At 47.3% G+C, this 71,283-nt stretch overlaps 2 protein-coding genes across 2 annotated transcripts in view; both read right to left on the reverse strand.

Annotated features, from left to right (window-relative positions):
• Nucleotides 1-2,064: 2,064 nt before the first annotated feature.
• On the reverse strand, nucleotides 2,065-26,285 carry DGAT2 (diacylglycerol O-acyltransferase 2). Its single transcript, XM_009478089.2, has 8 exons — nucleotides 26,246-26,285; nucleotides 18,420-18,539; nucleotides 17,292-17,399; nucleotides 15,764-15,834; nucleotides 8,344-8,548; nucleotides 5,053-5,227; nucleotides 4,265-4,467; nucleotides 2,065-3,454 (listed from the first exon to the last, which is right to left on the reverse strand). The coding sequence occupies exons 1-8, from the start codon at nucleotides 26,283-26,285 to the stop codon at nucleotides 3,300-3,302; spliced, it is 1,077 nt and encodes a 358-aa protein (XP_009476364.1). The 3' UTR covers nucleotides 2,065-3,299.
• Nucleotides 26,286-48,675: 22,390 nt separating this feature from the next.
• The window catches only part of MOGAT2 (monoacylglycerol O-acyltransferase 2), a 24,873-nt gene continuing 2,265 nt past the window's right edge, over nucleotides 48,676-71,283 (reverse strand). The window contains exons 2-6 of the mRNA XM_009484513.2: nucleotides 64,981-65,159; nucleotides 52,747-52,951; nucleotides 51,087-51,261; nucleotides 50,741-50,940; nucleotides 48,676-48,830 (exon numbers count right to left, since the gene is read on the reverse strand). Coding sequence (XP_009482788.2) covers nucleotides 48,676-48,830; nucleotides 50,741-50,940; nucleotides 51,087-51,261; nucleotides 52,747-52,951; nucleotides 64,981-65,159 — 914 coding nt within the window. The remainder of the gene's footprint in view (nucleotides 48,831-50,740; nucleotides 50,941-51,086; nucleotides 51,262-52,746; nucleotides 52,952-64,980; nucleotides 65,160-71,283) is intronic.

Raw genomic sequence — 71,283 nt, forward strand, 5'->3', positions numbered from 1 at the left:
CTGGGTGGGAGTGTCGATCTGCTGGAGGGTAGGATGGCCCTGCAGAGGGACCTGGACAGGCTGGACCGATGGGCCGAGGCCAACTGTATGAGGTTCAACAAGGCCAAGTGCTGGGTCCTGCACTTGGGTCACAACAACCCCATGCAGCGCTGCAGGCTTGGGGAAGAGTGGCTGGAAAGCTGCCTGGCCAAAAAGGACCTGGGGGTGTTGGTTGACAGCCGGCTGAACATGAGCCAGCAGTGTGCCCAGGTGGCCAAGAAGGCCAACAGCATCCTGGCTTGTGTCAGGAATAGCGTGGCCAACAGGACTAGGAAAGTGATTGTCCCCCTATACCCGGCACTGGTGAGGCCACACCTGGAATGCTGTATTCAGTTTTGGGCCACTCAGTACAAGGACATTGAGGTGCTGGAGTGTGGCCAGAGAAGGGCAACAAAGCTGGGGCAGGGTCTGGAGTACAAGTCTGATGGGGAGCGGCTGAGGGAGCTGGGGTTGTTTAGCCTGGAGAAGAGGAGGCTGAGGGGAGACCTTATCACTCTCTACAACTACCTGACAGGAGGTTGTAGTGAGGTGGGTGCTGTTCTCTTCTCCCAGGTAATTAGCGATAGGATGAGAGAAAGTGGCCTCAAGCTCATCAGGGGAGGTTTAGATTAGATATTAGGAAAAATTTCTTCACAGAAGGAGTACTCAAGCATTGGAACACGCTGCCCAGAGAGGTGGTGGAGTCCCCATCCCAGGAGGTATTGAAAAAACAGGTAGATGTGGCACTTTGGGACATAGCTTAATGGACATGGTGGTGCTGGGTTGATGGTTGGACTGATGATCTTAGAGATCCTTTCTAATCTTAATTATTCCTAGTTCTTGCTTTCATTCAAAAATAACCCAGCCCCCAAGCCAGGAAACATGAAATTGCTGCTCTCCCCTTAACTGGTTTAGTGGTGGACATGGTAGTGTTAGGTTAATGGTTGGACTGGATGATCTTAAAGGTCTTTTCCAACCTAAATGATTCTATGAATTAAGGGGCCTTCAGCACAGCCAAGAGTTTTGGGCAGAGCTGGTCCCACCTTGCAGTATGGACAAGTACAGGACATTTATTAGTGCAGCCCTTTGCAGGAATGGATCCTTATTTGGAATAGCTCCCTTGCTCCTCTGCCTTCAGGGGATTGGCAAGCAGCAGCTGTGCTTTGATATAAAACTTGATAATTGGGCACATTACTTGGAAAAACCTCTGCAAGAACTGACCTCCTCCAATTTGTACCAAGGGCTTAGAACAGAGCATTCACGGCTTTCCTTGCTGTGTATTTCCAGCCAAGTCATTGGAAAGCCAGCCTTAATGTTTCCTAGCAGAAAACATGAGGACCAAATCAATTTTACTAGGAGTGAGAAGGGGAGGTTAAGCAACAGATCAGGCTTATCTTCTAGAACAGGAGGCTTCCAAAGTCCATCACCCAAGCCTGAGAAGGGCAAAGAATAAGTTTAGCTTTCACCTTGAAGAGCAGCAGTGTCAGCCTGTAAGAGTCAGCCAACTTTGATGGACCACTGTCTCATAGGCCCGGTCCAGCCCAACAGGTTAAACCCTTACTTGTCACTTAAAAAGCCCACATGAACCTTACAGCAAGGTGTGCTATTCCTTGAGAACTTTGCACCTCCAGCGGTAGCAGGCTAGGGGGCTCTGACAGGAGCTGGAAGGATTTCCTCATCTGAGGACCAGGGATGCAATCTGTCTCCTTGTGTGGAGATGTAACCCAAAGTAGTTTGCCAAAAGGAGCAATAGGGCATGAGCTTTCTGTATGTGCTCAGTCAAGAAGGCCCATAGTTGTAGGCTGCCTTAGCTCCTTATACACTGACAGGCAAAACCCCACCCTAAAACCAAAGATTTGCTTAGCCTGTCCCATGCAGGGACAATACAGATTAGTATGGGTCTGCTTTTGGACAGGGTAGTTTACTCCCCATGAAAGCCAAGGCACAGCTGCAATCACACAAGCAATTGCTGTAACATGAGCCCAGCCACATATCACTGCAACACCAAAGAGACTGAAGCAGCCTGCTATTTTTGCCCAAGTTTATTTCTAGAAATTTGTACAAAAATTGATACTCCATAATACAATAGTCTATCAAATATGACAGATGAACATTTGTCTTTAGAGGCAAGATTCCAGGAATGTGAAGTGCTGTCCTCTTGCATGGAAGAAAGGCACATTTTGGAGCTCAAAATACACTCAACTGAACTGTTGAAAAGGCAGGTCAGACATGCAAGTAGTGCAATCTTTCAGGTTTATACATAAACACGTTGTACTCAGAAGAAATCTCACTACAAGCAGTGTTAACATCCACGTAAATTTTTTATAAACACTTTAAAAAGTCACTCACTTTAGATCCTATGCGTGAAAAGGCTACTCCTTTACATTCACTGGACAGAATATTTAAAAGCCATCTTTGGGCAGAAGTTACTCCTAGCTTTCCCCAAATACTTTTGGGATCCAAAACACTTCCATGCATAGTCCCACTGCATTTACCCCTACAGGCTACCCTCAGGGTCTGCAACACCAAGGCCACATGATTGCACCATCCCACTGCTCCTAGAACTTGTCCTTGGAGTTCTGTGGCTATGAAGAAGTCCCATATTTCCACCTACATGAGTCTGTGCAAGCAGCACCTGGGACAGACCTGCTTCTAAACTGACATTCAAAATACAAGTGGTGAAATTAAAGCCACCGAAGTATCCACTACACAGTATGGATCAAGGTCCAGACTCATATCCTTTGGTTTCCTGCACTGCACACAGTAGGTGCCACACCAGGGAATTCAGCAGCCTGCTTGTGCTTTCAGAAGAAGCTTTTCCAAAGCAGAAATGCCCTTGTCCTATGTAGGCATGTCTCAGCATGGCTCTTGTGCAACATGCCTGTATTACTGTCATCCCAGTCAAATCAACACACTAGGGTTTTTCTGACTAAAAACCATGGATCCTGCTCTCCCAGAATAGCTTGTACTAGTGGGTAGGAATGCTTCTAATTATTGCTGGCAATCCAACAACATTATATAGCAGATTAGAGGCAATCATTTCCCCCACCCAAATCCTCGCAGCAATAGGGAGTTAAGCTTTTTTGGATAGAAAGACATTTGTAATGGGATTTATCCAAAGTAAAGCCTTTTTTTTATTTTTAAAAGTGGTCTAGCAATACTTTAAACACTTTCTTTGAAAGACACATACACCCACACATGCTTTCAAGTACATGACAGCTTGGACTCCTGGAGAAGATGCATTGATTCTGAGAGAAGGAGGTGCTGCTGAGCCAGTCCCCTCAGTTGACTTCCAAGACCTCAGTCTCTGGCAGGCCAAATTTGCTCTTATACTTGTCAAAGAGTTTGATCAGGGAGTCCACATATGTGCTGTGGTAGAAGTCCACTTCCCTCTGGGATGGATTATCAATTTTGGGGATGGTGATAGGCTCCCCAACTGATAAAAAGAAGGAAAGATCCACATTAGGTTGAATGCTCCTGTACAGCCTGGAGATTTGGCCTTTATGGCCACAGCTACAGTTGTTCAGCACACCCACCCTGGCATAGCAGAGGTTTGCCTGATTCCTCCCAGTTTTGCTAGGCTCTGAAGCATAACTATCCCCCCACCAGGACCCTCATCACATCTGCAGCGATACCCAGATCCATTTTAGCTACACAAATGCCAGCAGTACAGAGCCTCTACCACACAAGGTGGTAGAGAAGTTCCACTTGCTTCTGTTTACAGCAGAGCAATAAATTCCTCCTCAATTAACAGGAACAAAGACTAAAAGCTGCAGTTCTCATGTATTCCCCCTATACACACCACAAAAGCAAAGCAGTACTTTTTTTTCTCTCTCTCTCCAAGCCTTGAGTCTTTGAACCCAAAGCAAAGGCAAATTTTAGGGTTGGTTTTAAGATTCAGCTATCAAACAGGATCACACTTCCAGTCCAGGGGGGATGAGACACACATGACAGACAACCAGGCTGCTTCCAACTTCAGCTATCCAAGACCAGAGAAGGTAGCAGCTATAGCATTTTTCCCCCAAAAGAGCTCATTTGCAAAACTAGCTGGCAGTAGCATGGTAGGAGGCTTGCAACCTCTGGAAACCGTTCTAGCTCATTCTCAGTTGTGCTAGAAGGTTTTATATAGGAGGGAAAACAGTTTTATAATCAAGCCTCCAAGGCCAAGCTAGAGTTGGGGTGTGGCATAGACTCAGATATGCTACTACCTAGAGAAGCATATAACATGTTTATACAAAGACCTTACCAACAGTAGTAATGGGCTTGGGGTAAGGTAACAACCCCCACGTGTTGGAGGAAAAGAGGCCACGGCCATGAAAGATGCATGGAGCAAAGCCAATGTGCTTCTGAAACTTCTTCTGAACCCATCTTCCCCAGGAGCCCTCCTCAAAGATCACCTGCTTGTACACTTCATTCTCCCCAAAAGAGTAGACAGGAACCAAGTCCGCACTAGAAAGATAGAAAGATGTTAGGACCTCACACCCCTGGTCTGCAGCCAATACTACTGCTGCATACTCTTTCAGGCGGCACATTTGCAGATTTTACTGGCCAGAGCTTTGTTTGCAGCACAAGGTACAGACATAAGTCAACCAGACTTGACATGATATAGTAGATGTACTTTTAAGGCATGCAAGGAAATTGTACCGGCAACAGGCCCATGAAACACTACCCAGTCAGGCACTGAATATGCTTCCATATATTCTCATCTCTGGTTTTTGATGGACATCCCATTTCAGACACATAGGATCCCTGGAGATCACAGGGGCTGCATAGATGATGCCCCATGCGGGTTACTGGCACCTGTCTCCTTGCCCTGGAAGCCTCCTGCTGTCTTAAGCAGCTTCCCACCCCTGTCCCCTGCTCAGGGACAGAAGACAGAGGACAGACTTACATGTCTGATGCTCTGAGTATATATCCACACAACACAGCAGGACTGCAGAAAGGAGAACCTATCCAAGACATCATCTGCTTCAGGGGATGAGAGCACCTTTCGTACTCTAGCAGTACTGCTCTAGCATCGAGGTTGCCTCTTACCCATGCCGTAGAGCCAGTTTCACAAATCCTTTCCGGTTTTTCAGCGTCACGGAGTTCTTGCCTGGGGTGCAGTTCAGGGACTCCGCTGCTCCTCCAACCACAATGATGATGGCATTGCCACTGCCATTCTTGGACAAGATGTAGTCGATGCTGTCACGGTTCACAGGACATATACCTGTATATCCAAGAGACAGACATAAGGGTCAAGCTGCAAGATTAAGAATAGCCTGGATGATCCTGAAGACACCAGCCACACTTGCAGCAAAAAGTTGATGCCTTGATTGCAAGTTGAGTTGTCCAACTTCCCTGTGGTCACAGAGGGTTGTGTATATTATCAGGCAACCTGCTCATCAACTAAACAAGCAGTTAGTAGACCTGGATAGCACTAGACATCGTCATAGACAAGCTTCACCAACACCAGCTCTCAAAAAGTTGCCTGAACACAAAAGACTTCAGCAAGGATTTTCTTCTGCTCTTGGTGATGCCAAAGGCAATAGTTTAAGACATCCTCCCTCCAAGTAAATGTTGCAGTAGGAGCTGGTTTGTCCTTAGGGGGGGAAGCAAAGCAATTGTGTTATTTTGACACATGAGAGTCTGAATTTGAACAGTTCCTCAGAAAAACTAAGTAATGGAATAAGTCTTCCTTTAGGAGGATGGTTTAGTGATACAAAAAGAATAATTGGCAAGCCTTCCAGAAACAGACCTATTATGGATTAGTTTAAAAAAATTTCTGAACTAAAATCTCAAGCTCTTGTATGGTAAGAGTGCAATCCTTTGCTCTGCTGGGAAGGAAGAGATATATGGGACAGAGCGCTCAGGTAAGTCCATACTCCGAGATGAGTGTCTGGGAAGGTCTTTCCCTCTACCCCACACTGGAAGGGACAGGACTGTGCTACTGGTCACAGCACTTCAGCTTTACAAAGCAATCCCTGCCCTAGAGCATCAGGCCCTACTCCAGGGATCTCACCATTCAGCCCAATGGAAGAGGGACCTTTTAATTTCTGCTCTGTTGCTCTGAAAATGCTAAGTTTTATTCTCTACTCCTGAAACTCATGCTTTTATCCTACAGTTACTGTCAGAGCTTGCTCATGGTTCACATTTTGGGCCAGGATAAGCCAAAAAGAAGTGAGATGCCATCATTTACGTTCCCATCCACACATGTCTGAGCTATGTTGAGTACTTAGGGTCATTGCACCAGGAACAGCAGTATTACACAATTTAATTTTAGAAGCTGATTCTGCACATCTCATGTTAGTCATCACTTAAACCAAGAACTAAATGATGAATGGGTCCCATGGGATTATACAGGGCAAGTCTGCAAGGACAGAAGCCTTTGTACTTCTCCCATTCTCCACACCATGGCTCACTCTGACTACACAGCCCTGGCTAACAGGGCAGCCCAGATTTATGTTCAGCCATTTCACACTTGTTAGCAGGAGGAGATTACTATTGCTCACAGCACTGAAATCCTTCCACCAGAAAATGCAATGAGACATGCAGACAAGTGGCAATTGCTGAATTGTGCTCTTTAGCACATTTACACAGTATATAGGATTTTCTGGCCATCTCCTCATGCCTTAGAGGATCCCTGATGTAGCTCGAATCTCTAGTAGACTATCAAACATTGTAATATGCAACAGTTGGTTGCAAACCAACTAAGTATGTGTATTGGTACAATAATATCCATTAGGATTTCACTTGAAGCGGTTCATCCACAAAACAAAGGATTGCAGGAACTATCAGCATTTCCCAAGAAGTGCCTTAAAGCCTTTGTAGTGACACCCTTAAGTTCCAGCATAGGAAAGTGAAGACAAATTATGGCTTTCAGAAAGTTAACTTTGTCCAAGAGATCACATCTATAATCTTGCTTAAATCCTAAGTACAGAGGAAGCTGCATTTCCCACTGATTTAACTGTAATGCTCAGGGATAGCCAAGCCAGCCCTGTCAGCAGTGATGTTGCTAATGCCTACTCCCACCTTCCTTCCAAAAAAGAGAGAAGCAGCTCTGGCTGGCCGCAAGATTTGTCTACCAGTCATCTTGAGCAGACTGAACACCTTTTTTTTCTTTTTTTAAATATATAAGGCTGATGCTGCATGGAAACTTAAGCAACACATGAAGTAAGTTTACAAACACGATAGACTGGAAAGCAGATCCCAGCTTCTCATGCACTGCTGTCTTGTGGAATTCCCCGATTATGGGAATTATGGACTTCACACAGGAACTTCCATCTGGTGCAGGAAGATAAAAACCAGCTTGAGATACTGCCCTTCCTAGGCAGGGACAAACAACTTTTCTGCTCCAGGTCCAGTTAGCTTTCCCCTCCCTCAAATTAAGGCAGTAATCTTGGAAACAGTCAAACCTAGCAAGTCAGAGCCAAGTACAGCTAACTCCTCTCCCCAGCCATGAGTCAAGATTCAGCCAAAATACTATATTAAGATACCTGTTTTAAAGTCATTTCTTGGTGAGTCTGTTCCAGGAACAGCAAACAAGGTACTGGACTGTTCAATTTATGGTCTTTAACGTTAATCCCTCATCTCTACCTAACCGACAGCCATCCTCACTCTGAAAAGGAAGCTCAGTCCATGCAAGAACAGTTTGAGGCTGTCAACGCTGCTTCCTCCACCCAGTTATAACCTACAAGTCCTCTATCATTAAAACACTGGAATCCATTAGAACAGACCTATTAATGTCATTCAGCAAACTTTATCACTGCTTATTCCCTGTGACCCATCTTTTCAGGGAAGGGGATCTTCTGAACAGCTGAAACCATGCAATACCGCAGACTCTCTACTGCTGGCAGGCACCTAAAAATGTGGTTGGGTGAAGAGAGTGTCTGTCATCACCATAAGACCTAGATGCATGACAGCTTATGTGGTAATAAGACCAGGAGCAAAGCTAGCCATGGTATTCACATTTTAAAGGCTAATGAATACTTTATATTTTCAGTTAGTATGACTTCTTTATCTACCAGTACCTCCTAATAACTAGGACAACTTGCTCCCACACCTCCATTTTCCTCACCCATAACTACAGATGCCAGTTATCTTTATTATTCCTTTGGACAAGAATATCCTCGAGTTAAGGATGAATGCAGAGATACAGCAGTCCCTGCAGCCCAAACTAGTCACATTTATTCCCATCTTGACAACTATATGAAAGCAATGTTTGTGTGAGACTACCAGAGAGAAGTGGTTACATGAGCTTCTGCTGCAGCTTTATACTTGAAAGAGAGGAAGACAGCTCAGAGGCAAGGGCATGAGTAGGAGGAACAAAATGCTCTTGGCACTTACCGCCAGACATTAAGTAGTCCCTCAAAATGGGCATCCTGAAGTTCCCAGCCAGGGTAGCAAGGTATGGTCGGATCCCAGGGAATTTCTGGCTGACACCCGTGGCTTCTGTGCTGAAGTTGCAAAAGGCACCCAAGCCCATGATGCCATGTGGATGGTACCCAAAAATGTAATTCCTGGTGGTCAGCAGATTGTGGGTTTTAACCAGCTAGGAAAGAAAAGAGTGAGCTCACATGAAGACAGATATTTTGAGGTAATAAGAAAAAAATGGAGAAAACAAAAGTAAGTCCCCAGCTTCTGTCTCTCACCAGGGAGAGCAGCCTAAGAGCTGGGATATGGGCTATCCTGGTTTTCACAGACTGTGGTAAGAGCAGCCACTTAGACTTCAGTTCCTCAAGCAGAATAAACAGGCTGTGAACAGACAAAAGATGACTGCCAGCCAAGCAGGAATAGGGTTTGGGTTGCAGTAGCCTGTGCCCTTTGTTTCTCTACTCCTCCCAAAGGTATTCTTGCAAGCCTCTTGCCCAAACCAACCAAGTTCTTCACAGCCCTGTAGCCATGGCTATGCCTCCTTCCAGGCCCTCTCTCAGCACATTAGTGGCTCACATCCCAGTATAAGGTGTGTGTGTGGGGGGAAATAAAAATCAGTGTCCCATAACAGAAGCAAGTTTGCTTAATACCTGAATAAAAGACCCAACCACTTAATGTGCCTGCTGGCCACCCTTCAAGAGGAAAAATGTGCAGAAGGGTGGCTTACCACTGGAAATGATTCCTCCTTTCAAGAGGTTTTGCTCTCGCCTACACACCAAAGGGCCAACAAGACACCTCAAGCCATCCACCACAGTGCTCCAATTTCTGCAGGACGTGCTGCAAGACCAGTGATCATATTGCACAACATGAACATTGTGCAATATTCCTAACCATTTACTCTTGTGTTTGCACAGCATGGACACTCCAAAGCTGTCTTAGCCATGCATAGCACAACCCATGCCCTGGTACCACTACTGCCAGAAGATTCCCATGCATCAGAGCATCTCCCCCTGGCAGTACACAAGCAGTCTGAGTAAGCATACAAGAGGACTGCTGCATCACCCTACAGAAGTAGGGATCAAATGTAATTTTTTTCAGGCTTCAGTGGTACCAGTTTTTGCTGACTGCAACACCCCAGCAGCTCTCAGACCAGGGCAGAACCTACAAGCCCCAGCTGCACCTTCAGCATGAGGTGCTAAACAGCTGCCCCCCATTCCTCAAATTGCATATGCAAAGGTCACTCTGTCACCTCCCATAGGAAAAAGCGCAGATTTCCGAGACGTCACATCAGCATTACGTATGCCAGTGACTTGGCCAAGAAGTGCTTTGGCAGTAAGTCCATTTTGTTGAATCATACTACAGGGAGCTGAAGTGACATTGCAACACACTGAAGACACACATGCCAAGAAATTTGATTCCCTCCTCCCCACGTTCCCACCACTGTCCCTAGATGAGGCTACAGCGCTTGTGCTATTTAAGACAGCAGCTGCAATACAGGCATGACACAGCAGCAGGTTAAGCAAGTTGACTACCCCTCTCCATGCTTTCCTTTAGCTTTGAGGTCATGAACAGCTCCAGGAAGCATTTGCAGATGCTTGTGGTTGCAGCAGCTCTGTAGAGCCCCATGGCCTGTGTCACACCAAGTCATCCTTTCTCCCCTTTCCCTTCTTTCCCAGTTAGTAGATGACTTTGCTTTCACTCCCCAGGGTGGGAGGGCTGTCCATTGACCAGTTAGGACAAACAGGGCTCCCAGACTACAGACTGGAAACCACTCTCCAGGAAAGACTGGAGTCGGGGGTGGGGGGGGGAATAAAAAAGCAATGATGTGGTAAGCAACCCCTCCATCTGTCAGCTCTTGCTAGGTTGCAGGAGAGACTCAAGGCCTGGTGGCTACAGACACACGTAGCTTGGTTGGACCAGTGGCAGACACTCGCCCTCAGAGCTCTTGTCAAAGCAGGGTGGTGGTTTCCTGGCTCATAGCATCATAGAATCATTTAGGTTGGAAAAGACCTTTAAAGATCATCCAGTCCAACCATTAACCCACACTACCAAGTCCACCACTAAACCAATTCAGGGGAGAGCAGCAATTTCATGTTTCCTGGCTTGGTGGCTGGATTATTTTTTAATGAAAGTAAAAACTAGGAATCATTAAGGTTGGAAAGGACCTCGAAGATCACCAGTCCAACCATCAACCCAACACCACCGTGCCCACTAAACCATGTCCCAAAGTGCCACATCTACCATTTTTTGAACCCCTCCAGGGATGGGGACTCCACCACCTCTCTGGGCAGCCTGTTCCAGTGCTTGACAACCCTTTCCATGAAGAATTTTTTCCTAATATCCAATCTAAACCTCCCCTGACACAGCTTGAGGCCATCCTTCACCTGCACCAAGTACAGCTGCTTTAAAAGGAAGCCAGCTGAAACAGAGGGTTCATTCTTGTTGCTCTGGAGCACGAGGCATTTGTGAGCTGCGCGTGGCAGAGCCACGCATCTGCTGTCATACAGAAGACATGCTGTTCCGCTGCTGCCAGCCGTGGCAATCACCCTGCTCCAGCCCCTCCACCACGTGCAAGGACACCCAGTTCCCAGTGGAGCCCATTGCTTGCATACCTTGTACAAGCCCCAGCCAAGCTCAGCCTTATCGCTCTGTGTTTGCTTTCCAAGACCTCCTATATGGAGGCATAGGGTTGGCAATACCTACCACACTCACCCACACCACTTGCACAAGGAGTGCAGGAGCAAGGCAAGGGGTATGCAGGGAACCAACTCACCTGCACACCTCACCTGTGGCAAGGCAGAAGGGGAATATCTGAGCAGCACCAGAGACTCAATAAGAACCAATGCTCACAACAGGGATTTACAGATCAGAAAGTCAGCCTGGCATTCATATATATGCTTGTCCCCAGTTTGTACGACACAGGCTGCCACTGCCCTCCATACTGTCCCACAACAGATGGGTTCACAGAAGGTAAACATGTCTTCTTCCACCCAAGTCAAGCCAGGGCAACCAAAGACTGCCAGGCATCAGACAGGTTTGTGCACTTATCTGCAAGTGGTGCAGGCCTTAGATCTGCTAATGCATAAACTCAGCCCAGGATCTGACCTGCCAACACCAGAAGGCAGAGCCTTCACATCTCCCTAAATTTAATCTAGAAGCAGGAATTTTTGAAGTGCTGTAATCACTTATTTCTAGTCTCAAGCAAGATTGACGCTTTCCTTAGCAGGCTGATCACTCACTACTAGTTTTCTTGCACCTTTCCCCTTGACAAGCAAACACTGAGCTGCTGGGCTGCCTTATCAGGTTGGCCTAAGGAAGTGCTGTAGCTGTCATTCGACAACACTTTTGCAAATCTGTTCTGAACCTCCAACAGGTTTTGCCTTTTGCCTTCCAGGTCTTCTCCAGCCCCATACAGCCTTCAGCTCCTTGAAGCTTCAGTGCTCCCATGATGAGACAGAGGCAGAGTTTTCTTGCTGCCTCCCAGCCAGACGATTACAGCGCTGGGACTGAAGCTGGACCTTCACCCCACTGCACTAACACGCCTGCCTGAGACCAAACCTGTTTCAGTTGGAGCAAAGGTCCATCCCTCTGCTCTAAAGAAATTGCTCTTATTACTAAACAGATCTAAGCCTGCCTACAGAAACAATAAGTCAGTGCAATTACAGTAAAAACTAGCAGTGCCAGATACACCCAAAGAACAGTATTGCCAATTTTATTTGTAGGAACAGGATGAGTAAGTAGCACATTCAAGCATGGAGAAAGGGGACTGCAGAGACTGCTGCTCAGCAGCCAGTGAAAAGCAGGATGAAAATGAGTAGACTAGGTGGGTGCTCAGCCTACCTGCAAGCTGAGCAGCCCAGTGACCACAGAAGCATGCAGACAGGAGAAAATTAGAGCTCATCCTGCAGGATCCAAGCAGAAGTAGTGAGCATATAAGTTTGCCATTGTTCAGTTGTTTTGCAATTAGCTGCATCACAGCCAGCAGCACTATGGAAGAGATTATTTCACCTTCCCAGCAATGCAGGCCAGGACTGGAAGACCCCTCTAGGCTCTCAGTACTACCACTCCACTACCTCACACATAGGGAACAAAAGCCTCCACTTCTATTCTGTAAGTCATCTACAACAACAACTAAGGAGAGGCTTTGCCAGGAAGCCAGCCAAGCCACAGAGTGCAAGGCAAATGCTAAAAAAAAAAAAAGAGTCACTGTCTTGCAACAGTCCCTGCTCTGGCACGCTGCTGACTCTTCCGTCTCAGCAGGAGATTGAGAAGGTCTCACTGCACACATCTGAAATGTTCACTGCTTGACAAAAGGTGAGCCAAAGGTCTGCAGTCCTTGTTATCTGAAGTGCTATTGCCTATGAAGATAAGCAGTAGCTGTGCTCACATGCTCAGGCGATGGCCTCTTTACCTAAAGAAGACCTTTAGATTGTGGCACTCCCAACGTGACATCCTCAAATCAGCAAGATGTGCTCGGGAGGCTGCTGGGACCTTGCCTGCCCCTCCAGCAGCAGGGTTGAGTCCAGCCAGGCACACAGCACCAAGCTCACACCTGCAAGAGCTCAGGCCTTCCCTGGCAGTTCAGCACCAGGATTTAGCTCACTGGAAGCTTCCTCAGCTGCTTCATGCACTGCTTAGCTTAAAGCATTATTTGCAAGGCCAGCCACTAAGCAGCAGACAAACTTAAGCTTCTAGTGCCCTAAAATAGCTTATTACTGTCAGAGCAGCTGCACGAAGCGCCAGTGAATGTGGACAACCTCTGCTCATTCTGAGGAATTAAGCCAGATCCAGGCTGGTTTCCAAATCCTCCTGGTATTACAAAATGTGACCTAGTATCTCCAGATAGAGGTACAATAGCCCTACTGGTGTTTCAGGATGGGAAGCACTGCTGACTCAGGTGGAGACCAAACCTAATCAGCATAAATATCAGAGCACAGCCTGCTTCTCATGCAGGTACCCTGATAAAGCAAGCACAATGCCAGCAGACAGAGCTGTGGAGGGATGCAGCAGACCTAGCTACAAATTCTAGCATACAGCTTTGTCAGAGGTCGATGCTGGTGGTGTTTCAGTCTGGCAGATCCAGCCTGCATCCTCAAGATTGAGCTCACACCAGCCAGGTACAAGGAAACCCTGGCCTTCAGGTCTGCAACCACTGAGGATATTATACCAAGAGGCCTCCCCTCCCAAGTTTTTGGTGCTACAACCATTACCCGCTGGGAGGTGGCCTTAGGGTTTTCGAAAAAAGTCTGCAAAACTGCTTCCTATTTATTTCCTGGAATAAGAGTAAAATCTGAGCTAATATCCTAATGCAGGTGGTACCCGTGCTGATATGGATGCAGCTAGCACAGCTCTATGCACAGAGCTTGCAAAAGCTGCATTTAGCATTACAAGTGCCACTGGTGAGACTGGCACTGGTGTGATCTGCCCTTGCAGTGCTCAGTGGACACATGGCACAGGATGAGGTGCAGCAGACAACTACCCCGACAAACCACGAGCCAGAGAGACAAACCCAGCTCTAAGCCATTACACAGGCAGTTCAGGATCCAGTTAAGGTGAATTTTGCAGACAGAAAATTTAAACAAGTGGCCATCTCTAGACCAGTCTCCCTCTTGACTGAAGACAGGTAAATAGTTTATCCAAGGAGTTCCTGTGCTCTTAGCAAGCCCAAGCTGTTCTGGTGGTTGGTACCACTCCTTACAAGAGAAAATATTCATGCCCATAACTGCAGATGACCACCTCTAGCATCTCACAGCCCCATGATCCCTGTAGCAGATTTTAACAAACACACAGCCAGCTGGCTGTTCCCCCATGGCAGGTGCAGGAGTTATCCCACAGCTGTCAACTCTCATGTGCTGCCTTTTGCATACCATTTACCAGTGGGCTCTGTAAACCTTGCACAGCTCTACCCCCTTGGTGACAAAGGGATTGCAGCCATAAGGGGTTCTCACAAATGGACTGTGGGAAGTAGCAAGTATTTACCTAAACCAGCAGAAGTTCAGTTTATCTACCCGATCTCATCTCTAAACCTACCTGAACAACCCCACCTGCTTGACAAGCTTCTAATATCTACTGTAGATCTGACCCACACAGTTGGTGCAGAGTATGTTTCCATGAAGACAGGGGCTAAATATGCCATCGAAGGAGCAGTGAAACAAGGGGACCAGCCATTACTGGTGACCCTCTTGATTCAAGCCACCAGGAGAAACCAGCCTGTTTTAGCCTTTGGCAATATCAAGAAGGCAGGGTTTGTTGCAGTACTGAGGACTCAGTACTAGAGGACAACCCATCTGAGACCCTTCAGCATTAGGGCATGCTCTGTTCTCCATCAGCTACAAGACCTGGGTTGACCAGCCACCTGCAGCCTGTGCAGTTGTAGTGTGTTTTTCCATATACACATTTCCCAAAAATTACCTGCTAGTACCAGCAAGAATGTGGCAAGATCATTCACCAGCAGCATGTTCAGGCACCCTGAGAGTTCAAGTGACTTTGCAAAGGAAGAATCCAGTCTATGCCAGTTTGGCTTCCTACTGGAATTGGATTCCCTACTGCCTTCTGACGCTGGACTATCTTAGGGCAGGGTGGTTCATCAGAAGCCATGGCAAGGTCCCTCCCTTTTGCTCAGGCTGAATAAAACTTGCCAAGAGCCTTACATAATAGTCCTTTCAGCTGTGTGTCCTTCCAAAGAGGATCGAGTTCCCTCCTAGCTGAATTTGGCCCCTGCTCCCTTCCAAGTCCTTTGGCTAACTCTGCAGTCCCCAGAGCAGACTGGCAGTCCTGTCCTCTGTCTGCAACACATCTGAACTAGCAGGGGAAATACAAGCAGAAGGTGAGCAAGTTACAAGCTGGAGAACTAGAGCTATTCCCACTGCTGGAAACCCCCCTTCCCCAAAGCAGCTAGACTTCAGAGCTGATTTCACTGCTCCCTGTGAAGTGGTAGGACTTTTGGTGCACAGGGTCCCCAGCTATTCTTACCCAATACACTGCTGCCCTAGGGTGTAGCTGGAAAACAGACCAAAACTCAGCTAGATTTACAACGGAGGAACAGAGGTAGGGCTAGGCACAACACAGAACTGCTGCAGCGTAGAGGAGAAGTTGGAGAGGTGATTGGGGAGCCTTACTGCTACAGGGCAGATTGCCTCAAGAAGTCTGGTGGTAAGACCATCAGAAGCAGCAGCTTCTACAAATCACGATACCATCACTGGTGATGCATTTTAGATTTTATAACTACAGCTGCTCCAAGCAACTAGTATGGCAATGGTAAGTAAGCCATGTCCTGCTTACAGTTCAGCATCATGGATAGGCTAGTGTAGGTACAACACCATCTCCACAGGGGTTGTTACAAGTCAGTCTAAAACAGTTAAGTCCCAATGCACAGAGTTAAACTGTTACTTACTCTTATTGGAAAATAATCCCTGAAGTACCTCCATATAGCCCAGTTTCTCACCCATTGGGATCTTCTTCCACCTGAGGAGAAAAAAAAAAATCATGTTTTTAAAGCTCTTTCCACATGGGTGCCCACCAAGAAGCCTAGAGGACTCCAGATTGTTGATTTCTCTGTGAGACAGCAAACTATTTCATTCCTTTAAGTGGGACACCTGCATCTGTGTGCTGGTTTTGGCTGGCATAGAGTTAATTTTCTTCAGAGTAGCTACCATGGGGCTACACTTTGGATTTGTGCTGGAAACAGTGTTGATAACACAGGGATGTTTTCATTACTGCTGAGCAGTGCTTACACAGAGTCAAGGCCTTTCCTGCTCCTCACCCCACCCCACCCCACCAGCGAGCAGGTTGCGGGGTGCAAGAAGTTGGAAGGGGCACAGCTGGGACAGCTGACCCCAACTGATCAAAGGGTTATCCCATACCATATGGCATCATGCTCAGCATATAAAGCTGGGGGAAGGAGGAAGGGGGGGATGTTTGGAGTGATGGCATTTGCCTTCCCGAGTAACCACTACACATGATGGAGCCCTGCTTTCCTGAGATGGCTGAGCACCTGCCTGCCAATGGGAAGCAGGGAATGAATTCTTTGTTTTGTTTTGCTTTGCTTGTGTGCACAGCTTTTGCCTTAAACTGCCTTTATCTCAACACACAAGTTCTCACTTTTACTCTTCTGATTCTCTCCCCCATCCAACTTGGGGGGAGCAAGCAAGCAGCTGGGTGGGCTTATTTGCCAGCTGGGGTTAAACCACAACAATCTTTCACTAAACTCAGGTGAAACCATCCATGCTCAGCACTTCAGGGTGCTTCAAGCTTTTTAAGGCCTGACTGCAAATTCAGGGTAGGATCCAGCTTGATAATCTGTAGCTGGGCAATAGGTAATTCAATCTAGAAACAGCTCGATGTTAACCTCAGATTCATCCTTTGGGAAAGGCCAAGATCCTGGATGATTTCAGTGGTCTTGAAGCAGTGGAGAATTGTGCTAATCTGGCTATGAAAGGAGTTGTCAAAGCTTGTTACCATTGCTGCAGTGGGGTCTCAAAGCTGGTTTCTACACGGTGTTCTCTGAAATAAAGTTTTCTGCTTTATTTGCAGCAACACCGACTCCATAGGGGAGCCACATCTTAGTAGTCACACCATGATCTGAACCTTGCAAAAGGTGGAGAGGACAGCAAGATCTTGAATCTTTATGTAGATCTTTCTGACCTACAGGAAGAACCTAAGCCTTATAAATATGGTGCTATAAGCCAGCAATGTCATGATATTAGCAATTGTTATCTTGTCTTACCCACAGCATCAGGAAAACCTCAGTCAGTGCTTATGCCGAGGGCTGACATTTGTCTGCTTCACTGAATAGTGCTTTTGGTCAGTGATCCAGCCAAGTCCCACTAACAAGGGAAGTCACCCATTATAAGGAAGTGCTGCTTTGTCCAAATATGAGGACAGAGACACTTAAACAGCAAAGATCTATCTGCAATATTTACCTTTCTTTGGTGTATTCCAGTCAAATACCAGCCAGGCTAAATATAGAGCAGCAATCGCCCAGCAATCTGTGCAGAGTATGTACATGAGGATTAAAGTGCAAGCAACACCTGGATAGGTCCAAGAAAGAGAAGAAAACAAGGTTGCATCAGGTTTTGGTCTGCATTTACACTTGCATTAAGAGCCCCTTGCCTTTTGACCCTTCTATACTGAAGTCTTAGTCTAAATCTGATGTCATTAATCCTCAGTCAAATCGGATTTAGCTAAAAACCCCTTATGTAGGGCTGCAATAGCTTCCTCTAAAGCTACCTGCTTTGAAGTACCTCAACCTCCCCTTCATCGTTTCTCCAGGTCTCTCTTCTATAATATCTCCAGGTAGGACAACTACTTCACCAGGCAAGAGCAAGACTTCATCAAGATTTCTTTGTAGCCCACACCAAGGGGTTTCTTCCACAGCTACACAAGTCTTCCACACATTACACCAGCTCTACACCAGCCATCCCACCAGGGTGCCAGAGAACCCACCCACAAATGATGCCGTTTTTGGCACAAACTAAATTGGGAAGGAACAGCGAGACTTCCTTGACTGACTGCAATCAGCATCTTTCTCCAGCTTAATTATCAACAGTACTACGGAGGCAAAGCAGACTGAGGCTTCACGTAACAGAAGTACCCAGAGACAATCTTTACTATTTTACTGGTCTAATACAAACACTTCTTGCCCAACTCTGGCACCTCTTGGAAGGAGGCCAAGCCAAGAGGAAGGCATTCCTGTTGCAATCAATTGCATCAGTTACCAGTTGCTTCTAAGAAATTTCTTCTCTGTGGATGTTCCCACGAGTGAGTCAGGTAAGAAACTTCCAATTGCTTCCATCTTATTTGTACAGTAGACACAGACATGAGCTAAACATGTCTTTCTATAGCTCCTATGTTTTTCTAGAGCCAGGTAAAGTAATTTATTGCCAAAGTAGCAAAATATGCAAATGTGCTTTACAATATCCACATACCTCAGGAACTGCTACAGCATACATCCAGTAATTAATGCTTATGTAAAAGTTAACATTTTTGCATTAAAAGTCTTCCAGAACAACAGAAAAAAGCTTTGCTTTTGGCCAAAAGGTGTTACTTACCCATGATAAGGAAAGTGAGAACCCATTGCAGCACAGAGATGATCTGGAGTTGTTTCTCTACTTTGGATTTAGATAGCCAGAACAAATCCTGCAGAGCAGAAAGAATGCTCGATCCTGTGCCTAAGAAAAAAAAATAGAAATAAAGTTACATTTGCACACTGAGCAAAGATGATACTTTCCTTTAAAATACAAGGTTTTAAATCAATGTTCATGAAGTTTGCTTTTAGAGCAAGGCTTGTCAAAGGCTAGTATTTCCCATGGAGTTTAGGCATCCTGGAAGGGGAAGGGTTGCCATTGGCAAACATCCAGCTGTTTTGGGGATGCTGGAGGGGATTAATGGGTAACATCAGTTCCCACCTGAGCAAGCCTCTCTTCACTTGACCATAAAAGTGCAGAGGACATTAACACATGGTCCTAACACACACCCCTGCTTCAAACTGCCATTTCCTGGAAGTGGTGTTTGGTAACAGGGAACCCCATGAGTTCACCATAAGATAAAGATCAACTGTCCCAAACTACAGGCAAGCACACGCCAGGCTGTGGCCTAAACTTTTGCTCATCCACCCTTCACCAGGTCTGTTGGACAACTCCAACGTGCATGTTCAAGGAAAGCTCTGCACTCCAGCCTTACACAGCACAGCCTAAGGGCTGGTTGAGCATCACCTCAACCCACAACCCCAGAAGAGATCCACAGCTCCAAGGGTAAAGAAAACTATCGCAGTGTTTCTAAAGGAGTAAACGAGGAAGGAAGGAGTTGAAAACCACTCTTAGAAGCTTAAGCTATTCAAGTGGGGAGAGACCCAAGTAAAATACTGAAGTGAAAGACTCGATTTCTATATGAGGAACCACCCACCGCAGCATTTGCCAATATGCTCAACAACCTCAAGAAAGAAGCACTTGCAAGTGTGTTTTCCTTCACTTCTCATCATTACTTTATTTCACAAGCACCATAATAACTGGCTAAAATGCAAATCAAGATGTTGGCCTGTGAACAAACCAGAAGGGGTGTTTACATAATTCCTTTTCTGTTTAAGGATCAGCCTGTTATTAGAAGGGATGTGATGCTGCTAAGCAGCTATTATATTGAATGGGTTCAGGCCTTGCTGTTGCTGGCACGACATGACACTCCTAGTGGTGATACCACGGCAAGTGCTCACGCTTAATCAAATTAAAGTCTGATGGGGAAGAGCCTCTTCTCTAGACACAGACAGGTACTAGAGTTTTGGTAGTTTCCACAAAGCAGGTTTCACTAATGCATCCTCTAAATATGCAAAGCATCTCTACAGTCTTTGCTAACTGTTGCCCTTGCTGATAGTCTAGGCAATAGGATTAATGCACAGTAGCTGCACCTGCAGGACTGTTTATTAGTTTTGCAGCTTCTTTGCTCTTAAATGCCATTTAATGTTAAGCCTGTACATGGTCCCTAGGACTGACAGCTACATGCCTTCCTGAGCATTTCTGCTAGTTAAGGAGCCACACCAGACCCTGCAGCCTAAAATCTAGAGCCAGCCCACCCAGCCTAGCCCCCTGGCTCTGCTTAATCTATGTTGCAATGGGTTGGGCGTTAACTACTCCAAGCAGATCAAGTTTTGGTCAAGGGTAGATCATGTCACTGCAACTGCCAGTAAACCAAAACCTACAGCACTAACCCAGTCTGAAGCAGCAGCTCAAGCTGAAGGCAGGTCTTTGCGAGATAACATAGTACTTGCTGAATTCACTCTAATACTGGAAGTATCTCTCCAGTTTCTGAGATGAGACAGGGCAACATGCTGATGAGTTAAATCACCACTGGTTTGCCACAAGCAAAGTGGGAAGACTCAGAAATCCTGTGCTGCAGCTCTTCACATTTGATGGTAAATGCCCAAATTTGGGGTGAGTGATAAACTCCACCCCATTTTTAAAGACCAGTCACCTGTCCAAGAGTAAGAGAAATCTGTCATTCCTGCTGAGGGACCACAGCCTAGGGGCAGCCTCTACCGCAGCTCCAGGAACCTGCTGTCCCAAAAAACAAGTTTACAAAATTGCACATGGACAGACCTCATGTGGCCTGAGGACTGCTAGATACTAGTTTAAAGGAAACTTTTAGCAATAATGGCATCACTGGACATATCTCTATGCCCTCAAAATAAGCCAAAAGTCTTAGAGTTTTTGTGATCCATAATAAAAGCCCAGCCCCATGTAATTTATCCTTCCAGCACCTGTAGTTATACTACCAAAACATCTTTGGATTGATGAATCCAACACTCCAGCCTTGGATCAGCTAAATCCCTATCCTCTATCCCCTGAAGAGAACAGCTGTTTATCTCTCCAGATGAGGATTTGTACTTCAGCATTTTCTAGATGCTTTAGCAAATTGTAGGCATTGCTAGCCCTGTAAATAGACCAGTATTGGGTAGCAGAAGCCAACCTGTCAACTTGTTTCCTGAACTGCATTAAGCTTTTTGTAGCAACGTTCAACCATTGCAGACAGAGAGAAGGCACAGGTTTGGCAGACAGCTCTGAGCAGGCAGCTGAGCACCTGCCCTTGGACAAGTGGTGTCCTGGGTCAGTTATTTGCTGCAAGCAAAAGCATCCTTCACAGAGATCAAGATTCCCAACACCAAAGAAGCCAGTGGTTACCATGAGCTGAATAATATTAACATTTAATTCCCAGTTAAGGACATAAAAGGCGGCCAGTGGCAATGGAAAGGACTGTGGGAATGGGCAGAGGTGTCGCCTGGCAAGTGCATCTGCCTGTGCATGGTCTACCTTCGCACCAACAACCTGCACACTCCAGATGGACCCAGTGCATCAACTGCAGGCTGGGCAATTACAGATTTTAGTGCTAAGACAGCCATTTCCAGCCAGTCCTGAGCTTGCTGTTCATCATGTCAGACTTAACACTTTGCGTATTCAACCCTCCATGCAGGCCTTGCCTCCTTTCCCCTTCAGCTGTAGTAGCCAAGAGGCATTTCTGGGAAGACTCTCCATGCTCTGGAGAACCAGGCCAGTTTCTGGTGACACAGAGCAGAAGACCTTTGACAAGTCAACAGAAATGTGGTTTTTTGGGACTCAGCCACAGCAGAATAACCCAACACTGATACTTGGGTTCAGTTCTTTAAAGGAAACCCTTCCTTTTAAGTGCTCACCTGTGGGCCCATACCAAGCATCATTGACATATTAAGAACCCAAAGGAGAATTAAGCCTAAAAAGGGCAATTTTTCTAACTTTCAAGAAATACATTAGCCTAAACCCCAAGTTTAACAAGGCCTATTAGACAGCCCTATGATTAACTGTGAGGCAAAGGATACCATATACCCCCAGCCTTTGGTATCCATTTGTATCAGCCTTTTCTCAAAGAAACATTTTGAATCCTGGAGGAATGCAGACCTCCATCTTCTACTGCTGAAGACAGTTGCTCATCATGTCCAGCGCAGTCCCTGGAGTGTTTTCCAGTTGCTCTGTTCTCCAGGACACCTGTTCCAGAACTGGACAGCCTGGCTGTTTGAGGTCACAGCCTTAGCAACCCATGTCTGCACAGTAGAGATGTTAGCAAGAGCTTTCCTGATCTCAGGTGAGATCCTGAGCCCCTCAGCTCACACTGCAGCTCATGCCCTGGAGTACTGATGGGATGCTGCCTGCACTAAGCCATGCGTGGCTCTCAAGGATGCAACTTGCCAAGACAAAGAGGGACTTCTCCAGGAGACTTCACTGCTGCCTGGTGATAGCAGCCATCTGGAGCCTTCCAAGGAAGCTCACTGACATTAACCAGCTGTTCCCCAAATGGTGATGGGCTTTGTACACTTATTCAATTCCAGCAGCCAGAGTCAAGCACAAGAGGTGCTGCCAAGGAGACCCTGGACTCAATGAAGGGTTTGACCAAGCATCTGACTCACCTGCAACACAGACTCAGCTAGGGACAACACCTGGTGCATTTCCAGCACAGTTTATTTCAGATCAAGTGCTCAAACACCATTATTTACCTAGGCAGTAGACCCAAAGGTCCCAGGCAAGGAAGTAAACAGGACTTCATATGTGGACAGAAATGTGAAGAAAATCCAATCCACAACACTTAATTAAAAAGCAGTCAAATAAATTAGCTGAGAGGAAGTACAAGCATTACAGATAGTTAAAAATACACTGAAAGCTTGTTGAAGCCAAGCTTCATCTGCTACCTTTTCCAAGACAATTAGCATATTAATTCTTAGCCAAGAATTATACTGCATTACAGAGCTTATTTAGATGAAAACCAAATTAGATGTAGTACAGCCAAGCCCCTCCAAAGCGTAAGGTGCAAATGGACTTTGAGCTACCATATTTGGCAGAGAAGCTGACAGAGGCATAACAAAACTCGATTAGACCAATACTAGGATACTTGTGAGGACGCAGCCTCCCATCCAAGAGCAGGAGTCAGCACAGCAAGCTGCTACCTTAAATGGGACATCTATAAAACCCCTTGAGGAACACAAGTTATTCTGTATCTAGGTTTACTCAGGTGCCCCAGCTGCAGTGCACAAGCTTTCTCCACTTCCAGCTTTGGTTGTTAGTCGTACTAGATAGCAAATAATTTGTTAGAGAATAGCAAATTACCAGCATGGGGTATAGCTATCCTGCCCTGTACACAGCTGTAAAGCAGTTTGCTCATGGCCCAGGAGACTACTTAACAATCCCATATTATCTGCGGTAAAGAATGCCTATGACTAGAGGTCAACAACAGAGTTAACAGGGACATGTGACAACAACATTTGTTTCAGCCCCATTAGGAAGGATCTGGGATTCTGTGCAGCAAATAAACAAATTTGTTATGACATTTATCTCATGGTAGATCTGCATTTACTCGCAGCACTGAACTTGGCCTTCAGTCTCGACAGTCACAGCTGTATGTGGGTTAAAGTGAGGTAACCATGAGGGTAGACTCAGCTGTCCTAGACCAGTCAACAATTTTAGATTTAAGTCAGCAAGACTTAATACCTCTAGACAAGAGAAAGGGAACCATCCTACTGCATCTCATTGGTGTGCCCAGGGGAGGAGTGTAGGAGCTCTAAAAGAAGGGCTCAGTCACAAGCAAGCCCAGACCTATATGTCCCAGGCAGTTTTGTCAAGAGGAGACACCACAGCTAGCAGTGATGCCATGCTCCCAAAACAGAAGCCCCCAGGTCCCCTCCCTAAAGCAGAAATGAGGTCTGCCAAACCTCAGGTGCAGCATAATTTTAACTCCAAGACAAAGCCAAGTGGAATCATCTTCCTCACCCCAAAGTATTCTACAATTTTGTTCCACGTTGTGGAAGTTCAATATTGCCTAAAGCTTCTAGCCACAGTCCAGCCAAAATAATAGGAGAGAAGGAGCTTCTGTAAGATGAAACAAGATGAGAAAAAATACTTCAAAGGACAGCCCTTAAAATCTCTGGCCACACTAGCATCCTTCTTCAGGAGAGCGGAGCACCTCCTTGCTGCTCTGCCAAACACAAGGAGGAGAGCTCCTGGAGAGCCCATGGCCAAAGTGGGTCAGGTCAAGATGAGGAGATGACAACCCCTCTTACCCAACCAAAGTGTCTCAAAGCATCATCCAACCCTAGGCATTTGTCCACAGTCTGCTCTGCTTTTTGCAATACTGGGTTGGTGTCCAATAAAGTTCCCCTGCATACACACAGGGATGGATAGAGATGCAGATGCCTGCACCTTTTTTTGTTTTGTTTTTGCTTGTTTTTCAGACTTTCAGCCAAATTCACAAGTACTGGGACAAAGCCAGGTGCCAGGCAAGCAAGAAGACTGAATACTAAAGGACACTATGGGCCATTCAGACTCTCACCCCACAGAAGTCAGCCCTTTGCACAGGCAACATACTTGGAAAAGACCTTCAGGGAGGTAAGAAAAATGTCTAGCGGGTTTGTTCTAAATATCCTATGTAGTGGGGGAAGTTATCTAACATGATCAAGCGGCACGTGAGGTCTTGTGCATGAACCACTGCACCGCATCGCCTCTGCCCATCTTTGATCTGCAGGGTCCCACGTCATCATCCCCAAAGCCCAGCCTGAGCTCCTCTGGCAGGCACCTGGCTTTCACTTTGAACAGGCAGGCTTTGAAGCTGGTCCTGCATTTTGTTGCTGATGACAGGCTACAGAACTGGCAAGGGGTCATGTTGGTGGATGCTGCAGTCACCAGCGCAACATTTCCCATCTCCCCAGGCAGAAGCACATGAAGAAATAAGTAAGAACGCACAAATATCACTTGCAGGACCCCCACGAGGTGCCTCAGAGGAAAACTGACCTGAGGAGAGTTAAGACAGCTTTCCATCGCTAAGCAGGATTATCTAGAGATGAGGCCAATCACTGTCCCTAAACCACACTCCATTTTGAATTATGCACGTGTCCTAGATCCATCATTAACACGCCAGTGCCAACAAGGTGGCCACTGAGGTCTTGGGTCAGCCTTACATATTTTATAGGTCTCCTGAATGATTTATTCTCTGTACTTGGCTTGCAGTTAACTCTCAGTTTAACAGTTCACATGCTGTTAATTCAAATGACCTCTCTCAATTCAAAACATCACTTGGCAACTTGCTAGTTGTATAAGCAACCTAAGTTACTTTAAGGACCAAAGCTCGGTTCACAAGTGATCCTACAGATCCATCTAAGATCAGCGGGTGCCACATCTTCCTGGCAGAGATGGGCACCAGCAGCTCTACATGCAGGACTGGGCAGGACACAGGGTGAAAGCAAGAGCTTAGGGGTTAATTCACCAGGTTCAGGTCCTCTTAGCTCTGCTAATGATTTGCTTAGTCAACAAGCCATTTCACAGGTCTTCATCCCAGGAGGAATTATCAGTTTGCTTTTTCAGGGCAGAAAGCCTTTTGCAACACAAGAGCGATCCCCCAAGGACCCTCCACAAGGCACAGGGTGAATTGTTGTCCAAGTGCATTTTCCTGCAAAACTCCCACTATTTGCAAGTCCTGACGCTTCTCTAGACAAGCACCCTTGCAGGAGGAGTACAAGGCTCCATCAGGCAAATATTTAGACGTGTTGAATTTATTCCTGCGAGATCCCTAGAGCTGCTTTTACAAGCACGCAAGGGAGCTTGCAGTTTGGGATTTCCCATATTGTCTCTCCACCGTCTTTAACCTACATGTTTCAGCCTGAAGCAGGAAAAATTCAATGTCTGCGGCAGCTCTGTCCATGATGGGTGTCAGCCACTGACACCCAACCCGCTCTTCTTGCGGAGGAAGGTTGTAAAAGCGAACTCTTTGCTGTACTTCCTAACATAAAACCTTGCTTTCACACTGAATCTTCAACTCCCCATTACAAAGCAACAATAAATAGCAATGCTTTTTTTTCTTCCCCTGGTCACATAGATGTGGGGAATGCAATGCTACAAAACAGGGCTGCAAACAGTGAATTTTACCAGCCATGCAGTGTTGATAGAACTACTACACTTCCCTTCCTACCATCACAAGGGGGGGAAAGGGCTTATTTTTAAGCAAACGCCACACCCCCACATTTTGCCAGGGTGCAAACTCTTAGATAAGGCAGAGCCATTTGCAACAGCTCCAAGAAAGCAGCCCGAGCCTCCAAGATTGCTAAAAAGCAAAACCTGCGCAGAGAGCTGTAATCCTCACCCCTAAGAAAAGCTGCAGCCAGCCTCCCCGCCATTGCACATTGCTTCTTCCCCCCCCCCACGCCTTCCTTCTTCCCCCTCTTAAACAACCACTCCTGCAGGCAGGAAGAAGAAGGGGAATAGAATAAAGCCGAGCGTTCCGATGCTCCTTCCACGCCCCCCTGCACCTTGTACCGCCGGGATGCAGCATCCTCCCGGTGCCGGGACCCGCCTCTAGCCCCCCCGACCCCCGGTACCTCGCAGCACCCCGGAGTAGGCAGCGATGATGGTCTTCATTGCGGGGGGGTGCTCAGGTCCCGGCTTAGTGCCATGGGATGGAGGAGGGGACCCAGCTCCACAGCCCCGGTGCAGCCGGCGAGTGGGAGCTGTACCGGCCGCGCATCCCTATATAGCCCCGGGGAGGAGGAGGAGGAGGAGGAGGAAGAGGAGGGCGGGGAGGGGCGGGCCCCGGCAGGACGCCTGGGTCCTTCAGCCCGGGGCGGGGGGGAAGCCCTTGGCCGCGGTGATGCAGCTTGCTGCATGGGACGGGGATTTTGGGTGGGGGGACACACACAAGGGAGGGGGGCACCCCCACACCCTCTGCAAGGTGTTTCCCTCTCTGTTTTCCTTCTCCCCATCACAGGGTGGGGGAAATGCCCCCCCCCAACCCCCACTAGTCATGTGCATTTTAAGACACAGTGGCCCCTTCTCGCTCACATGCTCTCCCACCCCACTCATGGCTGATTTTTAGCTTCCCAAGTGGGATTTGTGTTCAAAAAACGGGCAGACGTGGCACTCTGGGACATGGGTTAGTGGGCATGGTGGTGTTGGGTTGATGATTGGACTGATGATCTTAGCGATCCTTTCCAACCTTAATGATTCCTAGTTTTTACTTTCATTGCTGTGGCCAGCAGGAGCAGGGAGGTGATTGTCCCCCTGTACTCGGTGCTGGTGAGGCCGCACCTCGAATCCTGTGTCCAGTTTTGGGCCCCTCACTACAAGAAAGACATTGAGGTGCTGGAGCGTGTTCAGAGACGGGCAACAAGGCTGGTGAAGGGTCTGGAGAACAAGTCTTATGAGGAGCGGCTGAGGGAACTGGGGTTGTTTAGCCTGGAGAAGAGGAGGCTGAGGGGAGATCTTATTGCTCTCTACAACTACCTGAAGGGAGGGTGTAGTGAGGTGGGTGTTGGTCTGTTCTCCCAAGTAGCTAGCGATAGGACGAGAGGAAATGGGCTCAAGCTGCGCCAGGGGAGGTTTAGATTGGAAATTAGGAAAAATTTCTTTACGGAAAGGGTGGTCAAGCATTGGAACAGGCTGCCCAGAGAGGTGGTGGAGTCCCCATCCCTGGAAGTGTTCAAAAAACAGGTAGATGTGGCACTTCGGGATATGGTTTAGTCTAGTCTACCCTTGATTGGTTTAGGTGGGCTTGGTAGTGTAGGTTACTGGTTGGACTGGATGATCTTAAAGGTCTTTTCCAACCTGGACAATTCTATGATTCTATGATTCTATGATTAAAAATAATCCAGCCACCAAGGCAGGAACCATGAAATTATGACTCTCCCCTGAGTCGGTTTAGTGGTGGACTTGGTAATGTTAGGTTACTGGTTGGACTGGATGATCTTCAAGGCCTTTTCCAACCTAAACGATTCAATGATTCTATGATTCTACGATTTGGGAGATCTGGGTTCCTAAAAGCATCATGAAATGAAGACAAAAGGTAGGAAAGAGAAAATCCTAGCCATTTTATTAACAGGAGCTTTAATGGTTTCAATAAGTTTTATTTTATTAAGATAGCCTGCAGGTATGCCCAAACCATGAGCCTCATTTTGTTGTCCTAACAAGACATTTAAGGATCTACTCAAGACATCCGTGAGAAACAATGTGCCGTTTAAGTCTGCATCAAAGTTTTAATGTGGCTGCACTTGCCAAAAGATTTCTGTAGATTTTTACAGATGGGGACAGATGGGTCTGTCCCAGCTCTCATGGCATTAAACCAGATTCTTTATAATGGGGTCATGTCTGGCCCTGTTGTTAAAGGGGGGATTTTGCTACATCCCTGGGCAAACAATCAGGCCTCTACACCTTTCCTAATCTCAGTTTCATCTTCTGTAATTTGGAGAAAATAAAAAGAATCTGCATTTGAGAAGCACTTTGAGATCCCTCAAGGAAAATCCCGTTGAAAGCAACAAGCATGCAGAGCTCCCCATATGCAGAGGACAGGTAGCAATCACCACTAAAACACCCCCCAAAAACCCTTCAACTTTTGCCTGGCTTTTAGGGTGGGAGCAGGATCGTGCCTTGCTGAGCCAGCAGTATTCTCCTGTTGCTCCTGGGGATGCCACCGCAACATCCACTTTTTGGCCCAGAGAGACATGTCTACCAGTGTGTTTCGCAAAAAAAGTCATATTTTCAGCTGTGGAGAGCTTCAATCAGAGATTCAGAAGTGAAAGAGTGATTCATTTTTTTTTCTCAGTCCCCTGAGGCATTCCCATGCCCATCTTTTTGAGTCAAACTGGCACCAGGACTTGTTCGCTCCCCATTTGGCCAAACGGCTGTCTTCCAACAGTTGTAGTGGCCTGTTGAAATATGTATAAAAATGGAAAATTGCAAGAGCCTGTCTGAAGAAAGGGTCTTGCCCAACAGCTCTTGGATAAGACCTCCAAAGGGGAGCCCAGAACAGAAATAAATCACCACTAAAATACTGCTGAGTGAAAGGGGAATGGTCTCCTGCCTGTGTCCCCTGTTGACTTAGAATTATCTCCAAGCAAAGTAAGGACTGAGGTAGCTTTTCTTACTGAAACTGGAATAAAAACCTGCAAAAAATTATACTGCCAGGCTATGACAGCATGAGATAGGTAGACAGAAAAATGTTAGTGTGCAGGGACCATCATCTGTCCAGATCCGTCATCTTTCTATTGACCTATACCCACCTTTTCATACATTTTGGGTGCAAACTCTCTCAGTCCTGATCATCTTCTTGCTCTGTATGCTGCAGTGGGGTTCCAGCCTGGAAGGATGCATTAATAAAATAAATTAAAAAAAATTAATAATAAAAAATCCCTCAGTAGTTAATGGAGTATTACAACTTGCAGGAGTAAAGACACAACCACCGGTAGCACCAGTCTGAGCAACAGCTTGAACGCGTGACTTGCAGGTGCAAATCGTGACACCACATTTCTTGGGAGGAAGGAAAACTTGAGCCCAGATCCGTGACGACATGGCAGAGCCCTGGGACAGCCTCTGCCTTCATGCAACCTGAGCAGCGGCAGGGAACTGGCTGCCACCCAGCTCCCGTCTCGCTTGTTTTACCAGTGCTTGTCCTGCAACTTTTTTTTTTTTCCCCTCTCCCGTTCAGCTCACTGAAAATCAGAAAACAGTCTCAAATAATAGATTAGAAATATCTCGCCTCTGTTCCCTGCCGGGATATTTTTTTCCCACCGAGAAACCGTGCACCGCGGTGCGAGTTTGGTAGATGGCTTTGGAAATACACGTGGTTTGTTATGCTCGGTGCTTACGCTGGCGCGGGAGATACACGACCCTGTCTATTATTAACCCGCATGTCTGGCATGATTATTCCTGAACAATAACATCCTTTCAAATACCCTACTATTACTTCACCTGAGCCTGAAAAACATGGGTTGTGGACAGAGTAACGTGGGCAGGAGCCAGTCTTCCAGCTCTCTGCAGCCAAGAACAGTTCACAATAGTTTTAGACTCCTTTATTTCTGTTTTTTTTTAGCAGCAACTGACTTTCACAGCAAAGCAGCAATGCACCCTTACACAGTCACACACGTTTTTTTTTAATGCACATACTGAATTTTAGGATGATGCCTGTCAGATAAAGCGTTTGAGGACACATTTATTTTTCTCTTCCTGCTTCTATTCAGGGACTTGAGAACTGTTTGTAAGGCGTGGGGTGGGTTTGCAGTACTTCGAGTCAGCCGTTGCTGTACAGCTCTGTAGCTTTGCTTCTATAAGGTTATTTAGCAGCAGAAAATGCCCGATTTTCAAAGCATCAGTGTTCAGTGTCTTCACCCAGGAGCCAGGAGTTTGGATGCGTGTATGGAGCTGCCTATATTTGGCATGTCAGAACACATGTGCTCAAGTTGAGCTGATCTGTCTTTGTAATTCTCCTTCTCTGACTTAAAAATGTAGAGTCATTTCCCTGCCTATGGTTAACCCTCTGTTTATGGATTTTTAAGTTTTCTCTTTCCGGGGAGTATTATTTTTAGTAGAATTTTATTTCCAGGACTGATACAAGCCTTAAACTCAGAGTTTTTACAACTGCCAGGGTTGTCCAGTCATCCAGCCATCTCTGTCTGCACAGGCTGCAACCAGCATCTGAAAAGGCCCTTTTCTCCCCAGTTTCTCCTCCTGAGCCCACTAAGAACATGATGGGGCCATATCTGTGGCACAGACCATAGCTTGGGTACCACGATCAGGTCCAGCTCACTGTGTATTTCTTCTGATGTCTGCAGTGCAAAGAATTCAGGTTGGAAATAAGGTCTGCTCTCATTGCAGACCACTTGTTGTGCGTGAGGAGCATCCTCATGGAAAGGGAAAGTCTTGCGTTGAGCAGGAGGACTTTGCAAGCACACAAAGTTCGTGCTGTCAAATTGTGCCCCACCGAAGACCTCTCACCAGACCACGGGGACCTCCAGATCACTTCTGCTTTCATCCCTGCGCCTTCCTCTGAGCCGTAATCATCCCCTCACTGGGACCCATAGTAGTCTTATCATCAGTGATGTAAATGACAAACCAGATGATAAGAGCTGGGATTTAATCAGGAGTTTGAACCCGAGTCAGCCAGCCAGCAAGATTTGCTTTGTCAAATTGCCAAGCACACAAAACAGCAACAAGACCCTTTCTCACTCCTGCAGCGGTTATTTTTCTACCTGCCGTAAATGTGACTTTGGCCAGGCTTACTTTGCATTGCGTATCGCCTGCGGTGCTCGCTTCTGGAGCTCTCCACTCTCCCTCCAAGGCCTTGTGTCCTCTTCCTTTGCCAGTTAATTCAGCTGTGGGAGCCCAGGAACTGCTCACATGAGCCCAAAATGTAACCTGAGCCTCAAGGTGCCACTTGGGAGGCACTCACAAGCAGCAAAGCTGGCAAAACATTGCTCGGTCATCTGCGCCTGCCTTGATGAAGGTCCATCCATCACCTCCCCGAGGGTATTTTTAGCACTTTGTACAGAGATAGCAGAAAGTCACAAGAGGGTTCATCTGTCCCTCCATCTTTCTCCTGCCTCAATGGGAACAGTTTGCAGTCCAGGTAATATTTATGGAAGTGTGCTGCTGGCTCATACATCACCTGAGTGATGGACCTGAATTTTAAGCTAACGGAGAAGAGGTGTGTTCCCACACCCCCACACATCACCTGCTTCTCTGCAGAGCTTCAAATAAACCGAAAAGCTGCGTAAACCCTGGGTATGGGGAGGGAAACTGAGGCACAAACTTGCTGGAGAACTCAGCTGCCGTATCCTTCTGGAGAAGCATTGCAGATTTAGCTGGTTGTAGGAATTTCACGCTTAGTCCTTCACCCCTTTCCTTAGCCTTGAATTCATCAGCTTCAAAGATCAACTTGGTCTCTTCTGCTTCCTGGTTGTGGCTTCTGGTGGAATCCTGCAGGTCCTGTTCATCAGTGGTGGGGGGGAAATGTTTAGTCATCCTGGGTGACAGCAGTGCCTGGACTTTATTTTCTGTCCATGCTTTTGAGATAGGTGTTATGATTTTAGGAGCCCAGACTGGTCCTTTCCTGTTCTCCATCCCCAGAGAAGTGTTTTCCATATGGGCAGGAACCAGCTGCATTTCAGACATGCAGAATAAGTGTCGACTAGGGTATTTCTGAACCCATCAACAAACTCTTCATGGTCCATCCCTCATTGCACAGATGACAGCCACGGATCATACGCTTCCTAACTGGAGCATAACAAGACAATGTGTTACAGATTCATAAAGCCACTCTGGGCAAGGCCATCTGCACGGTCCAGTGATGCCGGCTCGTGTTTTGCCAGAGTGCAAAGACATCCACCACCATGACCAGAGCCAGAAAGAGCTGAGTGAGCAGGGAGCAATGCCTCCCTCCCCTGGAGAGCTCAGCAGAGCCCCTCCTGAGATACCTGCAGACATCTGAGCACCACCATGGTCATAGCACTGGTTGGCCTTTACACCTGGAGCTGGATCCACCTCAATGTGGCCAAAGACTTTTCCAAGCCCCTACCCCACAGCTTGATTTTCAGCCAAGTCGTGCTTTACACCCTCCCCTCCCCAGACCTCAGTGTCACACCAAGCTGTTATCTCACAGGTATTTATCAGGTTTGTCCTTCAAAGAATTTGCTTAGGAAGTGGATGTTTGCAGGAAACTCCAGAGTTCTGCATGTAGGATGGGCACCTCAGGCATGCAGCAACACATCACCGGGACTTTTTCATCTGAACATCCCCAGGAAAGAAACAAAGACAGAACAAGCATTCAGCCAGTGTGGCAAAACTTGCATTCATCCAGACTGTGTTAAAAGCAAATTTGGCTGAAGACCAGCCCACCAGTGCAGGGAAGGGAAGAGCAGAGGGTCAAACCCCAATAGGCATCCCACAGTTCTTCTGTCCACCTGTAGGACACTGGTCCTGTATCCTTTCCATATGGCTTAGCATACATTAGGTGCAGCCTGAGGTAGGACCACCAACGCTGCAAACCCCGATTTCATGTTCAGTGTAGACACAGCCACTATTTTTGGTAGTATTGGGGCAAAGAGTATGTCCTCTGCAATTCACTGGTTAATTGTACAACCCCTTTGGAGCCCAAAGCTGGAATCAGCTATTTTCATAGCACTTGCTTTTCTGTTCATGGAGTTAAAAGTTATTTAACATTACAGAGATTTTGAAATGTAGCCATTTCTTGTCCTTTTAAGCTGCACTTCCACCTCTTTTTTCACAAGTGGAAGCAAAGTTCAGGCCAAAACTGCAAGAGAGGCTTCACAGCAAGCTTTGTGCCGGAGGACATTAAAAAAAAAAATAAAATACACAAATAATTTTTTTTTAAAAAAAACCCACCCTCACTTTTCCCCACCAGACAGATAGGAAGATTTATGCAAGTCACTGAGCAAAGCCAGATTTTGGCTGTTGGCAGTAAGTCAGGATATAGCTGCCTAGCTACAGTCTAAAATTAGAGCACCTAAAAATTAACTGTACGGCTAAAGAACTTTGGTCCCTGTGCTGAAAGAGCACTGGAGAATTAGTAATAGATAGTTAACCAACTCCACTTTTTATCCAATTGCAAGTTTTTTGCAAAACAAGAATTGGCACCAAAAAAAAAAAAAAAGTGACTTTAGTGTTTTTCTTAATTATGTTTGCTTCCTTCGTTAAGAAGAATGTGGGGAAATGAGCATGGGAAACTGGTTGAATATAGTAGGGAATAAATAGTTTCCCTTTGTTGAAAGGTGGGAGACTTCCATATTCTTTTAGCAACTATCACCTTAATCACTTGTTATACTTCTCAAAAAAAGGAACATTTGCAGCTCTCCCCTGTGACAAAACCTGCATTTTCCTAAAGGCTTCCTTGTGAACTCCTCAACCTCTGTGTTTGCAACCAGACAGCCCTGGGACAGCACCAGCCTCCAACCACAGGTGGGGAAACCGAGGCACAAAGAGTGGCGGGGCGACCGTCCAAACCCAGACCATGCATTTCTGATGAAACCAAGGCAAGTGCTCCTCCTCGCCTCCCTGCCTTGATCCCAGCTCTCACGCCAGGCGAATTCCTGTTGAAAGCCTCTTACACCCTCCATCCCCTGGGCTCGTCCAGGGCCAGTGAGGAAGGCTGCAATGCTATTAGCTGAGGCTGTCTGTCCCTCCCTGACCTTCCAGCCAGCCCGACTTCTCGAGGGCTCTCCACCACCCTGGGCAGGACAACTCCAGCCCCAAAACCTGTGCAGGACCCATCAGTCCCAAAACGATAAGGAAAAATAGATGAAAAAAGGAGAAATTGACCCTACAAACCACCCTCAATTTGCATGGACATAACCAAGAGTCGCCCCATGGGATTTGCTCATTTCTGGGTTTTTCCATCTTCAAAGGATTTTACCAACTGTTGCAAAACGTCCCGAGCCCTTTGGGAACATTTGGGCAGCAGCACCCGTGTGCTTCATGGAGAGAAAAGCAGAGGCTGAGGAAATCCTCCCTTTGCCTCAGACTCCTGCAATCCTCCCTTAGGGTTTCAGCCCTGCACAGAGCAAGGGATGACTTCTACTAGGGGAGCAGGGAAGAAGGAAGGATGGGCCCTGTCCTTGCACAGCAGTCTGGTGAGAAGGGACCACTTTTCTACAGGGCAGAGAACCAAGTTAACCACTGCTGCAAGGGTATTTGGTTTCTCAAGGCTTAACCGTAATATATTCTGGGTACCTCTGCTCTACGAGAAGAGGTTTGGGGTTGTTTCCTTGGAGACTGTCTCCCTCCAGCCGGTGGGTCTCTGCTCCATATTGTCTGCTGCTTGTCTCTTCCTTTGGCTGGAGAAAAGCTGGTGCTTCTTAGAAATTGGGAGGATACTTGTGATATTTCTAACACGTAAGAAAGAGCTCCTTAGGACTGCAAACTGGGAGATGTCAGTTTGGACACAACAGGCGTTGCCTTGGTGTTGACTGTGTACATATCTACATCCAGGGATATGTCTAAGCGGGAGGAGAAGAGATAAAGACTGCACGTGGATGACTGAGCATGTGGCTCTCAAAGCAAAAGAGTAATGGGCATGAGACCACTGGGATCCCAGCCCTGAAACATTGCAACTGGAATTTCCTCTGGCTCAAGCTGGCCTGGCCTGTCCTCAGTCAGTGGGAGCGGAGCTCGTGTGAGCTGCTTTGAGATGGGGAAAGGTGCAAGAGGAGAAGGACATGGCATCTGCTGCACCATTTTCCCCATTGTATGAGGTATGGGTCTGCCCGCAGGTTTAGGAACACACTGTCATTCACTTACCTATGTTTTATGCATAGGTCAGAAGCCCACGTTTGTCTGTTCAAGCTTGAGGTCTTCAGCCAAATGGTTTCTGCTGATGAGGGGTGGGGAGCCAACCAAACAGACTCAGAGGAGGGTATCAGACCAACCGAGACTCCATTCCAAGGATGCTCTTGCACACAGCACCATGCAAGTTGGAAGTCTGGTTGGGTGTGAGCATCATCATGTAAGCATCAGGGCTTTGGTATCCTTTGCTGTGGCAAATTTCACCATTTCTACCAGAGATTTTACCTTTTTTCTGTATTTTCACAGGTTTTCTCACTTGGCTAAGTCTGGCTGCAACTTCTACCACCAGCTACAAGGCAGGATTGTGATACTAACTGACTCAAAACTTACTGTGATACTCCTTGGACCATGGGTGAGAAGCTCCTGCAACACAAATCAGTAATAACTATCTCAAATTTACCACCACATCCAAAAGAGGCCCCAGATCTGCTGCAGATACTAATTTAGAAGCACTTACCTTTGAGAAAAGCTGCAGTCATACCCATGCTTGTTAATTATGCCTTGTACACATAGTTTTGCCTCCTTTCACCCTGTCCCAGAGCCCTCCCCTGTGCATGCAGCAGAGCATCACTGTTGGAGGTCTGGGAGAAGGCACAAATGCTCTTGCCCTGAAGTGCCTCTGTTCAAAAGCTGAAGTTTTTGCTTCTCTACATTACAGAAATAGCTGAAGGGAAGTTTTAGGGGTTGTTTGCAACGTTTCCGTTTGCTGGTTTAGAGCAAGTGTGCTCACGAGCCACCAGTTTTACAGGAGTTAACAGTAAACACCTATGAAAACTGAGGGTTATTTTAACAAGGAAAAGAGTTACGTTCTCAATTACAAAACTGGAAATGCAGCTGCAAAGAGAAAAGCATAAAACTACTAGAACAAAGACAGACCTGGGACCTACCTGACTTTTCTCCTCGTGCTACTGGGGTGTCTTAGGCACTTGCCGCTAAGAAAGCAGAAGACCCTGCTTGGCAGGGCTCTGCTACTAAAATGCATTTGTCTCTGGGACTTTGACTCTCATGCATGCTTGGATATTTTATATTTGCTCTTGAATTTCAAAGCACATCTCCAGAATACATGCACGGTTGAAAATGCCTCACCATGATGAATGAAGAAGGATCTTGGAATAGAAAATCACCTCCTTCCTTTGGGAAGTCAGCTAACAAACCGTCCCCACAGCACTCTGCAAGTTGTACAGCAGAAAGGGTTTGCGGACATCCCGCAGGACGTTGTCTTTTGATTACTCCTGGCTCAGCCAATCTGAGCAATAACCTGAGCCTTCCCATGGTGTTAGAGTAGCTTGCAATTCATGTGCTATGAAAAGCACATAATTTCTGCAATATTTCTTACAGTCCTGCAATTGCAAGGCTCTATGTAGAGATCACGTGTGATGGATCAATGGACTAGAGGCGCGTCAGTCCCCCATGGTGCTAAATTTAGGGGGTTGCATCACAGCCAAATATAAAACAACTCAAAATTAACAAAGTCTGCAGGGAAAAGGTACCAGCCTTGTTTCACAACTCCTGCGGGTCCCAGTGGAGTCTTTCCATAGATGTGTGTGGGCAGTAGGCACCAGACAGACCCAATTTTTATTTTAAAGCAAGCAAGTTGAAATTACTGATTATTTTAAAGCAAGCAAGCAGAATTGCTAAATTCTTACTTAAAAATGAGAAGTAAAGAGACGATGACCAGATTTGACAGATATTTAATATAAAGCTTGTTCCCTTTCTCAGAAAGTGTAAATAACACAGATAAAGCAAGAGTCCTCTGCATGTTAGCCCCGTGGCTCAGCAGTCCCTGCAGCCTTGTCTCCCCTTTTGGTGGCCATCTCTGTTAGTCTCTATTTCCCCTTCCATTCCTTCTTAACCTGCCAGTCTAGTTGGCATCAGCTCCTTGTAGAAACACTTGCAATCCTGTTGTATCAGACCTCCTTGTGTCTGGGATGTCCACATCCTTCAGCTGAGGACTGAGACAGGATGGATTTCACATCTAGCTGAGAGCGTGTGTGCAGCACAGAGGTCACTGCTGCCCTGGTACACAACACTAATGATGCCAGGATGTGCTGCTGGTTCTCCGTTGCCAAATTTAGGGATGGGCATGGCTGGAGCAGCAGAGGGAGAGGTGGCACAGCAGTAAAACAAAGAAGAGTGTGGCCACCCGTATATCTCAGCCCAGATCTAGTCCCTGCTGGGGTCAGTAGAAAGGACTTTTCTGCTGAAAACTTTTCCTTCTTCACCACCAGATCCTTCCCTCTCCCCCCTGGCCATGGCTTCCTTCTCCCTTACAGTCAGAAAATGCTCTCCTTCATGGTAATCCCCAAAGGCTACATCCTCCAGCCTGACCCAGGTCTTTCCACCACTTCCCGCTGGGTCCCAGCAGACTGTAGACCAGTATCCAGCCATAGGGTGAACTACTTTGTCCGGTTCCCACAGGGAGTAGCTCTCTCCTGGGATTCCCAAACCTTTCTGGAAAGTCTTCAGGGACAAATACACATTATAAGTTTAAATACAGGGGCAACTGAGTGAAAGGTAAAGGCCTGTGAGATGTGGAAGATCATAAAGCCTGTGGATTTCACGATATTTCCCAGACATTTTCTTTCCCCTTTGCTCTGCTATGGGGATTTAAAGTTTTACTTGGCTACTTCTCTTCCACTTCTCATTATTTGGGTAGGATTTCAGGCTACTTGTTTGAGGTCATGTATATATGAAGAAGCTGTTTGCTCTTGCATGGATAAGAAAGAGGACAGATGACTAGAAACCGAGAATATAAATTGATAGAGGTTATGCAGGGATTGCATATACTGCACCTCAGTTCTAAGGGATTGTTTTGATGCTAGATCATCTCTATTTGGTTTCGTCTACTGCTCTGGGGAAGTGGTTTAAGCTACTTTTTAGAAAACCTACAAAAGTAAGGATGTTTCTTTGTTCACATATTCCTGTATAGCCCAAGCAGCCAAGTGGTGATGGGATCTGAGGAAGGAGCTGGTGTGTTTGCTTCAGTGTTTTGAAAGACATGGGAGCTTACATAGGTTTTGGGTCAGCCTGATGGTCCATCATCCCATGTCCTGTCTCTATTTATGGTCAACAGTGAGACTTACAAAACAGAAAGACTGGCATTGCTGTAATTTTCTCTCCCAGGAGAGCAGGAGACGGTGTTTCAGTCATTGCATTTAGGAGTCCAGTGGACTTATCTTCCACAATTTTTTCTGATTCTTCTTCAAGTTGCATGCTTTTGGTCACCTCAGCTTCTGCTGACAGTGTGCTCTGGAAAAAGGGAAAACAAAGGAAAACTTCTTTTGGTTTGCTCCAAAACTGTCTGCCCAAAAATTTCTGTGGATGTTCCCCTTTTCCTGAGCTCCAAGAAACAGTTGCTTCACCACCTTCTGCTCTCCATTCAGTTTCACAGACTGCTTCTGCCATCCCCTCCACCATCTCTTTCCCAGGTTGAGGGCTTCTACTGTGTGCCTCTGTCTATGGAAGAGGTTTGTAGCTCTTATTATCCTTTTTTGTCCTCCTCAGACCTGAGCTTCACTCATTCTTTGACCAGCCGGGTTAGCTCAGTTGGTTAGAGCATGGTGCAAATAACACCAAGTTCACAGGTTCAATCCCTGCTTACTGCAGGGGGGTTGGGCTTGATGATCTCTCAAGGTCCCTTCCAACCTAAAGCATTCTATGATTCTATGATTCTATTAACTCACATCGTTAGTTTATCCAGTTGTACAGAGATGCTTTCTTTTTCATTCTTTATTCCTTTCATAACAATTCATATCATCATATTTGCTTTTTTTAGCCAGTGCTAAGAAAGGGCCAGCCTTTTCAGAGGACTACCCACAAGGACTCCAAGATCTCTTTCAAATGTGATGAAACAAATTTAATGTCCCGATGTGTGAAAGTTTCTAACTTTGGAACAAAATATCAGCAGCAAAGATTAAAGGTTTGGAAAAAATCTTCTAAAGGAACTGGGCAAAAACATTCATGGGATTTACTGTTAAATACAAAGATATCACCTGGTCAAGAAGACCCAGAGTGCAAACTGCTGGGAGCTGGGAAAGTGTTATGGAGGACCTTTACGTTGTGTAAAGGTTCTTCCCTGTTCTTCCCAGGCATCTGGTGTTGGTCACCAATGGAGAAATGCTACTGAAATAGCTGGATCTTTGCTCTGAACCAGTAAAACTATTCTATCTTCTGAATCTGTGGTTGGAGGAGATTTGTGAGGACACAGTTGAAGCTGGAAATGCTCTGCATGTGATGGAGAAGTAGCATTTGAGTCAATGTGGCCTACCCACAGCTCATCAGTGTGGGGAGAAAAGAGATCTGGACCCCAGACACTTTCTCTGTGGTCTTCAGAGAGCTGGAGCCCAGGACACAGCTTTGAAAGCCCTAAGACAGAGCCAAATCCTAAGGCCAAGAGCTGGAGAAATTAAGATAGCAGTAAGTCCTCAAAGCCAGCTGCTTTCATCTCCCACACTGAGGGCCTGGATTCAGGACCTCAGTCCAGAAATAAACTTTTAATCTTCACTGCAATCTTTATTTTGGTAAGGAGGCCTCCTACCATCTCACTTTCTTTTGTATTGGCCAGCACAGAGCAGTAGAAGCAATGAAACCCAGTAACAGGCAAAAACATTGGACACTAGGGTCAGTAAGAAGGAACAGGTATTGATCACTTCCTGGCAGGTCACACTAAAGTTGGCCTCATGAAAGATCTGCCGAAGCCTATTAGCTAAGGCACATCCTGGGGGAAATCCTCTTAGAGCAGTGGAGGTGAGAAGGCAGATGATATTACTGTTCCCAGCACTGCAATCACAGAGAAATAGGGCTGGGAAGGGATATTAAGAGGTTGGCGGGGTCATGCCCTTTATCTCAAGGGAGGATCAAGTCCATCCATGTCATATGTCACCAGGCAAACACTGTGTTAATGTGCTCTTAAAGACCCTCTACCATGAAGATGCCACAACCTCTCCAGGCAATCTGTTCCTAACCTGAATCTTCTTGACTATAATTAGGCCCATTGCTTTTTTTCCCATCCACTGTGGACATGAAGACAGGATTATTCCCTTCTCTGTAGCTGTCTTCTGTTATCATGCCTCTTCTCAATCCGCACTTCTGCAGGCAACATTATATTAATTTGTTCATTTAGATCCAGCAAAACCTCTATAACCACCTATACTAGTATTGGTGCTTGTGTATACATACATCTGGGCTGGGCCCTCTTCAAGAAGGAAGTCTTAAGGGCGCAGGAGCGGGCTGTCCCCGTGTGTCGTAAGACCAACCGGCGGGGAAATCGACCGGCCTGGCTGAATAGGGAGCTTTTGCGGGGACTCAGGGAAAAAAGGAGAGTCTACCGCCTTTGGCAGAAGGGGCGGGCAGCTCAGGAGGAGTACAGGGATCTTGTTAGGTCCTGCAGGGAGGAAATTAGAAAGGCAAAAGCCCAGCTAGAACTCAATCTGGCCAGTGCTGTAAAAGACAATAAAAAATGCTTTTATAAGTACATCAGCAATAAAAGGAGAGCCAAGGAGGATCTCCATTCTTTGCTGGATGTGGGGGGGAACATTGTCACCGAGGACAAGGAAAAGGCTGAAGTACTTAACGCCTTCTTTGCCTCTGTGTTCAACAGCCAGACCGGTCATCCCCAGGGTACTCAGGCCCCTGAGCAAGAGGATAGGGATGGGGACCAGAATGGAGCCCTCATAGTCCAGGAGGAAGCAGTTAATGACCTGCTATGCCACCTGGACGCTCACAAGTCTATGGGGCCGGATGGGATCCACCCGAGAGTACTGAGGGAGCTAGCAGAGGAGCTTGCCAAGCCACTTTCCATCATCTATCAACAGTCCTGGTTAACAGGGGAGGTCCCTGATGACTGGAGGCTTGCCAATGTGACGCCCATCTACAAGAAGGGCCGGAAGGAGGACCCGGGGAACTACAGGCCTGTCAGCCTGACCTCGGTGCCAGGGAAGATTATGGAGAGGTTCATCTTGAGCGAACTCCACAGGCAAGTGCAGGTCAAGCAGGGGATCAGGCCCAGCCAGCATGGGTTCACAAAAGGCAGGTCCTGCTTGACCAACCTGATCTCCTTCTATGACCTGGTGACCCGCCTGGTAGATGATGGAAAGGCTGTGGATGTCATCTACCTGGACTTTAGCAAAGCTTTTGACACCGTCTCGCATAATATCCTCCTCGGGAAGCTGGCAGCTCACGGCTTAGACAGGCATACTCTTCGCTGGGTAAAGAACTGGTTGGGTGGCCGAGCCCAGAGAGTAGTGATAAATGGTGTTAAGTCCAGTTGGCGGCCGGTCACGAGCGGTGTTCCCCAGGGCTCTGTTTTAGGGCCAGTCTTGTTCAATATCTTTATCAATGATCTGGATGAGGGGATCGAGTGCACCCTCAGTAAGTTTGCAGACGACACCAAATTGGGTGGGAGTGTCGATCTGCTGGAGGGTAGGATGGCCCTGCAGAGGGACCTGGACAGACTGGATCGATGGGCCGTGGCCAACTGTATGAGGTTCAACAAGGCCAAGTGCCGGGTCCTGCACTTCGGTCACAACAACCCCATGCAACGCTACAGGCTTGGGGAGGAGTGGCTGGAAAGCTGCCTGGCCGAAAAGGACCTGGGGGTGTTAGTAGATAGCCGGCTGAACTTGAGCCAGCAGTGTGCCCAGGTGGCCAAGAAGGCCAACAGCATCCTGGCTTGTATCAGGAATGCTGTGGCCAGCAGGAGCAGGGAGGTGATTGTCCCCCTGTACTCGGCGCTGGTGAGGCCGCACCTGGAATACTGTGTCCAGTTTTGGGCCCCTCACTACAAGAAAGACATTGAGGTGCTGGAGCGTGTTCAGAGGCGGGCAACGAAGCTGGTGAAGGGTCTGGAGAACAAGTCTTATGAGGAGCGGCTGAGGGAACTGGGGTTGTTTAGCCTGGAAAAGAGGAGGCTGAGGGGAGACCTTATCGCTCTCTACAACTACCTGAAAGGAGGTTGTAGTGAGGTGGGTGTTGGTCTCTTCTCCCAAGTAGCTAGCGATAGGACAAGAGGAAATGGGCTTAAGCTGCGCCAGGGGAGGTTTAGACTGGAGATTAGGAAGAATTTCTTTACGGAAAGGGTGGTCAGGCATTGGACCAGGCTGCCCAGAGAGGTGGTGGAGTCACCATCCCTGGAGGCGTTTAAAAAACGGGTAGATGTGGCACTTCGGGATATGGTTTAGTCTGGTCTACCCTTGATTAGTCTAGAGTGGGCTTGGTAGTGTAGGTTAATGGTTGGACTGGATGATCTTAAAGGTCTTTTCCAACCTAGATGATTCTATGATTCTATGATTCTATCTGTATGTGTGTGCATGTATCTATATTTTGATGATCATCTCAGTTTCTGGAGTTGGAGAACATGGGGTTATCAGGACTGCCATGAATCTGAAAGTAATTCCATCAGAAAAGAGCTGTTGGAAGTTGGCCTGTGAGAGGAGTATTTCCCTCTTCCCATTTATACCCCAAAGCTGTTGGTCTGTTCTCAGGCATCCCCAAAACACTGGTCCATTTTCAGCCAAGAAATTTCTCACCTGGCAGATCACTGAAAAGACCTGCAACAGAAAAATGCAGATGGCAGATTCAGGAAGTGATCAGGAAAGGATCATCAGGGCGCAGAATGTACTTTTCTGCTTCTTTCTTTCATATGTGCTTGTGAGCCAAACCCATCCCCATCCTCACTTAGAGAAGCCCTGAGGTTGCTCTGATTTCCATTCCGTTCTCCCAAGGTCTCCTCCAGGGCTAGGGAATCAGAGAACAGTTGAAGCACAGGCTGCTCCAGCTGTGAGTGTTTTCCACCTCAGGGGACAACCTACTGCAAGTAGAGGAGCCTCGTTATTCAGAAAATTACCATAAATTAACCTCCGTCTTGGCTACCTTGGAGTCACTGCAACTCACATTTAGTCAGTAATATATAATGTGCAGCCCCTCTGTTTTCTAGTGGGATGGTCTCTGTCCTTGGAGGATAGATATGTAGTGCAATGGCTGATGACCCCAAGGCCAATGCCAGGAGCATCTCTGGATTTGTGTGTAGATGAGAGGTGTTGAGCAACCCAAGCTTCCCGGGGCTGAACAAGCCCTGTGTGCAGACACTACTTTATTGTGCTTTTACGGAAGAAGCTCATTTTTCTCTGGAGAAGTGATTTCTTAATGTCTTGGGGTTGGATGATCATCTGGATCAATGGTTAGAGCCCTATAGCCAAGACTTGAAGCAGGACTCAAGCTGAGACTGGAAATGGGAATCTATTCGTAGGTAGGAGATGGTGGTGCCAGTGTGACTGGTGCTGGGACACACCATCACTTGCTTGAGGGCTTGGAAGAGAAAAACTTTCCGTCTTTTTCAGGTCTTCTTCCTGTAAGGGGGTAAGATCCAGAGGACCTGGTAAAGTGTTCATCCCACCCCTCTGGTTTATTTGGCAGGGCTTTGCATATTGGGTACTCCTGAATCCTGGAAATCCTTTGGCAACGATGGGAGCCAGGCTGTCCAGCTGCTGCCAGCATGAGACTTTTAAACAGCAGTTGGGCAGGAGCAGCATCAAGCAGAGGACATTTAAAAGGATGCATTGGTTGTTGCAAAAGGTGGTTGAAATGGGTCAGATATCTGCCCCAAATCTTGTCTTCAGGGCTTAACTATAAGAGGACAGGCAGTGCCATCCGTGGTTAAGACCCCAGGACATGGGATGGGGGATTCAGGTCTCAGCTTTGCTACAGACTTCCTGTGACCTGGAGCAGATCAGTTGGGTCTAGATGCACCAGGGATTTGGGCCACAGGGTCATGCTTATTCTTGCTTTCTGGCCCTGTGACGATCACAGACTCAGGCTGACAGCAGCCCAGCATCTCCTGAGTGGTTAAAGGAGTTCCCGCTCCACTGCTCTGGGGATTATGGATTGTATTTACTTGTAAAGTGCTTGGCAGTTCTTGGAAGCAAGGCACATCATGGGATTTGTAGGCAATGTCATGGGATTGATATGAAATACAGCGTGGAAAAACCTGTAACCCAGCTCATTCCCTCATCTGAGGGACACACTGTGACTCCAGGGAGCGAGCACCTAGTGATACCTAGTCTCTCAAGTGAAGATTTTGGGTTGGCAATGAGTAAAATGAGGTGCTTAGCCTTGCTAGGAGATCCCACTGTGCAGCAGCTTAAAGGATCTCCTTTTCAGAAGGTAGAACGTAAGCACTTTGTAAACACTTCTGAAAATCCTGACCTCATGGTATCCCCTCGGTGGAAGAATCCTATAGCGCTGTTTACGTGCCCTTGGCAATGCAGCGTGGTTCTCCCAGTTGAAAGTACTCTGTGGTGTGGAGGTGAATTCCTCCGGCATCCACACGTACTCTTGGCTGTGAATCATTTATTTGCAATACACAACCAAATTCTGTGCTTGCTAATGGTGGTGAAGATAAAAGCACTGCTTGCTTAAATTTGTTCCACTTCAATTTTAGGTGATCAGAATAAAGCAGTAACCCAGAAGACTGTCTTCCCCAAGAATCAGGCATGCATTTTTTTCTGTGCATATATTTTTTTCTGCACATGCATGATTTTCTGCACATGCATTTTCTGCAAGCATTTCATAAAGTGATTTCAAACCATTTCCATAGTGCTTTCTGTATGTAATTTTGGTGCGTCTTGAGTTCCTCATTGAAAACATACTTGGGCTGCTTTTCATTGACCTCATATGATCTAATAAAACATGAATCCATTTAGCTCACAGGCATTGTTTTGTACCCTGACACCTAATATGCTGGCTCATGACTACCTGATTTTCCAGAAGTTTCCCCTCCCGATAAGTGCATGCTGCATTTTGAAGGTCTTACACTGGCTGAAGCACGAGACCCCCGTGCTCCAGAGACGTGGTGGCTTTGCAGGCTGCTAGCACAGAGTTAATGGCTTAGCATCTCTGAGTGGGCTGGGGATGGGACATGGGCAGGAGTAAGAGTAGGCACAAGCCTGAAAAATGGATCAGCCTCACCCTTAAATCCAATATATACCCTCCTGCCTTGTGCGGCACGTTGGTCATTGCAGGTTATTTCTTCACTGGTGGGTTTTTATAACCCGAATAAGGCAGCCTGCCAAAATCCGATGGTTTCTCCCAGAAAGGCTGTGTCAAGAGGTGAGCTCAGGTGATGGGAGATGCAGAAAAGTGGCTCACTGGGTTCAGATAAGATAGAACTAAAAGATGACCAAAAAAAAGGGTTCATATTCCTGGAGAGACCTGTGGTTTTTAAATGCTTTAAATAGTTTTGAAAGCAAAGTGATGAGTTTCAGATGCAATTGCCATTTTATTTCCTTTCTTGAAAAGGAAAAGGCTCTGCGGCATGAGGGAGGGATGTTTAACATACCACATTTTGGGACTTTATTGAATTAAAAGCAGCAAATCTTTCCCTGAGCAGAAAACCACACATTTTTCTAGTTGTTTGCCACAACAGCAAGCAACTTTTTAACCCCATTGCCAGGGCAGTAAAACAATTTTGTGGGACTAGAGCTACAGAAGGGCTAAAAAAGTATTTTGCTTGGCTTTCCCCCTCTTGGGGAATTAGTCTGTATTTTGTACTCATCAGGCGTTGGAGGTTTTCTTCTGAGCCTCATGATCTGAACCTGCTAAGTAAGGCAAATCCAGATTAGAGCCTCTCACAACAGAAATACTGGAGAGATCATGAGGGAAGCGGTCGGAGGAAGAGACAGGTAGGAGGGGAATACCAAATCACTACACTTTTATTTTTTACCATATTTTCCAATTTGGAATTTCCATAGAAGTCCCCAAAAGGATGAAATTTGAAAATTCTGCAAGACAGGCAATGAATTTATCACTTCTCTTTCAGCTTGTTTCTCAAATCAAAGCCAGACACAGAAGTAGGGGGTGGACACGCTGGAAGGAAACATACTGTGTTGTTTCAGCTTTAAATAGTCCTTATTTTAAGGTGACAGCTTGGATGTCCCCCAGTCCTAGCATCTGTGCCTCCAGTTCCGAGCTGCAGAATCCAAACCCAAACGTAGTTTGGTTTGACTGGCTAATCTGGGCACTGCTCTTTTTTTAAGGTTTCTTCTGCTTTGTGTTGCATCAGAGGAGTTTTAATCTTCCAGACAGCTCTGCACGAGGCTGAAATAGCACAAAAGCTTCTCATCTTAGGGAGTTTTGCTTGGAGACAGCTCTGGCCTCTGGAGAAGATGAAACCTCTGATTGCACTGAGCCCTCTGAATAGCCCCAGCTGCAAGGACGCCTATGAATTATTATTCTTAATGTTATATTTAACACAAGCCCAGGCACTGACCTCTCCTGGGTTATATAGGTCCCTGAGGGATCGAGGACACGTTCCAGTCTGTGGGATAAAACTGACTTCAAAGGAAGCCAATTATATATAGCCAAAGCCCTCCTCTGACCCCTCTTTTCCAGCACTCTGGTCTTCCTTAGCCTTCAGGTCTTGCATGCCCCTGACCACCGCATCAGCCCTCAGACAGCTCCAGCATCCTCTTCCCCATTCCTCCCTGGGATTTTTTCCTGACCACCTGTTTTCTGCCTTTTCTCTCTTTCAGGATGGCATCACCAGTCAGGAAGTTGATGGACTATCCCACCTCCCAGGTAGGCATCTCTCTGGCATTGGAGGCATTGCCACCCCAGGTCCCCAAAGGGGAAGACTGAGGCCTCCATGGACAATTAGGGAACACAACTTCTAATGCGGCTTTTCCATCAGGTTGGGGCAGAGACATGTCACTCCTACAGACCCAACCCCTCTTGTCTGTACCAACACTTGCCATCCTTGTCCATGCCATGGACTGGGCCTTGCATCCCACTCCCTCCCCATTTCCTACATCCCTACAGTATCACCACATCTAACCACCCATCCGACATCTCCCCAGATCCTCTCCCAAGCACACTGCTGATTTCCACCCCAACAGCAGCACCTTTGCTCCTTTTCCCATTGCATCAAGATCTCAGCTCCTTGTCCTCACCCCTGGAGACCTCCCCCATCCCCACAGCACCCCATGCTGTGTCCCTGGGGACATCCCCATTGCTCCCCTCCAGCACTGATCCCCATCGAGATGTTTGCAGAAGGTCATGGCAATGTTCCTGGCATCTGCAGGTGGCATGGCCAATAGCAGGGAAGGAAGAGGAAAGGATAGGAAAAAACAACTGGAGTTAAGGTAAAGCTTGGATGGTGATGAACACCAAGAGAAAAGAGTGGGAGAGAATTATTTTTATTTTTCTGGTGCATAAATCTTCCTCCTGCTTTGACACCTCTGTCCTTAATTAAGGACAAAAGAAAAAGTCTATTAATAGAAAGCAAGCAAGAAATCATAGCAGGTGACTTGCTTTATTTGACTGGATTAAATGTGGGATTACAGGAGTATTTAGAAATGTCCATAATGGCTCCATCAAATTCTTCCCTGTTGCTGCTTGTTTTCTGGGAATAGGAGGGATTTGCAGCGGGTCATTCAGATTAAGAATCCAGCGGAGTAATTTGATCAGGGCCGGAGGAAAGGGAAAAGAAAACAAAACACAATGATGGCCCTGCTATGGTCAGTTTAGAAACAGTTCTGTGTGTTTTCCTTGTTAAATGCAATTCTTGCAGCTGCAGTAACAAAAATCCCGGGTGTGATGAAGTGCGCGTGCTCTGCAGGATCTCTGGCGGCTCCTTGCAGGTGGGGAATAGGACGTGGGGAAGAGAAAGAGAAATGAAGGGAGAGAGGGAAGAAGGTGATGGTATAGGGACTCTATAGGGGCAATGTAAAGCTGATCTGAGCAGATGGCTTCCTGCCACCTAAAACTTCCACGTTGTGAAATCCCATTAAGTGCAGAGTTTAATAAAGTTCTGGATATCAAGAAGCAGCAGCTATTTAAAGCCTTGATCACCTGCCAAACGCGGCTTTATGAGCCATATTTCCTGTCCCAAATCACTTCTCTCTTCTCCCATCTCCTGGCCATGCCTCTCCTCTGGCCTCGTTTGTAAAATGAAGTGTGCACTGACAGTGCTGCTGTAGCTGGTCACTAGTCCAAGGAGTTCCCATGCAGGGGTGTCTGGGGTTCAATTAACAAAATTATAAGGAGGACTCCTGGAGCCCACGTAGGGCAAACCCTCTGGATGAGCCCTTGCCCTCTATAAAGGCTTTATTTCTTTCATCCCAGAAGGGTACAGCATCATGTTGCTACAGAGGGTGCCCGACACCATGCTGGGAATATGAGCTTTCTGATAAACTGTGTTTCAAGTGGGGAGAAGAGAGCCCGGAGCAATTAAAGACATGAGGAGCACCAAGTAATCAATCATCATTTGTTGATCTAGACAAATTATTTTTTAAAAAACATATGCATTCAGCATATGGCTCATCATCCCATTTCTGAATGAAAATAATGCAAAGGAAACTTTCAATAATTCATCTTTGCCTAGAAATATCTTGAAAAACTGGCCTCCAAACCAAACCGGAAGTGTGAGTTTTCTGTTGGGGAGTTTCAGCAGTGCTGGGTTGGTCAGATGGTGGTTTTTTCCCTTCTTCTTTATATCTTTTATGTGTCCTACAGGGAGAAAAAATGAAAAATCTGGCCCTAAACCCATGCAAATGCTGGGAAAATCAAGTCCTTCTCCCTACACTGTATGGACCATACATTAACCGTGACTAAAGTAAGGCTGTGGAATAGTTCCAGAGACAGGGGAAAACTTGAAGTTTAATCTCCATGATTTCACCTTGCTTGAAGAGCTCTATATAAATTCCAGGTGTCTGTCTTCTGGGATGTTATATTTAGCTTTTTGCTCCTCAAAGAGCTTGCACAATTCATTCAGGTATTTCTGATGGACTTGATCAACCTCTTCCTCAGAAGGTCTGTGCTTCCTCTGCACTGGAATTGGCTTCCCAACTGGAAAACAAGCACAGGCATTAGGAGGAGCCAGTGTCAGGTCCCTCTGGACACTTTGCACTTAGAATCACAGAATCATTTAGGTTGGAAAAGACCTTTAAGATCATCCAGTCCAACCAGTAACCTACACTACCAAGTCCACCACTAAACCAATTAAGGGGAGAGGAATAATTTCATCTTTCCTGGCTTGGTGGCTGGATTATTTTTTAATGAAAGTAAAACTAGGAATCATTAAGGTTGGAAAGGACCTCTAAGATCATCAGTCCAACCATCAACCCAACACCACCATGTCTACTAAACCATGTCCCAAAGTGCCATGTCTACACGTTTTTTGAACCCCTCCAGGGATGGGGACTCCACCACCTCTCTGGGGAGCCTGTTCCAATGCTTGACTACCCTTTCCATGAAGAAATTTTTCCTAGTATCCAATCTAAACCTCCCCTGGCACAGCTTCAGCCCATTTCCTCTTGCCCTTTTTAGCACAGATCTGGGGTCCACCTCTCCAAGGATGCAGTGGACAGATTGAAATGACCAGCCATGTCCTGGGGTTTGGGAGGCAGCACAGCCAAGGAGGTAGGGAGATGAAGGTTCAGATTCTGGCCTTCTAAGTCACATCTCTCCTTGCCTCAGTTTCCCCATCTGCAAAATTGGTTAATGCCAAGGACCATCTGTGTAGCTCTTTTAAGTAGAAAGTACTGCATCCCAATATAGTCCCTACAGCTGCTCCTAACATCTCAGATGTGCTGCAGATAAAAAAAAAAAAATCCTAATATTTGGGTTGGGCTTTCCAAGCTGTTCCCACATGGCCCTGGGAATCTGATTTGCAAATGGGCAAACTGAGGCACGGGGGAGCCCAAGGCTATCTAAATACACTAGCGATTGGGGTGCTTCCACTTTGCTCAGATCAAAACCTCAGTGAAATATCTGATTTTTATTAGGAACCAAGTACCCACTTATCTTTAGAAAATCATGCTTTTTTCAAAGGCAAATCTAAATAATTTGATTCCCAGTGGTAGAAGCAGCCCCTTGTCATCTCCCAGCGCCACCAGCAGCAGGACCAAGTGCCTGCAGGGGAGAGGGAAGTCCATGAGATACCTCTCTTGCTCTGGTCTCTTACTCAAATTGTGTTTGTCAAGTGACAGAGCATTTCATCATCATGTAACGCTGCTCCTCATCAGACTAATGAAGAGCCCTTGTGATACTGCACAGCTCATAAAACCATTGAGACAATCCAAACAGGTTGTAAAACAATTAGAAGTAATTGCTGGCTGTCAAACCTAATCAGTGGGTCAAGCTCTGACCTTTCCAAACAACCTCTTTAATTAGGCTAATTCACAGAGCATCAGTCACGCCGCTGAGCCAAGCATGGAGTTGTTGAAACCAGGTGAAACTTCTTCAAAACCAAAGACTTTCTTGAAATTTGGACTCCCATGGGCATGATCTCAGGTCGAAACAGTGTGACTTGTTCATGTGAAAATAGGTTGGTTTTTGTGGCTGTCTGCACGGGACACTGAGCAAACCCACAAACCGTGTAGGTGTTGTCCTACTTGCGTTTGTGAAATTTGCTCTAACACAACGTTTTTGCAGTGGTTCGTACCACCGGGTTGCACTGGGGTTGGGGTTGGCTGCATCCCACAGGGGTGATGGGGTGGCCACGTTTGCTCTGGGGCTTTCTCAGCACAGCCCAGATGACCTGGGCTCTGCCATAAGACCAAGCCAGGGTCCCAAACCAGTGTGACTTGTGAGAAGTTGGGGATGCTCCTTTGCCAGCACGTTTCTAGCCCACCACCCATCTCTGACATGATGCTCCAGCCCAGCAGGAACATGACACAACCCAGGGACTGTCCCTGGTCCCTGCTTTGGCCAGGCTGACTGTGGCTGGCATTGTGCTGGCATGCTGAAGGACTTACCCACAGTGCAGATGGGCCGCCGGTAGGGTATCAGCCCGAAGCTGTACTGGAAGATGCCTCGTGCATGGAAGAGGGGAAGGGAGATGCCCATGACCTTCTGGAGCCGCTGCTGGAGCTGCCGTAGCCAGGAGCCCTTGGGGTTTCTCACCTGCTCGAAGAGGTCATTCTCCCCAAAGGAAAAGATGGGGACCAGTGGGGTGCTGCAGGGAGCCAAACCCAACATAGGGACATGATTAGCAAAGCCTACCCCAAAACACCTTCCAAAATCAGCAGGAACACCCCATTAAACAGCCACAGACCAGAGCGTCCCTCCCCAAGTACCCCTTGACCCCATCCCCTGCATCACCCATGCTCAATGGCCAGGCGGACGAATCCCTTCCTGTTCTTCAGCAGCAAGGTGTAGGATCCCGGCCGGGCATCCAGAGCCTCCTGCGCCCCGCCAACGATAATGGCCAGCACGTTCCCACCCTCCGGCTTCTGCAGCACGTAGGATGCGCTCTCCTTGTCAGAGGAGACAAGGCCTGGGGAGCAGAGAGGAAGAGAAAATGAGCATCTGTAAAACCCACATGACTGCGGTTTACGCGGTACCTTTTTTCCCCATTTTCCAGCTCCAGAGGGGTGCTAGACACTTTATTTTCACAGTTTTCCTATACTTTGGCAATCTCAGTCCAGCTCCTCTGAAAGGTGCTGGATTCATGCATAGCTCTGCTGTGTGAACACTCAATTATCCCTTTGCTGTCTGGCCCAGAAGTGAGAAATGGGAAAAAAAATCAGGAAAAAAGTCAACTCAGAACTATCTGCACTTAAGCCCTAGGGAAAATCTGTTTCAGTTTGTTGTCAAATGAAACCATGTCCAACCCTGAATCATTCCAGAGACAGTGAAACCTTTCCTTTAGGTCAAAACACGCACGAATTTCAGTGGATGCTGCTAATTTAAAGCGGAATTTAATGCAGAATTTGGTCCCTTGTTGTTATTTACTTACAAAAGTTAGAAACCTTTAATTCAGAAATGACAAAGCAACATTGTTCCGATTTTTTTTAAAAAAATCCTTGTTTCAGGGGCTGAAATAATTTGCAAATTAAAACCTCTTTGTCAAATGGATTCAATCAAACTGAAAATGGGCTATGCACCAAACTGCCACATTATAGCAATTAAACCTTCTTTCACCTGGGTCATAACTCTCTCATATCTCACTGTTATGATTCCTTGTTCTCCATGTAAATATTTTTTCAGCAGCAGGAGCCAGGGTTTACGTGGAAAACAAGATGATGAATGCCCTGGGGTATCTCAGGTGGAGCTGGATGCCTATGTTTCATCTATTGAATCCTGCCAACGGCATGAGCCCATTTGGCTGCAATAGCAGCCACTCCCCAAGCCCAGCGGTGAGAGATAGAGGTCATCTCCTGCCAGTCTCCAAAAATCTCTCCAGACTCCCTTTTTCCCTCTCTCCATTTATTTTTTACCTATTCCTTTTCATTCCTTCTTCCTCTCCTGCCACGTTGTTTTGCAACAGCATGAGCTGCTATTTGCATCCCCTCTCCCTGGCTGCTGCTTCCCTGCAAGCAGCAGCAGCAGCTTTGGAAAAATAGGTTTTCTCCTTCTTTCTGTGGCAACCACAATTTCAAGCCTGAATATTATTTGCATGGAAAGAAAGAAATACAGGACCCCCCTGTCCTGCTGGTCTCAGCATTTCTGCTCACATTCTGCTCTGCATTTTGCTGTTACACAGTGCCTGGCACAGCAATGCCCTGAGCTCAGAGGTGATCTATGAAGTTGAACAACAGAGTTAAGAGCTAAGAGGGCAATTTTTAACTTCAGAGAAGCTTTGGGTGCCATCTCCGGTAGCTGTGTCCATGCATGGGATCAGATCAGCCACAGATGGGGACAAACAGACCCTTGACTCCTCTTCCCAAGCCTCCCTGGTGTTTTCACTCTCTGCTCCCCCAAAAAGCATCCGACTCACCCACCCATTCCACTGCTTGCCCTGTGCTGCTGCCTTGCTTACCTCCGCTCATCAGGTAGTCCCTGAGGAAGGGGATGCGAAACCACAGGGAGAGCATCATCAGGTGTGGGGTGATGCCTGGGAAGAGTGTGGAAAAGCCCGATGCCTCTGTGCAGAAATTGAGAAAGGCTCCTGCTGCCAGGACCCCGTGGGGATGAAATCCCATCAGGTAGTTCTGGTGAGGGTCCAGCTCTGCCGTCTTCACCAGCTGGACAGAAGGATGGAGCCGAAAATGAGGCCATGAGTTAGTGTTGTCACCTTGCGGGGACAGAGTATGGGCTATGGAAAGCAGATAGGGGATTCCTGGAAGGGGGTCCCTAGCACCCACCGGGCCTTCTGTTGGAAAAGGCCAACTGGAACTACTCAATCATTTTTCACTGAGATGTATTTCATTGCCTGTAATTCCATCACCTTCCACCTATTGGCCCAAAATGCCATTTCCAATGGCACAGTTCCTCAGTTGCCTTGAGCTGGCCTAGGTGCTGTTGGGAACCTACTTTGTTTAAAATGCCCTCTAAATACACTTTCTAATATGGGGAAAAAAAGCTAAAAAGTAAAAAAAGGGTGATTATTTCCACCCCCCTCCACCCCACAACCAGAACAGCAAAGGGAGTGCAGAATCATCCTGGTAACAATCCATGTAAAGCTGCTACCTGGCGCAGGGACGTGTCCCTGCTCAACAACACGGTGTGGACCCAAGGTTTGTCCTGTCCTGAAGTACGTGTCAGGTGATTCAAGGATGCTTTCATACATGGTAAGGTGAGACCCAGTGCCCAGACATCTAACAGGGAATAAGCTGATGGTTTCCTTTCCATCAGAGAAAGCCTGCAAGAACCCAGCCGCTTGTACCTGTGTTGTGCCAGGTAATCCATGAGTTGACCAAGGTTGCTGCAGTTTTACCAGGGGGAGGGAATGGGGAATGTCCATGCTTCTAGAGATGGACAGCATGGATTGCAGATACAGTGCAGCACATGGCCGGTCCTTGAGGGTTGGCTAAGCAGCCAGCTGAAACATTTGGCCAATCTGAAAGTGGCTTTGGAGCCTGGTTAGATGCTACATGGAAGAATGGGCCACAGCAGAAGAGCGGACAATTAAAGGGAGGTAAAGCACAACCAGGATTTGGACTCTGTGGGTTACACTTAGAATCACAGAATTACAGAATCGTTTAGGTTGGAAAAGACCTTTAAGATCATCCAGTCCAACAATTAACCTAACACTACCAAGTCCACCACTAAACCAGTTAAGGGGAGAGTAGCAATTTCGTGTTTCCTGGCTTGGTGGCTGGATTATTTTTTAATGAAAGTAAAAACTAGGAATCATTAAGATTGGAAAGGACCTCTAAGATCATCAGTCCAACCATCAACCCAACACCACCATGCCTACTAAACCATGTCCCAAAGTGCCACGTCTGCCCATTTTTTGAACCCCTCCAGGGATGGTGACTCCACCACCTCTCTGGGCAGCCTGGTCCAATGCTTAACTACCCTTTCCGTGAAGAAATTTTTCCTGATATCCAATCTAAACCTCCCCTAACTCAGCCTGAGGCCATTTCCTCTTGTCCTATCGCTAACTACTTGGGAGAAGAACTTGCTATGGACTACCCAAAGGAGAGGGGCTGGTGTGACAAACCCACCGTCCAGCTCTGTCACCGAGAAGACCCTGCCATGCCAACATCAGCCAGCACAAGCATAACCCAGGCAGAAGCAGTCAAAACCGAATGCTGGTGCCTCTGCACCCTTTCTGTGGGTGCCAAGGATGCTCACAGCACCAGGGAAGGAGGAACCTTTCCGAGGTTAGCCATCACAGGGCCACCATGAATTTCCAAACAGCTCAAAGGCACCTGTGCTCAAGAAGAACCAAAGCCCTGTGCGTTTTAGCGTGTCACCCCTCCGAGTACCCCGGTCCCATCTGCACTTGGGGAGCAGCTAATGGTGCATGTGTTTTCCTAGAAGCAGCCAGAACCGCAGGTTAATCACGAGGGTGTATTTTACTTTCTTACATTGCGGCTAATTTCCCATCTGTCCTAAGGCACTGTTGACTGTACACATGTGCCCATTCAAGCGCCTGCTCCTAATGAGGGGAACGGACAAACAAGAGTCTCACGGCCGCCCGGGTGCAGAGGTGCCTAGGCAGGAAGAGGGGCAGATGGCTGAATTACTAAGTGCACAGGGCCCCTGCCACCATTTGCTCATTTTTGAGTAATTTAAGGTTGCATCAATGCTGCATTCATCTTCGGCTTCCAAACAGCCTTTCATCTCTGTGTGATTTATAAGCGGGAAGGCGAGATGCTCAGGTGTCTTGGAAACCACTAAATCTCTGGCTGTGCGTGCACGGGGTGGCAAGAAGGGAAGGGTGACAGCAGGCTCAACCCCTGGCTGCACCCCAAGCTCACATCACCCTCCTTGCTAATGAAGAGCTGAACTCGGGGTATCCACTGAGCTGTGCAAACTGCTTCAACAGGAGAGTTCACCTGTGCTAAGACACCTCACAGACCCTCCCTAGGATACATCCAGCTGCTGCCTTGGTTCTCACCCCAATGAAAGGGGAGGGAAGACAGGAGAGGAAAGAATGAAGAATAGGTCCTGTAGCGATAGGACAAGGAGTAATTGTTTTAAACTAAAAGAGGGGGGATTCAGACTAGATCTAAGGAAGAAATGTTTTATACTGAGGGTGGTGAAGCACTGGCACAGGTTGTCCAGAGAGGTGGTAGATGCCCCATCCCTGGTAACATTCCAGGTTGGGTTGGACGGGGCTCTGAGCAACCTGATCTAGCTGAAGATGTCCCTGCTCATGGCAGGGGGTTGGTCTAGATGACCTTTAAAGGTCCCTTCCAACCCAAACCCTCCTGTGATTCTATGATTCTGTGATAAGAACTGAGGGAAGAGAAGAAGGAGGTTATGTCCCCTTACAAAGGACTGGACACCCACCGACCAGCAATCTTCCCAGCTCTATTTCTGGATGATCTGCTGATCTTGTTTTCTCTTGATACTTTCCTTTGAGAGCCCCTTGTGATTCATTTTATTTGTTGTAGTGCACACCTATTTTCAGCCACTGCATTTCTCATCTTGCTCTGCATTATCATATTGTTTTCTGGGCCTTTTTTTTTTTTTTGCCTTTTTTTTAAGGCTAATTCTGGCCACAGACAAAGCCAAGTGCAACCCCAGTGTTTTACAGTGCCCCTGAATAGCACATCTGCCACTGATCAATGTTTCCTTATCTCCCTAGTGGCCTCAATGCCACTAAAGTCTCAAGTCCTACCAACCATTGTTGGTTCTGGATTGGGCCTTTTAAACCACACACAAGTTTTGGAGCTTGGTCATGATCTATGTATCTAATTCTACGCATCCAGCTGACAGGAACCTCATGAAGTTCAACAAGGAGAAGTACAAAGACCTGCACCTGGGGAGGATCAACCCCATGCACCAATACATGCTGGGGGCCACCCAGCTTGGCAGAAAAGACCCTGGGGGTCCTGGAGCCAGCAATGGGACCTCACAGCAAAGAAGGCAAATGGTATCCAGGCCTGCATTAAGTTTGTTGGAGGTGGAGGGAGGTCATCATTCCCTTCTACTCAGCACTGGTGAGGCCACACCTGGAGACTGTCCAGTCTTGGGCTCCTCAGTACAAGAGAGACATGGACATACTGGAGAGAGTCCAGCAAAGGGCCACAAAGATGATAAAGGGAATTCAGCATCTCTGCTATGAGGAAAGGCTGAGAGAGATGAGACAGTTCAGCCTGGAGAAGAGAAGGCTCGGGGGGGATCTCATCAATGTATACGATGACATCTCCATCCCTCCACCTGAAGGGAGGGTGCAAAGAAGATGGAGCCAGGGTCTTTTCAGTGGTGCCCAGTGCCAGGACCAGAGGCAGCGGGCACAAACTGAAACAAAGGAGGTGTCATCTGAATATCAGGAAACACTTTTTCCCTGAGAGGGTGACTGAGCACTGGCACAGGTTGTCCAGAGAGGTTGTGGAGTCACCATTCTTGGAGATATTAAAAAACCATCTAAGCACAGTCCTGGGCAACTGGCTCTGGGTGGCCCTGCTTGAGCACAGGGGGTTGGATCAGATGACCTCCAGAGGTCCCTTCCAACCTCAACCAGTCTGTGATTCTGTGATTTTTGAATCCCTGCGCTAAGCCATGGGTAGCTAGAGGGTCTGGTCACTCGAGTTGGTGGATCTGGTTAATGTTTCTGCAAGACCTGTCCCCTGCAGTAGCACTGATGACATCTCAGTGACTTAGTTGAATTATTTGCCTCTCCCAGCTTTGTAAACTGGACTCCTTCCAGGGCATAAGCAAAGGAAGGGAGAGAAGGTCCCCATTTTGTCACACTGTCTGCCTACATTTGGATGATTTGGCCAGAACTTACAGAGAAACCAAAGAGCTTGTACAAGACTGAGAAGGAAATCTGTAGCAGAGAAGAGACTTGGGCAAAGTCTCTTAAGTCATTGGTCAGGCCTCTGGACTCTAAACCACCCTTCTCCTCCTGGAAACTCTTTAAGGCAGAAACCTGATCCTCCCATCTGGATTGTTCCCACTGTTTATTCGTTTATTTCCTTTCCTCCTGCCAGAGATCAATCTCTGTTCCCAAACTGCCAGGGAAGTTAATACCTGACACAGCACAGCCCAGCTCTCCCCTGCACTCCTGCCCCAAAGTGCTTAATGGGGCTGGGGTTGAGGTGCAGAGGGGTGGGACTCTCCTCCCTTCTGGCTTGCCCGCGTTGTCATTCCACACCCACCGGATGGCATTTGTTGCTCTGGTCTTTCTGGGTGAGTTGAACCTTTAATAATTGTCAAAGGACTTAAGGGTCCAGCCAAGCCGGTCTGTGCATAAACATCTAAGTGAGACAAGTGCTTGTGTCATGGTTTATCCTTATTTTAACTCTGTCCCAACCAAAACCAGGACAGCTTGACTCGAAGTTTTCTTGGTAAGACCAGTTTCTCATCTCAGAGGTATCTGAGGGATGACAAATTACTGTGCATGACCAGTGGTCTGAAGGTAAGGAGCTGTTATCAGCTCAGGGCTGTGGTCTCCAAACTGAGCCATGGGTTTGCTGGCTTCCCCAAGCTCCCCCTCAGCATGGTCGGGATGCTGGCTTGTTTCTTGGCTGCTGACAGTGGTAATGACCCCTTGGCAAAGGTGTTATGAGTCCTTCCAGATCCCAGATGTGGGGTCATCTTGGCCTTCCCAACAAATGAACTTAAATTTGTGTTTTGAAGGATGAGGTTTACTTTATGCTTCTCCTTCATGGGGAAATATTTTGATAGCTACAGTTGTTTAGTGCTCACAGTGATTACTCAGTAGCAGAACCTCCCTATGGTTACTCAGTAGCAGAACCCCCCCTAGTAATACTCTGTCTACTCAAATGTGGGTCCACAACATGGGTGAAACCCTGCCCCAGTTCCCCCAGTTCTCACAGAGAGGTGGTGAGACCTGCTGCATGTGCTGTCAGCTGTGTTAGGGAAATGCATGCTCAGACTTTCAGGAGCTCTGCTAAGAGCCCACGTACTGGCGAAGATCCCAAGCAAATTAATCCAAATTAATTTTAAACTGGATTAGTTAATCCCTATTAACATCCCAAGTAGATGCTCTTAGCTGGAATGAAAGTGGTCTTCGTCTGGTATTTGTTTTGTTTCGTTTTTTTTAAATTCATTTTGGAGTGGAATTAAGCTAATTAGAATTAGGGCTTCTGAGTGACTATCAGCACAGGAGTTCAGAACCGGTTTAACAAGGCTGCTTTAATTCACCCCTTGAGATGTGGCTGGGGTTTTCTGGTTGTCCCCTATGGACTGGACTGCCCTGCCCCAAAGCACAGGATGAGAGAGGGCGGGTGATTCCCATGTGAAGTGGGTGCACTGATGCTTGAGGAAAGTCCCAAGGGCTGGAGGTCTGGGTGCTCCAGCATGCCTGGGAGATGATTCCCAGGCCTCCAGCCAGCATTTTTTGCAAGGTTGGAGGGATTAAAAAGTCATTAAGTGAGAAATTAAATCAAGTCAAGTTGAGATGAGTATGGGCAATGCACGGTGCTTGGCCCTGCCGGGGGTCATGTAGTCAGGGAGAGTGTTGAGATGCCATGACATCGCATCCTTAGGCATAGATGAACACGTGGTGAGAGATAGGGAGTAGCATAGCATCACCCCCACAGCCATTCACAGAGCAGAGGAGGATGTGGTCAGGAAAGCTGGTCAGCAAGCTTGTGGCTTCTTCATTTAGTCTCCCAAATTGAATTGCTATTGTATTTATATCTTTCTCTGGCCCCAAACTCCATTTCCAAGGATGTTATGTTCATTAATCAACTCTTAAGTAGGATAAACCTCCTTTCAACTTTGTCCTAAGCAAATTCTCAGGTTACTGGGCACCTCCAAAGAACATCTCTTGCAGGACGAAACATACAGCCAGATTCTCTATGAGATGAAATCCAGTAGAGAAATCCAGAAACCCAGCCAGATCCAAAGAAGGAGAAATTGTGCCAAGGCAAAGAGAAGCAGGTAGCCCACCCAGGGGTGTCTAGGTGGGAGACCAAAGGAAGGGCAAATATCTAGTACTGCCAGCAGCTGATGAGGAAGATGGGGTTTAGGTCACAGCAATGGTGAGAGTCTCAGAGAAACAGTTGGATAAAGAGGGCTTTGGGCACTGGGTTTTTCTCCAGGCGCCACAATGCCAGGTGAGAGATGTGTTTGCAGCAAGAATCAGGGAGTCTGACCAGCCAGGTGGGTTTAAATTGAGTTAGGACGGGACTTCATTACCCTCATTCCCAAAGCTGGATAAGGATGGCAGCTCCAAAATGCTGAAGTCCTCCCTTGCTCTTGTGTGATGCTGCTTTTGGGATCTTGTAGGTCCTCCCTAATACAGTGGCTTAGCATGTTACTTGGTAGTGCAGATGGTGGGATGCAGTCCTCCAGTGGACCTGACCTCCAGCAGTGGCCTCTCTCTTACTTAATGTCACCTGAGGGCAGAGGAGAGAGGGCCAAGACATGGAACAGAGAAGTTCCTCAGAAAAGGAGAGAGAGATGGCTTTGAGCCATTTGGCCATGTCTTGCTTTTGCCCTAATAATCCCTCTTCTCTCCTCCAGCCAACAAAAGGAAGCAAAATGAACAGCCAAGACTGCTGGAAGTCAGAAATTATATTTAACATCATGGGCCATGACACAAAATCCCCAGTTACAAATAATACCACTTTTCTATGAAAAGAAAGAAAACATTCCTGGCAGGGCTTGGTTGATGTGAACTTGAGCTCTTCCCTCTCTGCAATGCCTTGTACTTCCCCAGAACCGCAACACAATCAAATAACCCCCGTCATGGTTTATGCAATTATGAGGATGAATGAGCTATGGGATGGGACCATCCCAAATCACAGGTCCTAGGTGTCAACTAGGTCCATTCTCCGAGAGCTCATTTTACTTGTGCTAACGAAAACCCAATAATGCCAGCAAGTCCCCAAGATCAACGACAGAGGTTGGGACGCTACCAGTTGCTATAGATAATAAGGTCCAACTGTCACTTAGATAACCCCAAGGCTGGTAAGAAGTATCCTGTGGCTCTTTATGAGGGGAAAACAGTGCAGTGAAGACCACAAGGACCTTCTCCACACAGCAAGCATTTTTCAGGCTGCCTTCAATAAAGCTGGTAAGATGGTGCCTGCTGGGGTTGCTCTGAATGATGACAGCACCTGAAGACAAAATTTGTCCCTCTAAGACCTTAATTATAGCTTCCTGATGCTAGATTTAATTCATAACCCAGGTTGTGTGATCTAAAGGTGAAATGTCTTGTCTAAGTCAAGCACCCAGCCCCAATTTATAGTCAGCAAGAGAGATGGTGACTTCTGTGTGAGGACCACACTAGAGATGGCTCTTGTCAAGCTTATGCCTTCCCCAGTTCACCTCAGTCCTCACCTTCTGCATATCCATGGTGCTCCTCAGACGAGGTTACCAAAGCACCTTGTCTGTATGAGGGAGGTTGGTGACAGCAGCCTTACAGGGGCAGGAGGGGATGGGGAGAAGAAGCAGTGAAGATGTGCATTCACTTGGCCATGTGATGGACACATCTGATTTTCCTGTAATGCTGGGTGTATCCTTCATAATAAAGATGCCATGCTGATAAACGATGGGGAAGGGACTGTGCGAATGGAGATAAGGGTTTGGGCAGACACCTGGCAGCAGCAGCCAGATTATTGACTGCTTTTTGAACACAGCATACGTAGAGCAGTCCACGGTATCCAAAATCTCTCTGGAGGCAACATCAACTGGATGTCTGTTCAAATGTAGTCTGCCCCAAACAGATTAATTTTGCACCTTTTGGTATATTTTCCACAATTTTAAGACCCAGCTGAGCAGGCCTATCATGAGGGTGTATAAAAAAGAAGGTCTAGAACACAGTTAAAATACAGGGGGATGAAGCAGCAATAACTTTCCTGGGCAATGCACTGGACACGCCGCCCCCCCCCCCCTTGGATTCGCAGTGCTTTTTTTTTATCCCCCTTTTAAAATCACCCAAACTCATTCAGGTCCTGCCTGACCCTATAGCTCCCAACCCCCCAGCTAAAATACAGTTAGCTCCAAGGGGAATAAATGGAGCAGCAAAGCAGTACTTGTGCAAGGGTGGTATCGGCAGAGGGTGCTCCTTGCATGCACAGCGGAGGCACGTCTCGGAGCCTGCACGCTCCCACTTGCCAGACGCTCGCTACAGCAAAGTGCAAATTCACGCTGCCCAGATCCCCAGAAAACAGATGCTTATCCCAACCTCTCTTTGCTTCCTCGGCTGCAAACATGTCCAGGGATCCCTTAAAGGCAGCATTTAAAGCTACTTCCTAAAATAAAATAGCAGGCAGCTCTTCTTTCCTCCAGGCACTGATGCTTGGCCATGCTAGGTTTGCTGCTGGGATCTGGGAGGATTAGGAGCCACATTTAATCTTCCCAGAATTGCTAATCCTCCTGGGTTGAATGAACTCAACCTACACACAAATACGGCCCGGGGTGTGGGTTGTATACCCATCCATCTCCACAAATCCCACTCCCCTGGTGTCCCTGTTCTGGCTGGGGCTTTGGGCAACTGAGAGGTCCATGGGAGCATCCACCTGCGTGTGCTCAGACCAAAAGCTCAGCTCAGCTCCTCGGGAGAGCAGCATACAGGATGGCAAAAGCAATATTTACGATGCTTAACTTCCACACTGCTAGGAACAAATCAGCCCATGCTCAGAGGTATGAAATGAAATACCTTCCGTGCAAGGAAGCAAACACATTTGGGGTTTTTAGATGGGGAAAAAAGCTGGTAGATGGGGGATATAACAGAGTATAAAACCAGGAGTGGCATGGGTAGGTGGGACAGGATTTGCTTGGGCTAACCAGGGAGTTTTCAGGGAGACAAGCAGGGAGCAGGGAAGTCTTCACACTGTGTGGTTCACCTGGGGAGCTCCTTGCTGCGGGATGTTGGGGATGCCAGGCGTTTTTCTGTGCTCTTGTAGTGGCCAATGGTAGCAGATGCATTCAGCAAGGGCTGTTAAATCCTATATTCTGGCTTAGAAAGTCCTTGAGCAAACAAAGTGTGGAAGACTGAGAAAATGTTTTAAGGAAATAATAGTACGTCATTGCTTGGTTATAATACCCTTTTTATTATATTTTTGTTTTCCTCTGTCCTTTTGCAGAGCACCCTCTGACTTCTCCCAGACCAGTGGGGAGAAAGGCTCCACCAAACCCTCCCTGCCTTCACCCAGTGAGCTGCAGCCAAATCCACATGCTCCCTCTACTGGTCTTACTGGTCCTCCTGCCAGGTCATCCCTGCCTGGCAGCGGCACCCAGGGAGGGAAGGACAGATGGACAATGCGGTGTGGTGTTCAGGAGGGGGTTTGCAGGGCCTTACAAAGGGAGAGGAGAAAAGGTGTCTCTGGGCTGAGCAGGCAGATAAGTTTTAGCAGAGAGGTTGGTACAACACTGCCCAAGCGGCAGCTTACGGCCACAAATAATTTATAGAACATATATTGCACATAATCATTAAGGACACATAAATAGCTCATGGCAATTCTGGCATTTTCTAAGGCAACCTTGAGAATAATTTATTGGGAACCCCTTTAGTGTTTCTAATTAAATGTCATAAAATATTACCTGTCCTTTATGGTAAAACTCCCCACGAGCTTTCCTGGAATATGTTCCCATTCCTCCCCAGAAGACTATGATACACCTTTTTGGTGTATCTTTGGCCTTGCTTTGAAGGAGCCCTTAAATCACAAGTTAAGCTCTGAGATTAGCCATAAAATAACTCACTGCAGGTTCTCAGAATCACTTTCTGCCATGCCTTTGAGCAAAGAAACTCAATGGCAGTAGGACACAGGCGAGGTAGACTTATTATCATGGATGGTCCTGGAGAAGCTAAGGGAGATGCAGTTCTCCCAGCTGAGACACGGGAAGTTTGACTAGCGTATACCAGCTTCCAGCATAAAATTAAGTTGTTTTACTTGAATTGTCCACAGCAGTGGAAAGGGGGGGTGACGGTCTGGTTCAACCCAGCACATCTATCTCTACCAGTTGCACCCAGGTCCAGTGAGAGGCAGTCCCAGCTTGCACAGTGCTGTATGCCACTAACCGGACATGGTCACAGATATTGCCCTTTGCTCCTTCACCTTCGCCGACCCACGAGGCGTATGGTGATGAGATGAAAATTGAAATGAGGAGAGGGGAAATCAGGGGAAATGAAAAAGATGCTTTTTTTCCTTGTGCAACATTTGTTTTTGGAGGATCCTGGAGGTGGTGCCTTTACAGGCAGATCTAAGTATATCCATAGTGTTGTAGTCAAGGCAATTTGCCTCCGTGTCATGTGATGTTTCCACTCTGATGAAAAGGAGCAACATTTGCTGCAACACACTGTCTGTGTAACCAGGTTGTGCCTTGGCAAAGTCCCCATTTTACCGCAGCACTAGGGTCAGTACTGTACTGAGTTGTGGCCTGGAAAAGGGGATGATGTGACATCAGAAGATACATTTTAGGCACCTTCATTTTAGGGGCAGATGTGCCTATCTGAGTTGTTATAACACAAGTATGCATAAGATCCACTCAGAAATGATAGGAGAGATCCAAACAGACCTCATCTTCTCATTTTTTGCCCAGCCCTGACTTCTGCCCTAGACAAATCTCCTTCCACACCAATCTTGCAGTCTGCACTCCAGAACCTTGAAAATTTTGGGTGTGTTTTATTGGGGATGTGTGGGGTTTTTCTCTCTGACAAACTAAAGAGAGAAACCTCATTTTTGCTGTTGAAGAGTAGGGCTGGGATTTGAAAGAGCTGGCTCTTATTTCTGGTTGAGCAGCAAACCTGATGGGTGACCTTGGGCATGTCATCTCTGGTCCTCTCTTTGCTCCAGCTCCCCCTAATCCTTATCCCAGGCCCTGCTCTATACAGGATGGACTCTCAACCTGGGCTCTTGTTTTTCCTTTGGGCTGATGAGTCCTTTGGCTGCTTGGGCTCCCCACTTCATTTCACCTGAACTGCAGCACCCAGCTCCCAGCTACAGGCTGTCTCTAACCATGAGCCACAGCTGTCCACGTCCCATCTGAGTTCCCTCAACAGGCAATGTTTCATTATCTTACAAATTCCCATAGCTTGGTTTACTGTAGAAACTCAATCCCTTGCATGGCCCATGAACTCTTCCACTGCATCGCTCAGATTTGTACCGACTTGTGATGGCTCTGAGGCAGGACTTCATGCTGGTCCATGCATTCGTGCCATGCCAAAGGGATACCAGATAAAAAGTAAGGACAAAGGCCTGCCACATGCATTAAAGTAAATCTGGAAATGTCACAGAAGTCCCTCTCAGGGGAACAGCAACTCTGTGAGACTGCCCAGTGCACACCCAGCTTTACCCATCCAGCCTCTTCCCCAGCAGAAGGGGATGCTGACCTTGCAGGGCTCCAGGACCTCTTAGATTTTGGTCAAAACTTGGCCCTGTGTCCACTGGGTAACATGAAGAGCAGGAGTGTCACAATATAGACAAGGAAAACAGGAAAGGGGAGATTTCCCTAGCTGCTGGAATACAGCAAGGTTAACGATTAAAGGATGCGGTTGTAAAAATGGTGGTCTACATTTTTACGGGGTCTTGTAGTAATCTGGGAGCTGGGAAGACAATCCTTCAACGTTGACCTCCAAGCACCCCATGCCACAATTGCTGGCCCCAGACCTGCCTCCAAACACCATGGATAAAGGTGGTCCCTGAATCTCCTAAGGGTTGATGGGATCAGTGGCACTTACCGTGATGGGGAAATAGTCCCTCATGTACCTCCAGACGACGCTGTTCCGGAGGGCGTGGATCCGCCTCCCACCCTTGCTGGGTTTTTCCCTGTCTATGAACCACCATGCAGTGTAGAGAGCACTGATCAGCCAAAAACGTGTGAAGAAGAGGGCGATGAAGACAGCTACGCAGCACTGTGCTGAGAAAAAAGCCAGGCAGTGAGTTGGCAGTTCAGTTAGGTGGGAGCTGGGAGAGGAGTGATTCACCTGAAGGGGCTCGGTCTGTTTGGACCTGGGATGGACCCCAAGCCTTCACTGGGCTTGCTGCTGAATTATTTTATCAGTGTGAAGGCACCTTTGGTGCAAAGCAGTGGTTTCTTTCCTGTCTGCCCCAGAAACCCGGAGAGCAACCAACCACCATCCTTGTAGCAACCACCTATTTCTCCAAAGGCCATTGTGTCCCCCTCTTCCCACAAGACCCTCACTGTATCCAGAGGGTCCTTGTGGATCAGATCTCTACCTCTTTTCTGTCTGGCTTTTCTCTGGAGTCGGTCTGACCTCTGCAACAATAATGCCCATGTTTTACCCCAAAACTCCTCTTAATACCCCCTGATGACACCTGGCATTTTGCAACAGCAGCAAAGCAGGGCACTATGCCCAGTCTGTACAGTCCCCAATAGCTTTGTCCTGAGCTATTGATTCCCCATTTTAACTGTGTCTTGGATTTTTAATTTTTTATCTTCCCATATGTAAGATCTTACTCTTTATTGAGTTTTTTCTTATTGATCTTGGAATTTTGCCTCCACTTCTTGGATTCACTGTCAACTCTAATCCTGGCCTCTAAAGGATTTTCAGTCCTTTCAACTTGGTGTCATCACAGATTTTAAAAGAATGCTCTATTTCATTCCCTAAGACATTAATGACTTGGGATTTTCCCAAGTCATTAAAGACTTTTCTGAGCAGCTTCCAGTCAGTGCTCAGCTTTGCCCTCTACCTCCCACATCCCTCATGCCCTGTGTTTTGGCACAGGAACAAGAGAAGAAAAGTCTGTGTGCAAACAAGCATCACTTGATACATCAAATCCCACCCAAGCCCAACACTGTCTGTCTGCAGAGATTGGGAAGTGTTGATGGCCACCAAGCTGCCACCTGGTAAAGCAGATGCCCTAAAAAGTGCCTGGGAAGAGCTGTGTGCTCCCCATTTGTCCCTCTGGAAGCCTTGATGTTGTCTGGGAAGGAAGAGAGTGAGCTAAAAAAACCCCTTTCATCCAAGCTCTTTGTCTTCCCCAGCTCATAGGTTACATCACACGTGATGGGTTATATATTTTGTTCTTCTCTGGGTCTTCATCACAGGTCATCATCCAGAGCTGAAAGACTTAAGGGTGGAGATGTCCTGTTCAGCTTCAGCTTCAGCTGTGAGATAGATGCATCCATGTCCTCATCCTCTGAGACCTGGTTTTTCATCTTTGGGAGTCACCTGGCCTCTGCCCTCTCCTGCTCATCTCAGCTAAAGTGTATCAGAGAAGAGGTATACGACACTCTCATTTAAGACCTCCTTGTACCTTCTGTTTGTTTTACTTAAGGATAAATAAGTAGGTCTGGTTTGTAGTCTTTTTTGTGTGTGTGTGTGTGATAAGTCACCCTGATCTCAGAGCTTTGCATATAAAAACAAATCCCTGCCCCTTTTTAAAACACTGGCATGATGGTACTGATAATTCCTATGGGGGAAAAAAAACCCAAACAATAATCTAGCAGGATCCTAAATCTCCTCAAAGCTGAAATGGGATCTTATGTCCTCATATAGGTAGAGACACTGTGGCAGGCCCCTGGGTAGGCACTAATACAGTGCATGGGGAAATGCTGCAGGTCTCCACAAAGCAACAGGTCTAACCTGCAATGTTTCCTCCAGGTCAAAACAAACCACTGCTCATACCTGGCGCCACTCCTTTCAAACGCCACAGACACAGTCTTTATAACTCTTGAGGAAAATAGCATACAGCATGAAACGAAGCTCCAGGGTCCACATGACACACAAACATTGCTTGAGGAACAATGCGGAGGTTGCAATTTCACTGCACCTGGGGGCCAGGTCATCAGGCCTGCTGCAGAACTGTGCAATGCCTGATTCTCTTTTTATCATACTGTGCAAAGCTCAAAGTACATTTTGCAAAATGAAGGCGTTGTTCTGGTCCAAATCCATGCACTTATCATCCAAGTGAGGCTTATCTTGCAATTATATAATAATTTCTCCCTTGATTCATTTGCAATTCAATTTTTTTTTTTTTTTGCAGGGCAGAATTTGCACACAGTGACCTTCACTCAATTTTAGGATTTTTTTTTTTTTTCTGTGCTTATAAAATCTTACGGTGGCCTTGTTGCTGTGGGAAAGGATCCCATTCCTGTCCCAGAATGGAGTCTCAGTCTGAAAGTTGCCTGTGGATGGGACCAAAAAGGCAGGAAAGTTCCAGAAAATGTACAGTTAAATCCTACTGTCTGCATTCAAACCAATCCCAGCCTTAGGCAGACACATGAATACTTATGGGTTGCATTTTGGCGAGACGGGAGCACTCTGTACCGCTGCCTGGTATGCGAGGGGGAGTCACCGTAGCTGTTTGGATCAAGGGAGATTGCTGTCCCCCTTCCAACTTTCTTACAGACGTCTGTGTGTCACGTCCTCAAACTCTTCAATGAAAACACAGCAGAGGCAGTGTGATCCCATCGGTTAGACACTGAGACTCTCCAGACCACCAGTGACAAGATATTTGCCACAGAGCCGTATGGCTGCTTTCTGAAAGCCATGCAAGGTCCCCAGGCTGGGTCCACCACCAGCCCCACTGCCCAGGACTTCATGCTCTTCAGCCTAGCTCCAGGGTCCCATCACTGGTACCGACCCAGCCTCTTTTAGGTTGCACAGGTGACTCCTCACATCTCAGAGTCCCCTTGTTCTCCAAGCCGCTGAAAAATAACATCCCACCCCAGAAAGGGACAAATCGTGCATCCATTTGAGCTAAGGGCTAGAGGGAAGGACTGTGCACCAGGAGCCAAGATCTATTTCTATTCCTGCAAATGCTGAGTCTTTCCTGAATCCACAGTGGTGGGGAACACATGCTCCCCTTCCTCCACAGGTCATCTCCCAGAGGCAGAGCAGCAAGGACAACAGAAAGCCACCTCCTTGCCCCTTCTGCTTCTTTTCTTCAGGACAGGCCAGAAGGGAAGGGTGGCAAACAGGAATATTTGCTTGTTGTGAGGCTGTTCCCCATAATCATTGCTTTCTTCCCTTGAGGGGAATCCCAAGAGGAAAATGAGGAATGACAAGGTTTTCTTGCCTGTCCCTCCCTGGACTGGGCACCACTTCAGAGCTGCCCAGATGAGAGCCATATTTCCCCCAGCATCTGCTTTCCTACAAATAACTGTCTTTTTCTGCACTACCTACCAGGCAAACACTTTAAAGGATATCACAAACATGGCATTAGGCTCTTGGCCAGGGAACCTCAGCAGATATCTCCCCCCTGGGGCCAAACTCCAGCCTATGCACAACCTGCTGTGCCCACAAACAACCCGCAAAGGGCTGTCGGGTCTCAGAAGTGCCGCTCGAAGAGATGGAAGTCTGTGTCATGATGGCGATGGGGGGAAACCTGCAAGTCCCTGGTTCATTAGAAACCCATCTTTGAACCCCATCAACTGTCAGGGCTCTGCAGAGCCAGACAAGCTCTCCAGCTTAGACTCATAGAATGTTTGGGTTGGAAGGGACCTTAAAGACCTTCTAGTTCCAACCCCCAGCATGGTCAAACTCTCCATGGGAGCAAGCTCTGTTGAGGATGGGGACTGCAGACACATCAGGCACACAAATGGCAATGAGACATGATTATAACATGGCTCTGCCTCACTGCATTTACAGTATTATTTAAGGGAAAGGAGGGGAGAATTACCTTTAGTATTCAGCCATAGCATCACTACAATATCTACCTTCCACCTTTCTGCCCCCATAACTCCCTTGATTCCCAGACTCAGGCTGCAATCTCTTGAGCCATGGTTGCACACTCAGGAGGAACAGGCAGGTTTGGGGGTGCAGTTGCAAAGAGACGTGATCCTCATCTCCTTTTTCTGCAGGTCTGGACTCTTGCAAGGTAGCCCAACTGCACATGCTAAATTGCTATAAAATGGCTTAAGCCCTTACACAGAGCCCTTTCAGGGCAGACATCACCATGGGCTGCAAGAGGAGGTCTAAGGGCATCATGTATGTCTATGCAATCACATCAGTTCGGTCTTCTGAAAATGGCCAGACAATCCTAGGCTGGGCTGAGATTACCTGCTGCACCATCTACTCTGCCATGGAAAGTGAAGAGAGACCCCTTCAAACTAAAACCAAAACCAAAGTGCCCTTGACCAGACAGAAAGCTCCATACAGACCCTAAACCTTACACTTTCTGTTCAGGCCAGATGCTGGGAGGTTTGTCTGTGGTTGTCCATGGTGAGGTGTGGCTCTGGGTGAAGCAGTCATAGGACGTTCCTGGACTACAAGGCCACCAAGGTCTGCACCCAGCCTGTCAACCACGGGTCCTCCTGAAGCAGCTCTTCATGATCCAGGACCCAGCACCTCACATCTCCATGGCCATACGGGACTCAGCAAAGAGAACACACATGCACGTGGATGTGATGACTTTCTTGGATCCCCTCATAAACCAAGTGGTTTCCTGGGCTGGGCTCCCTCAAAGAAGCTCAGAGCAAACACAAAGTGTTTCGAGGTGGGTATCTTGTGTTATGTAGTTTTGTTGTGAGCTGCAAGTCCCTCCATGGATGAAAAAAATGGACATATCACAGACAACACACATGTATATGCCACGGGCTCCAAGTGAGCCACAGGCTAGAAGCACGTGGATGGCTTTTCTGGCCAAGTCAAAACAGGGACCATGTCCCACCAAAGTGCTGCTGGGCTCAGAATTGTTGCTAACCCAGCATTTGCTCATTCAACATGAAACAGGAAAATCAGCAACCTTTGGAAAGAGATTTTTTGGCATCGCAGCAGCCCTGGAGTGAACCAGGCTCATATTGTAGTTGTCAGGAGGGTTTGCAAGATGCACGTTGCTGAGGTCCCCATTGCCAGCCTAGAGTCCCTGACAATGACAGCCTGCACAGATGCTGTACCCCTCGGCACTGCCAAGCCTGGCAGCCCGGCCAGCCTGTCCCAGGCTGTGGACTACGCTCAGCTCTCAAGGGGGCCTGACTCACGCTGGTACAGCATGCCCTTTGAGCCAACCCTGCTGATTGAAAGGGTTCAAAGGCTGCAGATCCAGGTGCCGTACACTGGATCTGCAGAGGTGGCATGCACAGGTCTCCTGCCCCTTCACAGGGTTTGTTTGCGTGAGTTCAGCCCTACACTAATGCTTCTGCATAGTGTGTCTGGATGGATGCCTGTGCCCAAGTCCATGGAGACTGGATGTAAGAGAGGCAGCGGGAAGCGGTGCAGCAGGTTTGGGCACCAGCCTGCTGATTCAGTGCCCTGCAGAAGCCTGGCTCCAATGCATTAGGAGGGGACACTGGTCCGTACCGGGATCCTGCAGTGGGGAGGCAATGGGGTCCCCCACTCCATGGCCTGCATCCCATCCTTGCACTGTGTATTCTCCTTCCAGCATCTGTCAGCATCTGAAGCAAATGGCACCTTTTGTCCCGGTGCCCTTGTCAGGAGCATCCTCAAGAAAACCGGCAGCGCAGGCAATGCCTGCCTGTTGCGAGAGATGTTGCAGCAGAGCTCCCCGCCAGCACCGGGGTCGAGCTGCCGCACTCCTCCAGCACCCCGCGGAGAATGAATGAGCCCCTCGCCTGGTGCTTGGCTTCTCGGCAGATGCATTTGCACAACCATAGCAACAGCTGCCTGCAAGCAGTGCTGCAGTGCGGCGGCTGCTGGGATCTCCAGCCAAAGGGCTGTGCAAATGTCTGGTAGCAGCTGACCGTGTGGTTTTGGGAGCCCTTTTCTGGCAGCAGAAGCACAAGCCTGTCTCAGAGAGAAAGGAGCAGCTGGCAGCCAAATCCAGTCTATGGAAGGTCTGATCTCCGTGCCTGAGGGTTATAACTGAGCGTGGCATGGGGTGTTTGGCAGCTCATGGGATGGAATTAAGGGTATCCCTTAGCATCAAGCTTTCACGGTTGTTAAACTGGGAGCTTTTGGGTGGAAAGCTCCAGGCTTAAAGAAACTTTGTAAAATGAATCAAACAAGCTGGAATCGCTCCACAAGGTTTGGTTATCACCTTTCTCATGCCTTTCTTATAGAATTTCTTAACTGCTTTTGATTTCAGATTGTATCACAAAAAAAAACCCCAAAATCAAA

Source organism: Pelecanus crispus, chromosome 1, assembly GCF_030463565.1.
Source record: "Pelecanus crispus isolate bPelCri1 chromosome 1, bPelCri1.pri, whole genome shotgun sequence".
NCBI lineage: Eukaryota > Metazoa > Chordata > Aves > Pelecaniformes > Pelecanidae > Pelecanus > Pelecanus crispus.

Coding starts and splice junctions, on each gene's coding strand:
- DGAT2 (XM_009478089.2), bottom strand. CDS start 26,285: ATGAAGACCATCATCGCTGCCTACTCCGGGGTGCTGCGAG. Junction 18,540..26,245: donor CTACTCCGGGGTGCTGCGAG/GTACCGGGGGTC, acceptor TTTTTTTCTTAG/GCACAGGATCGAGCATTCTT. Junction 3,455..4,264: donor CAAGCCCATTACTACTGTTG/GTAAGGTCTTTG, acceptor TCTTTTTATCAG/TTGGGGAGCCTATCACCATC.